This window comes from Podarcis gaigeae (assembly GCF_964106915.1).
Source record: "Podarcis gaigeae genome assembly, chromosome: 2".
NCBI classification, from domain to species: Eukaryota; Metazoa; Chordata; class Lepidosauria; order Squamata; family Lacertidae; genus Podarcis; species Podarcis gaigeae.
In genome coordinates this window covers 110,519,159-110,590,497 of record NC_139679.1, presented here as the reverse complement: position 1 = coordinate 110,590,497, position 71,339 = coordinate 110,519,159, and the positions used below count along the sequence as shown (strand labels likewise).

The 71,339-nt window shown below is 46.1% G+C and overlaps 2 protein-coding genes and 1 long non-coding RNA gene across 8 annotated transcripts in view; 1 reads left to right on the top strand and 2 right to left on the bottom strand.

Annotated features, from left to right (window-relative positions):
• Positions 1-5,201, bottom strand: part of LOC310837889 (uncharacterized protein) — an 8,457-nt gene extending 3,256 nt beyond the window's left edge. The window contains exon 1 of the mRNA XM_083725105.1: positions 5,033-5,201. Coding sequence (XP_083581231.1) covers positions 5,033-5,108 — 76 coding nt within the window. The 5' untranslated portion in view covers positions 5,109-5,201. The remainder of the gene's footprint in view (positions 1-5,032) is intronic.
• Positions 5,202-17,122: 11,921 nt separating this feature from the next.
• LOC310837267 (inactive serine/threonine-protein kinase TEX14-like) lies at positions 17,123-43,744 on the top strand. Of its 6 annotated transcripts, XM_083723528.1 has the most exons (21): positions 17,137-17,281; positions 18,147-18,230; positions 20,092-20,234; positions 20,569-20,683; positions 21,339-21,504; positions 22,889-23,031; positions 24,158-24,218; positions 24,305-24,435; positions 27,434-27,550; positions 27,659-27,782; positions 27,861-28,033; positions 28,114-28,262; positions 30,665-30,855; positions 31,898-32,012; positions 33,178-33,272; positions 34,355-34,504; positions 36,853-37,060; positions 38,504-38,583; positions 38,692-38,765; positions 41,537-41,604; positions 43,472-43,744. In XM_083723528.1, exons 3-21 carry the CDS (start codon positions 20,096-20,098, stop codon positions 43,579-43,581), a joined length of 2,409 nt encoding a protein of 802 aa, XP_083579654.1. In that variant the 5' UTR covers positions 17,137-17,281; positions 18,147-18,230; positions 20,092-20,095; the 3' UTR covers positions 43,582-43,744. The 6 variants fall into 6 exon arrangements, with proteins under 6 accessions (XP_083579651.1, XP_083579650.1, XP_083579653.1 ...); XM_083723525.1 differs by lacking the exon at positions 18,147-18,230 and having other exon boundaries at positions 17,123-17,281; positions 28,117-28,262; XM_083723524.1 differs by lacking the exon at positions 18,147-18,230 and having other exon boundaries at positions 17,123-17,281.
• Positions 43,745-46,368: 2,624 nt separating this feature from the next.
• Positions 46,369-55,129, bottom strand: LOC310838101. Its single transcript, XR_014560666.1, has 2 exons — positions 54,189-55,129; positions 46,369-48,347 (listed from the first exon to the last, which is right to left on the bottom strand). It is a non-coding gene; the product is annotated as an uncharacterized lncRNA (long non-coding RNA).
• Positions 55,130-71,339: the final 16,210 nt, after the last annotated feature.

The window sequence follows — 71,339 nt, the reverse complement described above, 5'->3', positions numbered from 1 at the left end:
TATTAAAGCTTTTTTATTCGTAGTTTTATAACAAAAGACAAAACACACCCACCCACAAAACAGAACAAACCAAAATCCACAACTAAGAAATAGCAGTACTGTATAAACGAGCTTCTTTACATTAATATAGGTCTGCTATACGTCCGGGTTCTCCCAGACATGTACGGGATTTTCAATGAATCGGCAAAATGCCCGGAAAAACCCAAACGGATGACAACTAGGGTAGTATACTTTTAAGAGCCATGTAAACAGAGGCAAGAATAATTTCTGCCAAACATCTACTGTCAAGGAGTTACGCAGGGCAGCAGAGCTCGCCTCGGCAAAGACGCAGTCCCCTCGTGAAGGCCAGCCAAACCTCTTATTTATTCAGGTCTTAATAGAAGGAAGCACAGCCGTCAATAATTTTAATTGTATGTCTCAAAACGATCCAGCTCCACCCTGAAACCAATTAAATTGTTTGTCACCTTCAGCACACCTTTGCTGGAATGCAGAATTCATAGCTGAGGGATGAAAGCTGCTATTGCTTTAGTTAGAAGGATTGGGGGGACCTGGAGTCCTCCAGGTGGGGCTAGACTCCAACTCCCATCAGCTCTAGAGCCATCATGGTCAATGGTTAGCGATGATGAGAGTTTACTTTATTTGTCCCCTGAAAATTTTCATATATATATATATATATATATATATATGGGATGAGGGGGGTTTGAGAGCAACAGCACCTAGAGGTTCTCTGCTCAACATGCAAGAAAATAAGATGATTGAGAATGGGAGGCTTGCTTTATTATTTTTAATAATCCTTTTAATTCTTTAAAAAGATAATTTTGAAATGCTTGTTGAATAAATTTATACCCCATCTTCCCTCGCAAAGGAGCCCAAGGCAGAAAACAGAGGATAAAGGAACCTAAATCCTGCCTTGCATTATACAACCTTCTCATCCAAGCAAAAAGTAGCATATATTGAACCAGGTTGCAAGGGTTTAGGAGCATGTGAGAATCAAGTTGCCCCAGAGACCGCTCTGCAATAAGGACAGATTGATCAGCCTGCTTCAAGTCTGTGTCTGCTTCATGTGTGTTTCTTCAAAAGTCTGCTCCAATCAATTCCCACTGTAATCTCACATTTTAAAATCTCCACAAAAATGCATTTTTAAAGATGTTATCAAAATTGTATGTTGATACATATTTATTCCCAATACATGCATTTTTAAACATATTTTTTATCCCGGACAACACATTTTAATGTGTTCCCATGCATTCCTTAAGCTGAGAACTGAACTGCGATATTCAGAGAACGGCAGAATCCAAAGGATAAGTACATACATTCCTATCCGTGCACGAGTTCCTGGAAGCACAGGTCAAGTCGGTTTGCATCATAACACGAGGAAATCAAGTTTCTCAAGCCCCCTACCTTGAAATCACGCTCACAGAGTTCAAGCCGTAGGTGCCTATTTCTCGCAAGCTCTATTTCTGTCAAGCTCTGACAACGGGAGTTCTGCAGCTCTGCAGAAACAGCCAAAATTCCATACAGTGTGGAATGACCAGCACTCTGCGATGTCATCCGAAAACGTCCCCTCCAATCCCTGGGGCCATTTTTAACTTGAAAGTACCTAAATCACTTTGGAGAGAATCTTTGTTCCAACCCCAGGCCTATACAGCGGTACCTCAGGTTAAGTACTTAATTCATTCCGGAGGTCCGTTCTTAATCTGAAACTGTTCTTAACCTGAAGCACCACTTTAGCTAATGGGGCCTCCCGCTGCCGCTGCGCCACCGGAGCATGAGTTCTGTTCTCATCCTGAAGCAAAGTTCTTAAACCAAGGTACTATTTCTGGGTTAGCGGAGTCTGTAACCTGAAGCGTATGTAACCTGAAGCATATGTAACCCGAGGTACCACTGTATGTGAATCAAAGGTTACTCTGCTTAAACTAAGCTTTGATGTGCATCCCCCTACCTTTCAACATTGGGCCCAGGATGCCTTAAGGACAGCCCTCATTGGGCAAAAGATTCTTGCTTTGCAGGGGGTTGGACTAGATGGCCCCCGTGGTCCCTTCCAACTCTACAATTCTAGGGCTAGGTCTATGCCTTTCCTACAAATGTCCTAAAGCGATGAGTTAGATCATCATTGGGGAACGCTACTGCTGGTCTTCCATGGACCAGAAACACAACTCACGCAATAGGCCCAACTTTCTGGAACGCCTTCCCATGAAAAATCAGACAGGCGCCGTCCCTGCTAAGTTTCCAGCCTGGCTAGGTTAAACAGACTTTGTTTCAGGAGGCCTCTGCGCTATGAACATTGTTCTAATGTTTTCTATTTTCTGATGTTTTAAATTTTGTCTCTTTTATGTTTTTTTTTGGGGGGGGGGGTTGTAAGGGATATAGCTTTCTTAAATAAAAACATCAGTGGGCTGTTGTACTCTGCACACGCTTGACAAACCCTCACCGTGATCAACTCCTGCCTGGAAACCAATGTCTCCACTGTGGAAGGACGTGTGGATCCAGAATTGGCCGCCACAGCCACTTACGGACTCACTGTTAAGACCGTGTTTATGAAAGACAATCTTACTCGGCTACGAGTGATCGCCAAAGAAGAAGACACTCTCTGCAACAAGGGTTGTTGTATTGTTGTTGTCGTCGTGTTCCTTTCTTAAGAAAATAATTAAATATATATATATATATATTCCTTTGGGGGGGGAAATGATGAGTAAGTGGATAAATTGGTGGAGATTTCTTCTTATGCTTTGAAAGGAAGCATTTTAAACAAAAGCATGATGAGGAGAGGCAAGGCTGAGCTAGTATTCATTTGCTAGTAGGCATGCTTGTCATTTCAGGTGTAAGCAGAGCTCACCCTGTTGCTGAGGGCTGTGATGTGAGCCTTCTTCTGACGTTGCAAATCAGCCAGAAATAATGACATCCAAGGCAGGCACTCCTAAATCCCCATCGACTTCAAAGAAAAAGTTGCATATACATCCTTGGCTCCTTTAGCAAAGTTGGTTTTTTATTTGGCTGGTTTCTGTCTTAGTCTAGTTAGAAATTATAACCAGTCATTTTAGCATGTGATGGCTTAGCAAAGCAGATTGATTTTTATATAAGGATTACGGGTTGCTCGCAACGTTAGCCATACTCCAGGCTTGATTATTTTAACTCATTCTACGTGGGGCTGCCCTTGAGACTGACCCAGAAACTCCAGCCTCCCCATGGAGGACCGTATGGTCTTCAAATAAAAACATCTTGGAGATCCCGGGCCGCAGGAGGTTAGGCTGGCCTCAACCAGAGCTAGGGCTTTTTCGGCCATGGCCCTGATCTGGTGGAAGGCTCTGCCACAAGAGACTAGAGCCCTGTGGGACTTGACATCTTTCCACAGGGCCTGCAAGACAGAGCTGTTCCACCAGGCCTTTGGCCAAGGCACAGTCTTGTGGTCCCAGAATGATGCTTCATATCAGAATTGCCACAAGACAGAACAGTGGGAAGGATGGGTGAATGCCTTGCCAACCTGTCGTCTCTCATCGAGGAGGACCGTCCCTCTCGCCCACATCACTGTTTAAATTCAAATTAAGGGCTTCTGATCATAACAGCAGCAGAGGAAACTGAACCGAGTTCAGTAAAACCATGGACCAACGCTTACTTGGAATGTGTCAGAACCAGGGAGGCAGGAGCATTTCATTCTTCAGGAATCTTGATGTGAATGAACTTGATCTGCAACTCCCAGGGTGATGTGAACATTGGAGCACAGACACGATTTGGACTTTTCCCTTCTCTGCATTTTGCAGCACAGTTCTGGGCTTTTAGAATTGTGTACTGGCTGAGAAAATGCTTTCAAAAATACAGTGGAACCTCGGTTTTTGAACATAATCCTTTCCAGAAGACCGTTCAACTTTCGAAATGTTTGAAAACCGAGGGTCAATGGGCAACTGCCAAAATCCATTGGGGAAAGAATGGAAAAACACACAGTGGAAGGCGTTCGACAGTAGTACCTCGGGTTAAGTACTTAATTCATTCTGGAGGTCCGTTCTTAACCTAAAACTGTTCTTAACCTGAAGCACCACTTTAGCTAATGGGGCCTCCCGCTGCTGCCGCGCTGCAGGGGCACAATTTCTGTTCTCAACCTGAAGCAAACTTCTTAACCCAAGGTACTATTTCTGGGTTTGCGGAGTCTGTAACCTGAAGCGTATGTAACCCGAGGTACCACTGTACTTCCGAGGTCCGTTCGAAAATGGAAGCAATTATTTCCGGGTTTACAGCATTCAGGTTCCAAATCGTTCAGCTTCCGAGACACTAAAAAACCAAGGTTCCACTGTAGATATTTAAAATTCAATTTTTCAGACTGTAAAGGTAAAGGGACCCCTGACCATTAGGTCCAGTCGTGTCCAACTCTGGGGTTGCGGTGCTCATCTCGCTTTATTGGCCGAGGGAGCCAGCGTACAGCTTCCGGGTCATGTGGCCAGCATAATTAAGCCGCTTCTGGCGAACCAGAGCAGCGCACGGAAACGCTGTTTACCTTCCCGCCGGAGCAGTACCTATTTATCTACTTGCACCTTGATGTGCTTTCGAACTGCTAGGTTGGCAGGAGCTGAGACCGAGCAACGGAAGCTCACCCCGTCCGGGGATTCGAACCGCCAGCCTTCTGATCGGCAAGTCCTAGGCTCTGTCGTTTAACCCACAGCGCCACCCGTGTCCCGGCAAGAAAGGGTCTTACGGCTCCTTAAAAGACTAACTAACAACACGATCCTAACTGTGTCTACTCAGAAGGAAGTACTACTGAATCTCAGTCAAAACAAAAAAAAATTCCTTCCAGTAGCACCTTAAAGACCAACTAAGTCAGTTCTTGGTATGAGCTTTCGTGTGCATGCACACTTCTTCAGATGCCATCTGTACTCTGAATCTCAGGTAAGTGGAGCTAGAATTGCAGCCCATTCAATTTCACAAGCTCCTACACACTGCAATGAATGTGCTAATGTTTAAGTAGCCACAAAACTCTTCATAGTCCTGTTTTATTATGTTCCTCCCCCACCCCACCCTTAGGACCACCCTGTCAGTTACCTACCTTGAAGAAGAAGAACCACTGCCAAGACAAAGGCAGATTTCACCCCCAGGGGCATCCTGCCCGAACTGAGCTTCATCCTTTCTGTTTTGGCAAGTTCAGGACCCCGCTTCGTAAGTCAAGACCGGCTCCGTGCAGAGAAAATTGCTCCAGACGTTCTCGAAAAGTGGGGGTGCCGCTTATATCCTTGCTAATGGGATGAAGGGCTGGGTTTCCCAGACTGCCAGGGCGTGGTGCGTTGCTATCACCTGCAAGGAAGCACCTTCCCTGGTGTTTCAACAGAGCAGACGCAATGTTTGGAGAGCATCCTCCTAAAGGGAATTTGGCAAGAGGCGACAGGAATGACGAAAGGAGCCCTGCCAATGGAATTGTTTGGGAATGGAATTATTGTGGCATGCATTGGCAATAACGTTAAGGAGAGCTCAGCCGTGTCGAGCCCAGCCCTGGTTGGTCCAGCATCAAGTTCTCCAGGTGGCCAATCAGATGCCCATCATAAGTCCACAAGCAGAGGCGGATTTAGGGGAGCCCAACCAGTTTGGTCGGGACGCGGGTGGCGCTGTGGGTTAAACCACAGAGCCTAGGACCTGCCGATCAGAAGGTCAGCGGTTCAAATCCCCACGACGGGGTGAGCTCCCGTTGCTCGGTCCCTGCTCCTGCCAACCTAGCAGTTCGAAAGCATATCAAAGTGCAAGTAGATAAATAGGTACCGCTCCAGCTGGAAGGTAAACGGCGTTTCCGTGCGCTGCTCTGGTTCGCCAGAAGCGGCTTAATCATGCTTGCCACATGACCCAGAAGCTGTACACCGGCTCCCTCGACCAATAAAGCGAGATGAGCGCTGCGACCCCAGAGTCGGTCACGACTGGACCTAATGGTTAGGGGTCCCTTTACCTTTACTAACCAGTTTGGTCACTGGGGTGCCACAACTATTATGTAGAATGGAAGACAAGAGGCGAAGGGGCACCCAAATTTTGCTATCGCATAGGGCGCCACTGAAATTTGAGGGGGGCCCCCCAAAAAAATCCACAAGTATGACCCGGGTGCAACAGCGTTCTCTCCACTTGTAGTTCTCAGCAACTGGCTTGAGAGGAATACTTGAGAGGGAGAACATAGGCATCATGGCTATTGGCCATCAATAGTTTTAGCCTTCATCAATTGGCTCAACGCTTCAATCTGCAGAACCTGAAACTCTGTGAGTAACTCACAGTGTCTGTTCTGCATTTGGTCAGGCCTTTTGTGCAGGAGCATCTGTACTTTGGAACTCCCTGCCTAGTGACATTCATTAGGAAGGTGCCATCTTTGCATTCTTTTAGACATCAGCTGAAAAGCTTTCTATTTAGGCGGGCCCATCCAGACACAACATTTACGTGTTTTATTGTGTTTTGTTGTGTTATTTTTTTTAAAGCATGCTTTATTATTGCACGTCTTACAGCATTATTTTTGTTTTTAGATATTCTTAACGGTTCCGAAATGTTCTAAATAATTTTTAAAATTGCATTTGTACTGCAGTTGTGTTTGCTGCCCCAGGCTTCTTTGGCAAGAAGGGCGAGATAGACATTTAATAAATAAACAAACAAACAAAAACAGCCCTCTTTTAAAGCGGCAGTGAATTCCATAGCTTAACTATGGGTGTGATCGCAATCTTGTTTACCGTACACTCCTTGCATTCTCCTGGTGTGTACACCAAAATATAAACGACTCTGACACTATTGAAGCTGTGCTGATGTGAACAGTGAGTGATGAAAACCTGTGAAACACGGTGGGGGAGGGGGCTTCATTGCCCCCTAAGGCAGCAATGTGAACACAGCCTTTGTGCTCTGCATGAACAAGTATTTTCTTTTGTCTATCTTGAATCTTCCAAAATTCAGCTTAATTGAATGACACTGAGTTCTGGTATTATGAGAGAAGTAGAAAAAACTTTTCTCTTTCTACTTTTTCCACACCTTGCATACATTTAAACACTTCTGACATGTCTCCTCTTCGTATAACCTTTCCTCATAAACAAGCAACCACCACACCTTCCAAAATCCTGCCAGAAGTTACATCTCCCCTCCTCCTCCCCTTCTTCCCAAAGCTGAGATGGACACAGTGAAGCTCCTTTCATATTGAACTTTTAAATTGCAGAGCTGTGAAATAATGTAAGGAGCTTTCATTTCCCACAGGTGGGTGACTCTTCGATGACCAACCGTGATTTCCCATTGCCACAGCCCAGAGGATGCCAGAATAGTTGCAGCCCCAGAGTTCCCAATTGGAAGTGTTGTCATGCTCACGGTAGACAGGCAAATTTTAATATTGGTGCTTTCCCTCCTCTGTGCAAGAAGGGATAAAGCAAGTGGCAGTATCGGGAAAAGTTTCACAAACCTAGTGTTGCCACACGTCCACAATTTCCTGGAGATATACGGAATAGTGTTGTCGGCAACAGTGTCTGGGCGGAAATCACCATAGTGTCTGGGAACATGGCAGCTCATATTGGCCGTATTGTTTATAGCTCAATTTTTTGCCTGACATACACAAATTTGCATTTCCCCCATGTATTTTTGAATGCTTCTTTGTTTTTATTTATGTTTGTATTTTATTTGTTTTTATTTTATCCATCTAACCTAGTTTGCCTGATCTAAGCCCAGTTTCACTAGGGAAGAAAGAAAATGGCTGCCCAAAGCATCCTCCAGGCACTCGGTGCAGCTTGCACCCTCTAATATTACTAATTAGGTGGTGAGCCCTTAGGCAGAGCTGTGTTGTTTTAATCTGCATCAGGTACCTAGCTTGCTCTTAGGCCACTTAACAAACACAACTAGTTGTTGTAGTAGTAGCAGCGGCAAAGGGAAAATAGCGCTTGGCAAACTATGGCAAGTTCTTAAAGAAATGGGAGTGCCAGATCACCTCATCTGTCTCCTGAGAAATCTCTATGTGGGACAAGAAGCTACAGTTAGAACTGGATATGGAACAACTGATTGGTTCAAAATTGGGAAAGGAGTACGACAAGGCTGTATTTTGTCTCCCTGCTTATTTAACTTATATGCAGAATTCATCACGCGAAAGGCTGGGCTGGATGAATCCCTAGCCGGAATTAAGATTGCCGGAAGAAATATCAACAACCTCAGATATGCAGATGACACAACCTTGATGGCAGAAAGTGAGGAGGAATTAAAGAACCTTTTAAAGAGGGTGAAAGAGGAGAGTGCAAAATATGGTCTGAAGCTCAACATCAAAAAAACGAAGATCATGGCCACTGGTCCCATCACCTCCTGGCAAATAGAAGGGGAAGAAATGGAGGTAGTGAGAGATTTTACTTTCTTGGGCTCAATGATCACTGCAGATGTTGACAGCAGCCACGAAATTAAAAGACGCCTGCTTCTTGAGAGAAGGGCAATGACAGGCCTAGACAGTATCTTGAGAAGTAGAGACATCACCTTGCCAACAAAGGTTCGTATAGTTAAAGCTATGGTTTTCCCAGTAGTGATGTATGGAAGTGAGAGCTGGACCATAAAGAAGGCTGATCGCCGAAGAATTGATGCTTTTGAATTATGGTGCTGGAGGAGACTCTTGAGAGTCCCATGGACTGCAAGAAGATCAAACCTCTCCATTCTGAAGGAAATCAGTCCTGAGTGCTCACTGGAAGGACAGATCCTGAAGCTGAGGCTCCAGTACTTTGGCCACCTCATGAGAAGAGAAGACTCCCTGGAAAAGACCCTGATGTTGGGAAAGATGGAGGGCACAAGGAGAAGGGGACAACAGAGGACGAGATGGTTGGATAGTGTTTTCGAGGTTACCTGCATGAGTTTGACCAAACTGTGGGAGGCAGTGGAAGACAGAAGTGCCTGGCGTGCTCTGGTCCAGGGGGTCACAAAGAGTCGGACATGACTAAACGACTAAACAACAACAACAACAATCTTTCCATGTCAGCTTCTCTCACCTTTTCACTTTCTCATTTTTCCAGTTTCCAGTTCACCATATTTCCACATTTATTTGCTTTTGTTTGTTAGTTTGCTAGTCAACACAAAAACCCACCAGCATTTTAGAACGTAAGAGCCACGCTGGATCAAGCCAAAGGCCCACCTAATCCAGCATTCTGCCCTCGCCGTGCCCAAAACATTTTGTATGTTATTTTCACCAATAACTAAGAAATAGTGCCTGTGTTTGCTCCCCACCCTCCTTTCTCCCAAACCCCTTTCCTTTTGTGTCCTGTGTTTTCGACTTGTAGGCCTGAGTGCAGGGACTTACAACAGTCGCTTGTAAGATGCTTTGGGAGAACTGCATCACACCCCTCAGAGAAGTGCCAATTTCAAAGGATAGCCTAGATTTCAATTTGTGTATTGTTTTGAGAAATGCAGATTAAAGTAGGTTCACACACTGGCATGCCGGGGGGGGGGGGGAACGACAGAAATCTCCCTCATCCCTGGTACTCTAAGCTTCATTGGATGCTAATATTTCTGCTCACAATGCATAATTTCATACACCTCTATCATGTTCTGCCTTATTTACTTTTTTCCTGAACTAAAAAGCCAGCAACCTTTTGTCTTACGTTCCAGTTCCTTGATCATTTTTGGCACCCTCCCCCTTTTGGCGAGGCACTTTTCCATTTCTACCATATCCCTTCTGAGGTACAGAACTGCACATGGTGTTCCACAACTACCACAGCCACACCATAGCTTTGTATGCAAAAGGTATTTGGCTATGGCAGTTTTGTTTTCCATCCCTTCCCTCTTGCGGAATTTGCTTCATTTGCATCTGCTCATCGTGGAAGAAAGTGTTGTGTGATCCTTTATAACACAGATTGAGTTGTGCCTGGAAGAAGAGGACCATTTGGATCCCTTCCAGTCGGGATTCAGGCCTCATCATGGGACTGAAACTGCCTTGGTCGCACTGGTTGATGACCTCCGGCGGGCTAGAGACAAAGGTGAGAGCTGTTTCTTAGTTCTGCTGGATCTCTCAGCGGCGTTTGATACCATCGACCATAACATCCTTCTGGACCGTCTTGAGGGGCTGGGAGCTGGGGGCACTGTCATACAGTGGTTCCGCTCCTTCCTCCTGGGCCGTGTTCAGAAAGTGGGGGGGGATGAGTGTTCAGACCCCTGGGCTCTCACTTGTGGGGTGCCTCAGGGTTCTGTCCTCTCCCCCATGCTTTTCAACATCTACATGCAGCCGCTGGGAGAGATCATCAGGGGGTTTGGGCTGGGTGTCCATCAGTATGCAGATGATACCCAGCTCTACCTCTCTTTTAAACCAGAACCAGTGAAGGCTGTGAAGGTCCTGTGTGAGTGTCTGGAGGCGGTTGAAGGATAGATGGCAGCTAACAGATTGAGGTTGAATTATGAAAAGACAGAAGTACTGTTTTTGGGGACAGGAGGCGGGCAGGTGTGGAGGATTCCCTGGTTCTGAATGGAGTAACTGTGCTCCTGAAGGACCAGGTGTGCAGCCTGGGAGTCATTTTGGACTCACATCTGTCCATGGAGGCACAGGTCAAATCTGTGTCCAGGGCAGCTGTTTACCAGCTCCATCTGGTACGTAGGCTGAGACCCTATCTGCCTGCGGACTGCCTCGCCAGAGTGGTGCATGCTCTGGTTATCTCCCACTTGGACTACTGCAATGCGCTCAAGGTAGGGCAACCTTTGAAGGTAACCCGGAAACTACAACTAATCCAGAATGCGGCAGCTAAACTGGTGACTGTGAGCGGCTGCTGAGACCATATACCTCCAGTCTTGAAAGACCTACATTGGCTCCCAGTACATTTCTGAGCACAATTCAAAGTGTTGGTGCTGACCTTTAAAGCCCTAAACGGCCTTGGCCCAGTATACCTGAAGGAGCGTCTCCACCTCCATCGTTCTACCCGGACACTGAGGTCCAGCACCGAGGGCCTTCTGGCGGTTCCCTCACTGCAAGAAGCCAAGTTACAGGGAACCAGGCAGAGGGCCTTCTCAGTAGTGGCACCCTCCCTGTGGAACGCCCTCCCACCAGATGTCAAAGAGAACAACAACTACCAGACTTTTAGAAGACATCTGAAGGCAGCCCTGTTTAGGGAAGGTTTTAATGTTTGATGTATTACAGTATTTTAATATTTTTTTGGAAGCCGCCCAGAGTGGCTGGGGAAGCCCAGCCAGATGGGCGGAGTATAAATAATATATTATTATTATTATTGTTATTGTTATTGTTGTTGTTGTTGTTGTTGTTGTTGTTGTTATTCCCTTCTTGCTCTTTGCCATGCGGGCTCACAAACCTAGTCCTTACTAGGGAAGGGCCGTAGCTAAGTATTGGCCCATATGTTTTGCATGCGCAGGGACTCAGGTGGACAATCCCTAGCATTTCCGCTTCAAGGAGGCATCCCGAATCCACAAAAAACTGGTCCCAGCCACAATCATGGGCTATACAGGGCTGCAGGTAAGACCAATTGCAGAAGGTAGGGGCTGGACCCACTGGCTAACTATGTGCCAAAGATATTGAACTGGTGGGCCGTGGTCTGCTCCACAGCACTTTGGATCACTCCACAATGGATCGCTTCATTGCATACTTTGGATCCCTTAATGTAGATTAGTTACACCTTCACCGTGAAGTATGCACTGGAAATTGAGGTTTGTGGATTAATTGCAACAGGTTAAGCACAACAAACACACGTGACTTTTTGCTGTTAAGAAAGTGATGAGGAAATGCACTAAAAAGTACAGTATGGTGTAATGGCCAGTTGAGGAGGAGACATATAAGCTCCATGCAAACAGACAGAGGTGAAAGCTCATTATCAATAATTGCGGAGATTGACAAAGAGGATTCGGAGGCCGGGCTGATAATAGAACTTCCCAGAACATCTAACAAGAGGAATGCAGAAAGTACAGGAGAGTTATTATATGTTCCGGCAAGCTAACAAATTATTTGAGCTTGCCTCTAACAAGCAGGCCCTTGGCTGTGTACATATTATATCTTTAAAGCACATTCAGAGTATGCCCCCCCCCTTAAAGAATTATGGGCACTGTAGTTTAGCCCTCACAGGGTTACAATTTCCAGCAACCCTTAACAAACTACCGTGCCCAGAATTCTTTGAGGGAAAGAATGTGCTTTAAATGTATGATGTATGCGCACAGCCCTGGTATCATAAATTAGCAGACGGGGAACATGAGGAAATATTGGAAGTAACTTTTCACCCTGAGAGTGTCCACAATAGGTGAGGAACTTCAAAGGTCCCCATGTTGGAAATGAGGTATTGAGAAAGACATTTTAGAGATCTAAAATGCTGTATAAATTGCTGTGGAATCCTATAGGTCACTCATTTGAATTAACCAGGATGCAGACCTTTGGACAAACACTATGGTAAAAAGATTAGGACACAGCTCGTAGGCAGGTTGCAGATTCTGCACGGATAATTTTAAACGCCATTTATATTTGCAACAAAACAAGGAATCCATTACCATATTATAGCCCTTGATGCCGCCAAAGCTTTTGATTATGTGTAATGAGACTCGCTGCAAGATTTATGTCAAAGCTGCCTGCTGGAGTTACGTAAACGTATTGTTGTTGTTGTTTAGTCATTTAGTCGTGTCTGACTCTTCGTGACCCCATGGACCAGAGAACGCCAGGCACTCCTGTCTTCCACTTCCTCCCGTAGTTTGGTCAGACTCATGTTTGTTGCTTCAAGAACACTATCCAACCATCTCATCCTCTGTTGTCCGCTTCTCCTTGTGCCCTCAATCTTTCCCAACGTCAGGGTCTTTTCCAGGGAGTCTTCTCTTCTCATGAGGTGGCCAAAGTATTGGAGCCTCAGCTTCAGGATCTGTCCGTCCAGTGAGCACTCAGGGCTGATTTCCTTCAGAATGGATTTGTTTGATCTTCTTGCAGTCCATGGGACTCTCAGGAGTCTCCTCCAGCACCATAATTCCAAAGCATCAATTCTTTGGCGATCAGCCTTCTTTATGGTCCAGCTCTCACTTCCATACATCACTACTGGGAAAACCATGGCTTTCACTATACGGACCTTTGTTGGCAAGGTGATGTCTCTGCTTTTTAAGATGCTGTCTAGGTTTGACATAAACGTGTTACGACTCCAGAATCCAACAGTGATCAACGAGCTCTGATCAGAGGTTCTGAATGTCTAATATCAGTTAACTACTACCTTAGTTGGAAAGAGAAGGCTGAGTGAGAGCAGCGGGAATTTACAAATAACTTTGAGGTCAGGGAAGGCCGGAGTCAGGATGTAATTTGAAAGGAAAGGGGGTTTCCATAGCTCAGTGATAGGATTGTGCTTTGCATGCATAAGGTTCTAGGTTTTAATTCCTCTCAACTATGATTAAAGGCTGGTAAGGGCCTCTACATGACAGCCTGAAGAACTATTGCTTGTCAGGGTACTGGGCCCTTTGACAACCAGACTGTGGAATTCCCTCGCCTGGGAAGGGAATGTCCCCATTCTTTATTGGCATTCTGGCAAACCATGGGGAGAGGGGGGGGGGCATTTTTGTTTTACTGTGCTATGTGCCTGCCTATAGTTCTTATCTCCTATTTGATCTATTATGACTCAGATTTGCAGACTGTTTTCATTTTGGGAGATTGAACCAAAGGCTTCTTAGAAACAGGGGATTTCAAAAACATATGTGTGAATCCAGCAAGCATAATGGTTTCACCTACGCAAGTGCAAACAAATGTTTCTCTGTTCCTTTTCTTTCCCAGTTTGTGAGTACAGGGACTGTCCTCTCTTGCTTGTCTTTTTGCATAATTAAGCTCTTTCGACATTGCATAAGTGTACAATAGCATAACTGGCGTGACTAAAGGTGGATTTCAGGAGGATGTCACACCCAAACTCAATCCCTGTATCCTGGGGGGGAAAAAACCCTCTTACCCTCTTGGCATCTTCCTAATTAGGCATATAGACAGAAGGCACCACCATGAAGATTGTTCAAGTGGATGCATATAATAACAGGCAACTTTTGGAAAAGCCATGCTGGATTTTGCATTGTATATTTGCCGCCACTATGAGCATAGCAACAAAAAAATTGATTTTTTAAAATCACAGTGTTTTCATGTGTTTGCAACAGTCTTTTCACATGTTTACAACCCGGTCCTAAACATTTCTGTGAGAGTTTCATTATACCATTGCTAGTGGCAATCTCGTAAAGGGCCTTCTCTGTGGTGGCACTTTTCCCTCTGAAGCCCTTGAAAGGTCTTAGGAAATATCCCTTCAAAAATGCACCACTGTTTGCTCTTCCTCCTCATTTCCCATACACACTGCATCAGTCCCTCCCGTGTTGAACATGCCTCCTTAGATATCGGCACATTTCACTGGGTGCCAGGATTGGACACCTATCCTTCCATCTTGTTCTGAACAAAGAAGAGGTACAGGGAACTCTTCTCTCTGAGCAAGGATGGTGGTGGCTGGTGTACGTGCCTTTATTCCCATTGCACCATGCCATACATTTTGTGTAAAGCTATGGCCCTAAGGCAGCCATCTTGTTTTATAGCATGCTCCTATGGCCACTATTTTGTTACTGACACTAAAAACTGCTTTGGTGGTCATTTCCTCTCCTCATAAATCCTGGGAACTGGAAAGTTGGGGGGAAGCAATCTTAGCCATATTTCCAGGACACAAAAACTACAAAAACACGATTTTTTGATTTCCAGATGTTTAACCATGATTCCCCCCCTCTTCAGATTTACATCACAGCAGAGAGTGTGGTGACTCATAGGCTAAAAGCAGTCAAAAGATGCTAAAGTAACTGACTCTGCTGGTTAAACTGGTTATGGGAAAAGTGGAGAAAAGCCAAGCAATGGGATTATAACCCACCCCCGCAGCCAGGTATCATGTTGTATGTTGATAGTCACCTGTGCCTTTGGGGATAGTAAAGTAATATATTTTTAGGAACACCCAAGATTCATAAAGTGGCGTGTAGGCTTTCGAGTTATATCACGATGACACTGTGCTAAAAAGCTTTCTTCCCACACTGTGGGTCTATGACAGGGGTCAGCAACCTTTTTCAGCCGTGGGCCAGTCCACTGTCCCTCAGACCATGTGGGGGGCCAGACTATAACCCAGAGATGCATTTTGAATAAAAGCACACATTCTACTCATGTAAAAACACGCTGATTCCTGGACCGTCCCCGGGCCAGATTGAGAAGGCGATTGGGCTAGATCCGGCCCCCAGGCTTTAGGTTGCCTACCCCTGGTCTATGATTTCATCCTGGTATAGAAGGCTCCTATTTTTATCTAGATTTTTAAAAAATCACAGCTTCCATTTCTCAGTCACATGGGTTTTCTGAAGCAAAACACCCTCCTAAACTTTGTGAAACTTGAACAGCAAGCAGCATGGCATACCTGTGAGCAGTTGGGAGGCCTCAGCATCCTGAACATTTCTAGGCTCAGTGGTTTAAACCACAGCACCACCCGCATCCCGTCCCAATTATAGGAGCCTCATTAAAAGAAATTAAATTGAAAGGTTTATAGATGTCAATGGCAGCCATAGCCATAGGAGCCTTTTACTTGGGGGATAATAATCAAGATCCTAATCAGAAGCTGGGAACAACATTCAAGAATTTCAACTCTGACCGATCCTATTCTTACCCACTTTGCTACATTTCCTTTACACAGATGGCAGCTCTTTTAAGGGAAGCCAGAGATTAATAGGTAGCCTATGTGCTATGTAAGAGTGCAGTGCCCACAAACTGAACCTGCCTTTTACACTTGGCTCTACACAATGGACAGGACTGATCAGGATTGATCACTTAATCCTCTGTATTTACTTATGCATCTAACTAGATTTCTCTTCTAACATGCTGGCTGGCACAACTACACACAGAAAACATTGCTCCAAATGTAGGGCGAGCACAAGGTTGTTTTGCCAACCAGATTCCAGAGATATTCTAAACTGGGCTTTGGGGCGTTGAGGCAAATGCAGAGAATCAGTAAACAAACATATTGCCATGTGCCACCCCAATCTCCAAGCAATGTGAGATACCAGAGGTTCCAGGCTAGGGTTCGGTTTCCTTGGAAGGAGGGATGGCAGAGATGTCTTTATGATTATATAGTTTACTTACACATATATGCAACCTGAGCCTAACATGCTCACAGCATTCACACGCCAGAAACGTCTTGCTTTTCCCAACGTCAGTGCCTTGGAATCACACAGAAATACTAACAACCGTACTTAGAGCCATCAACTTACCAAAAATCTTGCCTGGCTAGTTCAACAGTGGCAGGGGCGAACTTTGGTAATCTTTGGTAATATAGCAAGGACAAAATTGCTTCCCCTTCCCCTTGATCTTGCTCAGTTATGGGTCTTCTCAATTTTGCACCCCCTCCGCTTAGTGCCCTGTGTGGGGCAACCATCCACACCACCTTAAATCCGGTGCTGACAGTGGGATCCACCATTAGATTTTAACCCTTTCTGGACTCAAGACCCCAGGAGTTAGAAGAGACATAGGCATCAGTGTCCGGCCCGTGTGGAAAGCTAACTGCCCAGGTAGGAGATGTGATCGACATTTTCCAACATTACACCATTGAGCTGTATTTGTGACACTGCAGAGGGGTTGTTTTGTGCTTGTTGGTGCAGCACTTTGGTTTTTTGGATGTTGAGCGATAGGCCAAGCTTTTCGTAAGCTTCTGCGAAGCTATTTAGGATGGTTTGGAGGTCAACCTCTGAGCGTGCACACACTACGTTGTCATCAGCATACCGAAGCTCTATGATGGAAGTTACGGTAACCTTACTCTTTGCTTTCAGCCTGCTCAGATTAAAGAGCTTTCCATCTGTTCGATATATGATTTTTACTCGGGTGGGGAGTTTCCCTTCAACAAAGTGTAGGATCATGACAATGAGCATAATGAATAGAGTTGGGGATAACGCAACCCTGTTTAGCAACTGATCCCGCTGTAAATGGATCCACTCTGCTCACCCCGAAAAGGGGAAAGGGCTAGAAAAGGTATCCTAAACATAGTCTGCTCAGGAATCATACAGACCCACACTGTCAACCTACCCACCCCCCAAATCATAACACTGTATTTCATTTCTTCTGTGCGTTTCCGTGTGCCCATCACGTCTGAAGGCACCTTAGGAGGGGGCGTTGCAACATCGAGGGAGCGTTATAACGGGAGAAGTGTTTCATCACAAACGTGTTCTATATGGCGCGTTCTGACATCCAAGCGTTCTCTGCAACTCGGAGACAGCGTTGCTCTCCGCAGAGGCGCGGGCACGCCACGTCTCTCTCTGCACGACTCTCATCTCCATCCTTCCTCCATCCCGCCACCATGAATTTGAAGCACCTGCCTGGAAATTCCTATCTTCAGCAAAGGTCTAGATTTGCAAATTCTACAGGTTGCAAATTCCCCCCACCCCAAAAGGCATCCTTTGAATCTCACCACCAGGAACGAGTCAAGCGCAAGTCCCTTTTGAGTGGCATCTGGGAAACTTCAGCGTGTTGCAACCTGCTGCAACGGGGCGAGAGGCGGGGCTGCGGACTATTCCCAGTGGAAATCCCCACGTTGCCCTTTTAACATGCTCCGAGGTGGTCAGCGACCGTCCAAGCGCCTCAGCTTTCTGCGACCGACTAACTGGAGCAGCGCGGCCTTAAGAGGCGCTGTTTGGCTCCTAGCGTGCCTCCGTCTGCGCCTGCGCTGCCCAGTCCGTGTTTTTGTGAATTCCTGCCCTCCTCACTTGGCGGTTTCCTCCTAGCACCGCGGCGGTTAAAAATAACAAACCGCCCGCCCGCACATTACGCATCCTCGCCAGCCAATCCGGAGAAAGAGCGGCTTTTAAGGCCGCAGTCTCCTAGGCGGCGCTTGAGTTGTTCTCAGCCTTTTCTGAGTCTCTTGTCTCTTTCGCACCCCCGCGCGCGCACAATTTAACTTTGAGCCCTAGGGTGGAAAAGGGATTTATTTTTAACCGCATCAGCTCAGTGTTAAAGCTTTATTATTTTCTTTCCCGCCCCTTGTAGGTTGTATGCTTGAGTCAGAATAATTGAAACAAGGGCTGAACTTGCACGTTTATTCAAAATTACGATTTTAGTCGGGACTCGGGTTTTATTGCAGGGAAGAATTGCCATGGATGTTTTTCTCTACGTCCTGAGTTGTTTTGGAAGTTCACAACTTCCCTGTAATTTTGACATAATTGGCGCATAATTAGAACCAAGGTTGATCCCTCCCCCGCCTGGGATTTAGGAATTAAGAATCAATGAAAGGACCTCTGAACATAGGCAGAGTGCGCTCCCCATATCCGTGAACATTTGCAGCTGGGATTTCCAGGTAGGCTTGAATTTGCATTAGAAATATAAGGCCGGATGCATTTGCACTCGTTCCCTGGGTCTGTGAAGAAAGCAAGGAGACTCATTTATACAACAGTCGCTCATGCAGTTGGCTGCTGAACCTGATGGAGCCAATCGCAACTGAACCACAGAATTGTAGAGTTGGAAAGGGACCATGAGGGTCATCTAGTCCAATCCCCTGCAATGCAGGGATTGTTTTAACATTGCAGCATTTAATTTAAAAGGAGAAGGCGCTTCCAGAGTCACTCTTCCGTAAATGGGGTTCAGCGCGTAACAGCAAATTCTGGTTGCTCAAATAAAGTTTGTTTGGAAGCCTTACGCATCAAACCCACTTCCCCTCCCAAACTGGACTTTTTGCAATAAGGGAAGTGATGGGGATACGCATTGGGAAAGTGTGGGGTGGAAGCTGCTTGATGTTGTTGCCATGTTATCTTCCTGTAACCGGATGAGTGGTCAATAAATAGCTGGTGAACAAATGGTTTCATTGTGAGCAGACCTCTCGTAGAAAGAAAACCTTACAGAATTCCCTTCTGATTCTGCCTGCCAGCTGCTCTCTCCTGTCTCCACATTTGGTAGCAACACTGGGTCCATTTACCTGTGAGTAAGGCCCCTTTAACCCAATGGGGATTGCTTTTGGTAAGATATGTATCGTATTGTACTGCTTGTCCAGTATAAAAAAATAATTTTGCCCTTTGCATCCAAGTGGTAGTTCAAAAAACTAAAATCCTGCCTCTGGTCCTTTCTTTATTGAGATCTCCTATACCTCTCCCCAATCTCTTCACAGGTGGCCAAGCCAGGTTCAGTTTCAATTCCACTTTCTCTGGAAATCCACATACAAAAGAATACCAGATATTCCTTATTTTGAAGGAATGCAGTTTGTTCCAAAAGATCTCAGAGAATTATGTACGCCCCTTATTTCAGAATGTTGCTGTTACCTTCGCACACTGCAACACAGAATTTGCAGTTCCAAATGGCACTTCTCTGGATTGTTAGGAGCCAAAAATCCAACCTCATATTATTTGACTTGTATGTATCATAATAATAATTCATTTATACCCAGCCCATCTGGCTGGGTTACTCCAGCCACTCTGGGCGGCTCCCAACAGAATATTAAAAACACGATAAAACTTAGAACAAACAATAGCCTCATTTACTATTCCTTTCATCAGAGCCTGACGAAACAATGGGAAGGGAGGCATTTTAATAATTTGAGGTGTGAGGATGCTTGTATGTGCAATCTTTAGCACATTTACCACACTTGTTCAATTGAAATCAATGAGACATGCCTCTGTGAAAACATGTTCAGGATTGTCCTGTAAAAAGATTAAGCCCTACCCACAACCGTTGGCCAGAACAGAAAAGCTTACTAAATACACACACTGAAAAATATTTTTGGGGCTTCAGAGTTTAATAACTTGATAACATGAATTGATTACATACCCTTTACAAATTAAAAAGATAGGCACAATTGGTGTAGCATGGTTTAAATTCTGATAAAAAGCAAATAATGAAAAAACTAGTCTTGAACTTTTGGTTGCAGAACATCAGCTAAATATTGCAGCACTGTATTCCTATTGTTTCTAAAGGGACATAATGGCTTGCTAATGTTGCAAAAACAAAACAGGCTTCTTCACACTTTTTCTTTTGGCATTTGCAAATACAATTGCTGAATCATTTAAAGATAGTGATTGATCTACTAATATTTCTTTAATCCAGTGATAGTCATAATAGTTTTACCAAGCACACCTGAGAATTGAGTTCTTTTTCAATTATGGCTTCCTTCCTACCTTTACTTCTCTCTTAGCTCTTTTTTAAACCATGAACACTTTCTCTCTGTCTAGTGTGATGCCACAGTCCCCAGTGCTTCCACCAAGCTGTCCCGTGAGCCTAGGCTACATTACAGACCCTGAATCTCTGGAGGGGCAGTTACTCAGGCATGCTATTGAGGGCAAAGTCAAGAAAGCCAAGATACTGCTGAAGAGAGGTAAAGCCAACCTGTTTCAAACTCCATGTAGGTACGGTAATTTCCCTCTGGTAAACAGTCCTGACAGAATATGAGGACTGCATGGGTCTGCTTGGGTTACAAAATGAGGGAAGTCAGATACGCTTCTGTATGGGTATGCTACTTAGGGCATGGGACAAGGCTTGGTTTTGCTATTTGAAATTGAAACAGTGCTTTCTGGTACCATAGACTCATAGAATAGTAGAGGGACTACTAGGGCTGTCTGGTCCAATCCCCCGCAATGCATGTAGTCTTCATCTCTTCAACAAAACCTCTTGCCGTTATTCACGAACATCGTTTGTGTTTCCTTCTTCAGGTGTGGATGTGGACTGCCACAATGCATCTGGGCAGACAGGTTTGTATCTTGCTGCCCTACTGAGACACGTCCCAGTAGTCCGGCTATTTCTGCACTTCGGCGCCAACCCCAACCAGTGAGTGATAACAAAATTCTTAGAGACAGTGTCTGGAAAACTAACTATTCCTTGAGAAGGCCTATCTCCATTTGAGTCCGGTCCCTCTTAAAACATAAAACTTTCTGTCTTGTCTCAACATATATATCCCCTCAGGCTGAGGTATATGTATGTTTATTTAGGAGAGATGGCAAAAATTTCCTTCACAGTGCTTTTTGGGGGATGTTGCTCACCGCTATGGAGTACTATCACCTCTTTTCCCGCCACAGCCATTAGCTAACATTTTGTGCTGACACCCATAGCAACGTTTCCAATATATGATACCAGCTCCTCATATTTACCCCAAAGAGTGTTGGTTACCGTTGGTTGTATAAACCTTAAGTTTCAGATTGGTAAACAGTGATGCCTCTTATGGGGAAAAGATCTTAAAACATTTTATTGTCAGGCTCTGAATTAATTCTTCTCTAGCCGCAAAGGGCTTGTCTTTCAAAGCATAAATCATGTTATTTGGTTAACAGGGAATACAACTGAATAACCCCATCTGAGCAGAGATGTGCGCATTAACTCTTATCAGCTAAAATGGCATTTCTGATTACAAAAACTATGGCTGGCAGAACTTGTCCCCCGTCCTTTGCACCCTAACGTCTTTTTCTCCTTCTCTCCCCCCACCCCAAAGCCGTTGTTATGATGGTAGCACCCCAGTCCATGCAGCTGCTATCTCAGGCCACCAGAAACTTCTGGGCCACATCCTGAAAGCTGGAGGCGATCTAAGATTCCACGATCAAAAGGGGCAGACCCCTAAAGACTGGGCCCAGCTAGCTGGGAGTGAGCAGAATGCTGAGGTATTTACAACTTCACGTTGGCATGTCTTATTTCTGGAGCAGTAATGGAAATAAACCATAAAGGTTACGTACGGGGGGGGGGGGGGATCGCTTCCTTGTTGGAGGCTGGCAAAGCAGGGCTGGAGAGGGCTGTCCTTCCTCTGACATCCCTCTTTAGTATCTATGCAAGGTTGAGAGGAAGGACCAAAATTTTGCTCCCCCTTTCCTCCAGCAGCCCACTCATTAGCCTTCATGCAGGGGGCTTTTGAAGTTTGTTGTAGAATGTTCTCCACAGTGAGGTTTGGCTGCTGCCTTCATTAACATTCTTTCGGTGCCAGATGAAAACTTACCTTTTTGACAAATTGGGGGTGATTTTGATGTCTTTTTTCAATGGTGTGGTTCTACTGCTGTTTCGGTGGGTTTGCTTTATAGGCTATTGTGGGCTTTTATTGTAACACATTGCGTTTTCCTCTGATTCTGTGGCACGCTTTATGCTTTTAAAGAGTTGCAAGTCGCTTGGAGACTCTTTATGTGCCAAGCACCATAATAATAATGATAATAGACTCGAGGTCAGGGCACAACCCATGACAACACAAATTTGCATAATATTTGCACTTGCTCATTCATATAGAGAGGTGCCCTTGGGCAAATTAAGATTATGGGTTTAAAACAAAAGGTTGAGGTATGGGCATCTCTGGTGAGAGAATCCCAGGGCGTAGATCCCCTGGGCCACCCCATAACCCTGCTGCTGCCAGTGTGCGATTCCTTGTTATCTATGGCTACCAGGCAGCTGCATAGAACCATAGAATTGTAGAGTTAGAAGGGACCCCAGGTGTCAGGGACTCTGCTGAGGAGGCATGATGGGAGCCACCTCCTCCCCCCAACCCTGAATCTTCCCAGAAGCAGGAGGACAGTATAGATTTAGAACAGTGGTTTGCAAAGGGGCGTAGTGCAGAAGGCAGAAGCTGGGAAATACTGGATGGGAACAGCTAGGAGAAGAAACACTGGAAGAGAGAGGGTTAACAGATTCATTCTCTCTGGAAAGCATCCATCCGTTCTCCTCAAGGTCAAGGAGAGCTGAGAAAGTGGCAGAACAGAAAGCACAGAGCATATGAGCTCAGGTTACAAGATTTAGGAGTGACGTAGATTAATAGGGACTGAAGGGGAGTAAGCCTTAGTTGGGAGCACCGCCATTCTAGGAGAGATGCGTTCTGTTGTCTCTCGCTGTGGTTTTTAAAGATTCTAACTGGTAAGAAGCCTCCTTTTCTTTTGTTCTGGTTATCTATGGCCAAGGGGGAGGAAGCCAGTTCTCTGAAGCCTGACACCTAGTCCTATCCCCCGCAATGCAGAAATCTCTACTTAAATCATGGCTGTTGTGGAGTGCTCTTTTTTCCATTGCCTCAAGGTCCTGGATTTCATCCAGCGGTGCTTTGGCCAGATGTCTATGCTGGTGCAGCACGGGGACCTGTTGATGTATTCCAAAGCTCTAGCAGCGTCACCACGCAGCCTGCGCTCCTCGCTCTCCTCGCTCTTATCTGCCTCCCTCTGGTAAGGATCCAACCTTCTGCCTGTCTTCTCTAACGCTGCGGGAGCCTTAGCCTAGTCTCTGTTTGGACCCAGCCCTCCGCTGAGACAGACAACTGAATGGTGGTGGTGATAATGATGTTAAAACATCTTGGCATGAGCAGGTTAATGTGCAGTTTGGGGAATTACAGTAATTGTCCCCATTGAACATGTGGGGTTGGGATACAGACTTTGTCGAGTTCCATTCACACAGAAGGAAGGAGAAAGCGGTTAGCGGTTAGCGAGGTGATTTTCACTGACTCCTTCTGCCTCAAGTGCCCCCTGAAAAGCTGCTCCAGCAAGTTTTTCCTGAACAGTGTGGGGTGGTGCTTACAGCTGAAGGGGGAATCTGCAGAAATCTCCCCCTTCCTCTAAGGGGAATTTTCTTTCTATGTATCCATCTATCTATTTAAATGCCTATATTTTGCAGTATCATAAACAAATCAAAGCAGATATATAGATATAGATGATGATGATGATGATGATAATTTATTTGTACCCCGCCCATCTAAACAGCGCTGCCTTCAGATGTCTTCTAGTTCTTTATTTCCTTGACAAGGTGGGAGCGCATTTGACAGGGCAGGCGCCACTCTGCCTGGTTCCCTTTTCTGCTGCTGTTGCAAAACTTGATGAAACTATATTTATAGTATTGCCTTCTTCTACTGAAACTTTGGGATGGGTTTAAAGAGGTAGGAGAGGATATATTAATTGCAATCTATCCCTCCAGGCCCCCATGTGTGTGGGTTGAACAGAGTTTTAAAATCCCACCCTGGGCAACAACAAAAATTAAAAGCATAGGAATTAGACCGTAAAGCCTTGTTTGAGCAAGTCCGGCGATGAAGTAGGCAGGATTCTGCCTGCTCACCCCACTTAACAGAGAATCGAGCAACAAGTTGTAAAGCAAGTTGAAAAAATAAGACTTATAAGCATGCACTGGTTCACAGCAACAGTAGCAGTAGAATGTTTGCAGGCAAAATACGGTCTTTTGTGCTTCGACTGCATTTCCGGACCACTTATTCTCCCGTAGAAATCACTGGGGTTGCCTAACGCCAGTGCTCCCGATACTTAAATGTGTCTCACAAGGCTTTGTTTCCAACTCCTCCTGTTGCAGGCATTTGGACGGCTCCAATAGGTTGGGAAGCAGCAAGGAGACAGCTATTGGATACAGACAAGTAAGTGAACTTTTCTGGAAGGGTGTGGTTCAGTGTAGTAGAGAGGCCATAGTTTCTAGGCTCATAACTCCTCCCTTCTCTTTCAGCTGTGCCCAAGCAAGTGCCAGCAGCCTGGGGTGGCTGCCTTCACGTTCATTGCAGACGACAGCGAGCTGCTCCGAGGTCACGGAGAACCAGACTGGAGTTACCAGAACGGACCGCACACACTCATGAAGAAGTAAAGCTATCAGCATTATCTATCAACCCTGTCTGTTCTCACCTCCCATCTAGGATAAAAAAAACAATAGCAATAGCGACAATAGGTTCTCTTCTTGCAAGACCCAGTTCTAGGGAGATACCTGATTGCAGGGAAGCAGACGGATCACAGTGAAATGAATCAGGGAGGGACACAGCTCAGTAGTGCAAGATGTGCTTGGCACCAGAAGGCCCCATGTTCAGGTAGGGCTGGGCGGGACTCCTGTCTGAAACCATGGAGAGCTGTTGCCAATCTGTGAGGTGCATGCTCTGGTTATCTCTCGCTTGGACTACTGCAATGCTCTCCATGTGGGGCTACCTTTGAAGGTGACCTGGAAACTTCAACTAATTTAGAATGTGGCAGCTAGACTGGTGACTGGGAGTGGCCACCAAGACCACATAACGCCGGTCTTGGAAGACCTACATTGGCTCCCAGTACGTTTCCAAGCACAATTGAAAGTGTTGGTGCTGACCTTTAAAGCTCTAAATGGCCTTGGTCCAATATACCTGAAGGAGCATCTCCACCCCCATCGTCCTGCCCGGACAGTGAGGTCCAGCGCCGATGGCCCTCACTGCAAGAAGCCAAGTTACAGGGAACCAAGCAGAGGGCCTTCTTGGTGGTGGCACCCGCCCTGTAGAACGCCCTCTCACCAGATGTCAAAGAGAACCACAACTATCTGACTTTTAGAAGACATCTGAAGGCAGCCCTGTTTAGGGAAGCTTTTAATGTTTGATGGATTACTGTATTTTAATATTTTGTTGGAAGCAGCCCAGAGTGGCTGGGGAAGCCTACCCAGATGGGCGGGGTATAAATAATAAATTATTATTATATTATTATTATATGTGTAGACAGCACTGAGCTGGGTGGACCAATGGCATAAGGCAGCTTCCTACAGCTCTGTGGTCTTGTATCACCCGGCACCATAAGACTTGTAGTGTATCTTAATCCTCAAGCAGAGACCTTGTAAGATATTGGTTAAATAACGTACTTATTATGCAGTCACATGACCTCCGCTCACCCGGGGCTCCAGGGGAGCGGTGTTTTTCATGCGTGTGGCCCCAACCCAGAGCGCCCCCCACAAGTCCGGGGGGCGCTTTCCTCCCATGCAGCTGTAGGGTGACGCTTGGTGCCCCCTCCTCTGGCTGCAAAATTATTTATTTATTTATTTATACCCCGCCCATCTGGCTGGGTTTCCCCAGCCACTCTAGGCAGCTCCCAACAGAATATTAAAAATGCAATGAAACATCAAACATTAAAAACTTCCCTAAACAGGGCTGCCTTCAGATGTCTTCTAAAAGTCAGATCCGTTCCGGAGCCCTGGTTGCTAGCCAAAAAGGACATAGGGCAAAGTGCCGCGCCTGCGCACGCATGCGGAGTGGTTCGCTCTTCTGCGCATGCGCAGGCAGCAAACCCAGAAGTAACCCGTTCCGGTTTGCCGTGGATATTCACCAGAATGGACGCTAGACAAGGCAGACATTTGCAGAGGTAATACTGTAGTTGCTTATTTCCTTGACATCTGATGGGAGGGTGTTCCACAGGGCAGGCGCCACCACCGAGAAGGCCCTCTGCCTGGTTCCCTGTAACCTCACTTCTCACCAGAAGGCCCACGGTGCTGGACCTCAGTGTCTCAGTGACCTCAGCGGTGTGGGTTTTTAACATTCCATAGTGCAGTAAAATATGGCCGGGCTGCAGTTTCGCCATCCCTCATCTGCAGACGTCATACCTATTACTTGTAGGAATTCATACATTTCCCCCCCTCTCTCACATGTTCCTTTCATCCATTGCCACATACCCCCAGCCATCTTCTCCTGAATTTTGCCTTTCATTCATTTGCTCCATCCTTATGAGTCCTCCTATGCCTCTCATTAATCCAACATGCTACACGTTCTACTGGACCATATAGAAATCCTGCATTGTACTCATTCATTGATAAGGGGAAAGGCTTGTTATGAAGACCAGTGCCGAGAGATGAAATTGGGCAGATCTATTAGAATTTGGTAGCTGATCTTTGTCAAACAAAAGTCACAGAGTAAGAAGTTACATTTCCCGAGATGTAAAGGTAAAGGTACCCCTGCCCATACGGGCCAGTCGTGTACAACTCTAGGGTTGTGCGCCCATCTCACTTAAGAGGCCGAGGGCCAGCACTGTCCGCAGACACTTCCGGGTCACGTGGCCAGCGTGACGAAGCTGCTCTGGCGAGCCGGCACCAGCGCAGCACACGGAAACGCCGTTTACCTTCCCGCTATAAAGCGGTACCTATTTATCTACTTGCACTTTGATGTGCTTTCGAACTGCGAGGTGGGCAGGAGCTGGGACCGAACGACGGGAGCTCACCCCGCCACGGGGATTCGAACCGCCGACCATACGATCGGCAAGTCCTAGGCGCTGAGGATTTACCCACAGCGCCACCCGCGTCCCTCCCGAGACGTACACACGAGTAATAAGTCAGTCTTTGGACTAATTGTCATTTAACATGCCCCCTTGCAAGCTTTCAAGTTACTGTATTTTTCGCTTTATAAGACACACTTTTTCACTCCTAAAAAGTATGGGGAAATGTGTGTGCGTCTTATGGAGCGAATGCAGGCTGCGCAGCTATCCCAGAAGCCAGAACAGCAAGAGGGATCGCTACGCAGCGAAAGCAGCGATCCCTCTTGCTGTTCTGGCTTCTGGGATTCAGAATATTTTTTTTCTTGTTTTCCTCCTCCAAAAACTAGGTGCGTCTTATAGAGCAAAAAGTACAGTACACAGAAGTTTAAAATAAGTCATGGAAGAACAGGATATAGCGCTTGGGGAACTTTGCAGCCAGAGTGGAATGTGTAGGTTAAGAAAGATGTTGGTTTGAACACATGAGCGGTGGTAGAGATTTGGAGGAGCTGTAGGCTAAGTGAACCAAAGAAGTATGACACATGTGTGAGTTATAACTCCTCATATTGCAGAAGAGAGTAGCCCCGGTTCTGACACCTTTTCCTCTTGCTTCCAGCTTGCTGTGGAATGGGCAGTTTGTCACAGTGCGATGCTTAAAGCCCGAAGCCCATCCCCACTGCAGTAAAATGCGTGGTGCCCTGGACTTGCTCCTCGCTGAACAAAACTACTGCAGGTAATTCCAGCTGGCGGGCTTCGGGACTCAGATCATGGAAGGATAAGCCCTGTTGGTACGTGGGCACTCACTCCCGTTTGTTCAGCATGGCTTCTGTGTTTCCTTCAGCCAGCTCCACCACCCCCACCTTCTGCTTCTCTTGGCCGTGAGCCCATCCCTAGACCTGCAAAACCTCCAGCTCGTCTTTGAGAGGGTGGGCATGTGTTCCCTCTACTACGCCTTGCACTGTGAGGTAAGTGAGAGGGTCGGAGAAGCTCGGCTCCTTTCCTCGCTTCCTAAGCTTATCCCTCTCCTTCTTCCCCCACTGCAGAAGTCTAGCTCCCCAGCTCCCTCAGCGACTCTGCGTTTGCTGCTGCAAGTCTCCGAAGCGCTCTTGTTCCTGCACTCTCGGGGTTATATTCACCGGGCTGTGACCTCCCATGCAGTTCAGCTGGTGAGACCTGGACTTGCCAAACTCAGCAACCTTGAGCACATGCAGCAGAGGTTGGTTGGAGCAAGTGCGGTCTTTGGGAGACCCCAGTAGGAATCCTCGGGACATTTGACTGGTTTCAGTTCTGTTTCAGCAGGGCGGGGAAAAACAGGTTAGCCCAGCCTATTCCTCCAGCCCCTGCTCTCTACAACTGGCTGCCCTTGGAAGTCATCAGAGAGCGCCCAGCTTCCGTGAACTCTGACCTCTTCAGCTTCTGTGCGGTGATCCAGGAGATCTTTACAGGTTGGTTTCTGGCCAGGGTGGGAAGCCGTAGGCAAGTCTGACATGTCTCAAGGAGCCCATCAGCTGACCATAAGTTCTCAGGGAAATTCCAGTTGCCAGAAAGGTTTGCCTTGGCCTATAACTGTATTAGCAGAAGAGAAGCAAGCAAGCACTTTAAAATGGCGCCACAGTCGTACCTTGGTTTTCGAACAGCTGAGTTCTCAAATGTTTTGGCTCCCGAACGCCACAAACCCGGAAGTGAGTGTTCCAGTTTGCGAACTAATTTTGGAAGCCAAACATCCGACAGGGCGTCCGATTGGCTGCAGGAGCCTCCTGCAGCCAATCAGAAGCCGTGCTTTGGTTTCCGAACGTTTTGGAAGTCAAACGGACTTCCGGAATGGATTCCGTTCGACTTCCGAGGTACGACTGTATTTTTAGAATTAACATTTTTAGGTTTCAGCGTCAAGCTCCAAGACCTGCATTATTTGAATATATTTCCCCCCGTTAAGAGTGCAAAGCTAATCTACAAGGATGGCTAGAGGGTAGGAAGAATAAGTTTACAGAGAATTCCATCTTTTAGATGATCTGAGAGGTGATCTGGCAATAGACCGTTGGTGAGAAGGAGAATTGGGTAAGGGGCTCTTTTAACAGAGGGAGGTATCTAATACATAGCATAGGTTGACCATATGCAATTACTTAAAATACTAATGCAAAGGTGCAGAAATGGGCTACCAGATGGTGAAAGAACTGGAGCTCCTTCCACATGAGGAATGGCTGAAATGTCTGGCATTCTTTGGCTTAGAAAAAAGGCAGCTGCGGGGGGGGGGATATGATAGAGGTTTATAAAATGAGGCATGGTGTGGGCAGTGGGGCTAGATTGCTCTTTTTCTTCCATTCTCATAAAACTAGAACTGGGGGAAATTGGTTGAAGGAAGGAAGGAAGGAAGGAAGGAAGGAAGGAAGGAATTTATATACCACCCTATACCCGGAGGTCTCAGGGCAAGTTCACAGAACAAAATAAAAATATAAAACCACAAAATATATAATCAAAATAAAAACAACAACCCAATAACCCTCCCCCCAACCCCCAACCCCCCCCCACATTTTAAAGGGGCATTTTAAGTTGATTAACAGTAGATTCAGCACAGACAAAAGGAAGTATAAACAGGGTACAATTAACTTTTGGAATTTGATGCCGCACAATGTGAGCTTGGAGGGCTTCAAAATGGGATTGGGTGGAATTGTGTGGGTTTTAATTGTGGAAGTTAAGCAGGTCCTCTTGGGTTCTGAGTTGTTCTTCTGGATCCCAGTTCCTTGTTCCCTTGTCCTCTCAGCTGACTTCTCACCTGGTTTGCCTCCCTTGGAAACTGAATGCTGGGCTGGACACACCCTTGTTCTGATCCAGAAGGGCTCTCACTTAGGTTCTTACTTCCTTCTCCCCATGAAGGAACCTCCCTTCAGCTCTGAGGCAACTGTTTTGGTTACAGATTTAATATGATTGCTGTGGGCTGAGGGGATTAAGTTGTTGTTCACTTCCCTCAGCCAACGCAACTCAGTCACCCCAATCCAAAGTCCAGTCGTGCCTGCTCCCTGACCTCTGGGAAAGAGGGAAGTATGGAAGCATAGACTAATAGTATCATAGAGCCATTTGGGATCCCTAGGATAATCTAGTCCAGCTCCTGCAAAGCAGGAATATGTAGCTGTCCCACATGAGGATCAAACCTACAACCTTGGTGTTATCAGTAAAGGGATGCAGGTGGCACTGTGGTCTAAACCACTGAGCCTGTTGGGCATGCCGATCGGGGTGACCATGACAGGCTGAGTTCCCGTGGCTCTGTACCAGCTTCTGCCAACCTAGCAGTTCAAAAGCACACCAGCGCAAGTAGATAAATAGGTACCATTGCAGCGGCAAGGTAAACAGCGTTTCTGTGCACTCTTTCTGTCACAGTGTCCTGTTGCGCCAGAAGCAATTTAGTCATGCTGGCCACATGTCCCGGAAAGCTGTCTGTGGACAAATGCTGGCTCCCCCATAGTCACCTTTGACTGGACTTAACCGTCCAGGGGTCCTTTACCTTTATATATATCAGCACCATGCAGTAACCTACCTATGGCAGGAGTTAGTTTGGAGAAGAAGTGGGGGGGGGTGCCATTTCAAACATCCCTGCCCAATATTTTTCATGGCAGTCCTTTTTTAAATAAATAAATAAATGAATGAATGAATGAATGAATGAATGAATGAATGAAGTACTCATAGCTTGATAAAAAATATATACTGCGGGCACCAGCACAGAACAGTTGAAATGGGGTGTCAAAAATGAGGCAAGAGTAATCACAAAGAAAGTGCTGACTCTTCTAGACTTATAGTGGCTCTGCCTAACTTTGTGTTTTATGACCCTGCAAGTCAAGCAACCTGTATTTTTCAGGGGAAGTTCCTTGGGGTGGTTTGGATGGCCTCGCTGTGAAGGAGAAGATGGAGGCTGGGCAGTCTCTCCCGGCTGATGCCCGTGTGCCCCAGCCTCTCTATGAGGTGGTCAAAGGTGGCACAGCCTTGAAGGAACGCGATCGGAAGGGTACTTTCCCCGACTTACGCTATGTTTTGCGGGCAGCCCAGCAGGTGAGGAGTTAATGGGTGTTTCTTTAGTTTGCCTCCATGTTGTTGTTGTTGTTCTTTAAATTATAATAACCAAATTTATATATTTTTCAGTTTGGAAAGAGATTGACAAGTGTGAGACGGACAAATTTGTTTTAAATGGTTTTTTATTGTCATTTTTGATGCTCTAACCCGCCCCGGGGCATTAAGGTGAAGGGCAGGCAACAAATAAGCCATTATTAACAATAAATAAGTAAATAAATAAAATTAACAATGGGGAGATATTTAAAAAACCCATCAACAAAATGAGATGAATGGCAGGTGAAAGCTCGCTGTCATATAACCTCCCCGCAAGCAAATTATTATTATTATTTTATTTATTGAATTTAGATGCCGTCCTATACCCAGGGGTCTCAGGGCGGTTCACAGAATAAAATAGAGATATAACACCACAAAATACATAATAAAAAAATAAAAACAACAACCCCATAGCTTTCCTCCCCCCAAAAATATATATATATATATATTAAAAGGGCATAAGATATAAATCAGATCAACCCTAGGCTTGGTTAAAAAGGAACGTTTTTGCCTGGTGCCAAAAGGTGTGTAATGAGGGCACCAGGCAAACTTCCCTGGGGAGGGCATTCCACAGATGGGGAGCCACTGCAGAGAAGGCCCTGTTCTCATGTTGCCACCCTCCGGACCTCTCGAGGAGGAGGCACATGAAGGAGGGACTCAGAAGATGATCTCAGGGTCCGGGTAGGTTCATATGGAAAGAGGCGGTCCTTGAGGTATTGCCCAATAGCTGCTTAATAAAGACCATATGTAAGCTTTGTGCAGATAACTTGGGGTGGGTGCTGGATAAGCCAGTCTTCTGAAGGAGTCCTTACTGTCATCTCTATCTTACCTGAAGGAAAACATGAGACAAGTTGAGCTCAGGTTGCACCTGGCTTCCTGATTATACAGTGCCTCAAGCTTTTCTCTAGGAATAAGCAAGCTGCCTCCGTAGCCCTTCTTGTAATTATCGTGATCAAAAGCATACGGTGTCTTATTTTTCCCTTCCTAGGATGCCTCAGGGGGCATCCCTCTCGTTTCATCAGCAGCATCGACTCCCAAGAAGCTCTGTCTGTGGGCAGGGCAGGCTGAGTCAGACGAATCATCCCTTCCAATAATTCCTGAAGGTCAGTTGGATCCCAAACGGTAGGAACCGGCCAGGATGCACAACGGGGCTTTGCTTCATGGGTTCAGGAAAAAAGACACGGGGAGGAGGAAGTCAATGTAGCACTGAATCAAAGTCCTTTAGTGGTGTCCTAGTTGCAGTAGTGGAATGGACTTGTGCAAGAGAAGGTTCTGGAAGCCAGCATGGTTCTTGTGGCTGGGTGTGTAACAGATTGCTGTGGCCTTGATCTTGTTGTACAAGCTTCCACTAGTGCAACCATTGTACTGGATTTCATATTGTGCTACCATTCTTGCCCTTATGCTGTGTGGGTAAAGAACAGTGAACCTAGGCCCAAAATATGGGGACAAGTGACCAGAATGGATTTGAAAATTCAGGTACTCTCTTGGTTAGTGCTTTTTTCCCCTTAAAAAACTTTTAGAGGTACTCTCATTTTGACTCAGGGAAATCACCATTTCATAGTTCAAAACGGGGGAAATAAATACAGTAACTGGACAACAGTACAAAGAACATGCATTACCTCATATTACACAGCTGACAGCTCACGGTAACTTCCATGTTGGCATGAGGTTGCATGTGTAACATCTTCCTGACTTTCATCAGTAAAACACCACACATCCACTTTCCACACTGCTTCACACATTAAACGCTCGCTTTCGTCTGAGACACAGGAAACACCGTGACAGGAAATGAGGCCGCCATTGGAGGTGGTAACAACGAAACTGACCAGTCACCGCGCTAGATTCCAACTCCTACTTCACACATTAGACGCACAGGAAACACTGACAGGAAATGAGGCCGCCATTGGGGGTAGCAATGGAACTGACTATTCATAGAGAATAAACTATTTTTTTTAATAAACAAAACAGTTTCTTCTCCTGTTAGATTCACAAATGTTTAGGGGTACACTTACCCCTGCATCCCCCCAGAACAAAGCACTGCTTTTGGCCACGAATCTGATGCTTTGTTAGGCAAGACGTTCTGTCTCATAGGTTTGCATGAGGCGGGAATTGCAAATTTTGTAGACTTAAGAAGCATGTTGGTAATAATGACTAATAAAAATAACAACTGAATAAAGAAGAAAGGGGGAGAAATGGAGGCTTGGGAAGGTGCTAAAAATGCTCGTAGTTCTATATGCTCTCGTCTTTGTCTATATTCTTGTCCTCTAGAGCCGCCATACTTTGAGGTGGAGACTCTCAGCCGGACTGCAGAACAAAGCACTCCCAATGCCCAGCCTGAAAGTGAGACAACCAGACATGCAGAGGTAACAGATGACCAAGGCAGAATAATGGTGCTGCATTCTTGAAGCTTCAGGAACTTTTTCCTTTCTTCTCCTGTGGAGGACCATATTCTGACACAAGCTGCTCCCACCATGTGATTCCCTAGGATGGGCTGTCATAGCATAGGCTAAGAGGGACCCTGACCCAAAGGCGGAGCTAGCTGCTCCAGCACCCAGAGTGGTCCGAGGGGGTGGGGCTAGCCGCCCGCGGGAGTGCACCAGCAGAGCATCCCAGGAGGTGCAGTGGCGGGCATCCTGGGGGGAGGCGCCAGTGGTGGGGAGAGTCCCAGGGGGGCGCCACTCACAGCAATGTCACCCCCCCCCATCAGGGATGACACCCTGTGTGGGCCGCACCCACCTTTCTCTGCCTCTGCTCTGACCTCTAACCTCCACCATTAGCTTGTGTTCATAGTGGATAAATCTGATAGGGTCGCCATATTTCAAAAAGTGAAAATCTGGACACAAAAGTTGTTGGGCCTCCCCCCCCCACACACACTTTTTTGCCAAATTTTGGAAATTCCGCCCAGTCACTATTATGGCAGCTCCAATTTTGACAAAACAGGAGTGGAAATTGCCAATGCTCGCTTACTCGTCTCACGTCTGGAACAGAAGTCCAATGAATATGGTCAGCATTCACTGTTGCTGCTTTCAGCCCCCAAAAGAAGTGTAATTGATTGCATGAATTTGCATTGGCTTCCCTTTGCCCTGAAATGAACGGGATGGAATAATATAATGACAATACAGTTTGTGCAATTAATTACACAAATTACGTAAGCTACGTAATTTCGTCACAGCGGACAGCAAGGCGAATAATGTCGGTTTTGGCAGAAGATGAACTGCAGCAGAATGGCAACAGTGCTGCGTGTGCTGAGTATGGGGTGGGATGGGAAATGATGCCTCCTGGAAGCCTTAAGTCTACTTTTCTCAACTACATCATGTCCGATTATTGAAGAGGAGGGACTCTCTGGTAAAGTTTATTTGCATAGCCCCGCCTAAGAAACAAGGGGAGGAATAATCCACGCCTGGTTAGACTCCACCCCTGTGGGTTCAATGTTGCTTTCTTGCAGAAGGAAAATGATCAGCAGGGAAATATCCCTTGCAAATCCTCTCTGGGAGAGCACAAGAGATCAAACTCTGACAGCACCTGTGAACCAGCAAGCAGCGGTGAAGAGGACACAGCCGAGTCAGATAACAGGAGCCTGGTTTCTGCAGATGTGGTGAGATTCTGTTGTGCTTCACTTAAGCTCCGTCAGCCCTGATCTGCAGGCCCCTGAAACCAGATCACAGGAAACACTGGCTACTAAATCTAATATATCCCTCATGTTGTTTTAACCAACTTCCCACAGGTGTGACACCCCACACACAAAGAAAACCCCAACCAGTTGTCCTTTCACTTTCTCATTATTGTTGTTTAGTCGGGTCTGACTCTTCGTGACCCCATGGACCAGAGCACGCCAGGCATTCCTGTCTTCCACTGCCTCCTGCAGTTTGGTAGCTTCGAGAACACTATCCAACCATCTCGTCCTCTGTCGTCCCCTTCTTCTTGTGCCCTCCATCTTTCCCAACATCAGAGTCTTTTCCATTATTAGGACTCTCTTAATAGGCAACTCAGCTCACTAGTGATTATAAGACTGCCTAACCTCTAGTTAGGGAGAGACATCACCTTGCAGAGACATCACCTTTCCAACAAAGGTCCGTATTGTTAAAGCCATGGTTTTCCCCGTAGTGATTTATGGAAGTGAGAGCTGGACCATAAAGAAGGCTGATCGCTGAAGAATTGATGTTTTTGAATTATGGTGCTGGAGGAGACTCTTGAGAGTCCCATGGACTGCAAGAAGATCAAATGCATCCATTCTTAAGGAAATTAGCCCTGAGTGCTCACTGGAAGGACAGATCCTGAAGCTGAGGCTCCAATACTTTGGCCACCTCATGAGAAGAGAAGACTCCCTGGAAAAGACCCTGATGTTGAGAAAGATGGAGGGCACAAAGAGAAGGGGACGACAGAGGACGAGATGGTTGGACAGTGTTCTCGAAGCTACCAGCATGAGTCTGACCAAACTGCGGGAGGCAGTGGAAGACAGGAGTGCCTGGTGTGCTCTGGTCCATGGGGTCACGAAGTGTCGGACACGACTAAACGACTAGAAAACAACAAACCTCTAGTATTTGCCCTGTTATGCATATCTCTTGTTTCCCACCCTAGAGCTATGTCTTGTCCTCTTCTGTTTCTGTGCTTTACCCATCTGTTCCTAACCATTTCCGCACTTCCAACCCTCATCCCTTCCAACCTGCACCCATAGAGGCCTATACATTTGCAACCATGCTGGAATGATTCACGTTTGATATGCAATTGACACGTGATCGCCTTCTCCTTTTGGAAGACGGAGGCAGAACAGGCGCAGGGCGGAAATTGCAGGCCGTGCTTATTAGCACTCAGCTGACACGCAAGGGGGGCGGGAACAGAACCCCCACACGAAATGGGGTTATACACCTGGTATAAGACTCAATGCTGCCACTTCATTCTTATAAAAAGGCTTTTTTCCACCGATGAAAGGAGTTTTCACTGAGTGTTTATAGAGCTGCATCGTTGAAACCGTAGTTTTGAAGAAATAACTTTGTATTTGGAAGGTGCATCTATAGGTCTCAGCCAGATCTTATTAGAAGTGACCTTCCCTCTGTGGTGAATGAAGCGGGAATGGTTCTTCGAAAATCGTACCTGCCAGCTCCAGCTTTATGTGAACATAATTACATTTTTTGCCTGATTGTGAATGCCTTTCTAGGTGACTAAAAAGTTTTTTAGTCTACTGAGTTCATTGATTAAAGTTCCCTTAATGAAATCAAGATCTTGCTCAAAGCTCCCTCATTCTTGGCCTGCACCCCTCAGTTAGCTCTCTCGCACCCAGGGCGTTTTTTCCCCTCAGACGCAACTCAGTTCCAGCATTTCACAGGTGGCCGCCATGGCCGCCAGTGGGGAGTCTCATTCACAGTGAGTTCCGGCACCTCTTTTTCTAGAAAAATAGCACTGTTGTTGTTGTTGTTGCTTAGTTGTTTAGTCATGTCCGACTCTTCGTGACCCCATGGACCAGAGAACGCCAGGCACTTCTGTCTTCCACTGCCTCCCACAGTTTGGTCAAACTCATGCTGGTAGCTTCAAGAACACTGTCCTTCCATCTCATCCTCTGTCGTCCCCTTCTCCTTGTGCCCTCCATCTTTCCCAACATCAGGGTCTTTTCCAGGGAGTCTTCTCTTCTCATGAGGTGGCCAAAGTATTGGAGCCTCAGCTTCAGGATCTGTCCTTCCAGTGAGCACTCAGGGCTGATTTCCTTCAGAATGGAGAGGTTTGATCTTCTTGCAGTCCTCTGGACTCTCAAGAGTCTCCTCCAGCACCATAATTCAAAAGCATCAATTCTTTGGCGATCAGCCTTCTTTATGGTCCAGCTCTCAACTTCCATACATCACTACTGGGAAAACCATGGCTTTAACTATACAGACCTTTCCTCTCATCCTAGCATATCTTCTCCCTTCTTCCCAAAATTTGCTCTCCTCACAGTTCTGTTATCTCCTTTAGGGAGACTCCGTTGACAAGCAGGAGTCGGCGTTTGTGAGCAGTCTGCAGGATTCGGCCTGTCTCTTGGCAGAGGCCCAGGCCTCGTTGGAGAATCTTGAGAAACGCTTTGCTTCGGGCATCCACATGCTAGAATCGTTAGTCGGCCAGCAGGGGGCACCAGGCCGAAGCTGCCACAGCGATGGAGCCTTACCTAAGCAAGTAGCCCTGGGTGAGCTTGAATCCTGGAATCGTACAGTTGGAAAAGACCCTGAGGATCATCTAGTCCAACCCCCTGCAGTGGATTCCTCCAGCTGTAGATCCTTAACCTTAAAACATTTGAGATGGGCTGTCCAAATTATATTTTGCGGTTTAAAAGGGTCTGGTTTCAGCAAACTAAACAAAGCATGGAAAGATTTACTGTTAAGGTTACAATCTAAGTAGGAATTATTGAGGGACGAGGCAAAATCCAAATCATTTTGAGGGTCTTTTACACAAGTGGGGTATACTTTTTGTGAAATAAATTATTTGCATAGATAGATGGTTAGATAAATAAAAGCTATCTATCTCTATCTATCTATCTATCTATCTATCTATCTATCTATCTATCTATAATATAGAAATGTCTATACCCCACAGTGGCAAATGGGAAGTAATATAGAGTTGAACTGATACACTCTGACAAACAGAACCTCTCTATTGTTTTAGGGAGAGGTCTTTCCTAACAGGGCCACATGAGATATCTTAGCAAGGGATTTTGTGAACTCTCTGGAAAGCTTTTTCGTGCATACAGAGTATGCATCATACCTTTAAACTACAGCCTATCTGCCACAAAATCTCGATCCAATGGAATTGGCCTTTTGTGTATTAAGCTGTGCCATCAATTTACAAGACATCGCTGTTTCCCAGCCTCAGTTTTGAACCTGCTAGGTCAGGGGGTCAGCAAACTTTTTCAGCATGGGGCCTGGTCCACTGTCCCTCAGATCTTGTGGGGGGCCAGACTATATTTTTCGGGAAAATGATGAACCAATTCCTATGCCTCACAAATAACCCAGAGATGCATTTTAAATAAAAGGACACATTAAAGCTAAAGGGACCCCTGACCGTTAGGTCCAGTCGTGGACGACTCTGGGGTTGCGGCGCTCATCTCGCTTTATTGGCCGAGGGAGCCGGCGTACAGCTTCCGGGTCATGTGGCCAGCATGACTAAGCCGCTTCTGGCAAACCAGAGCAGCACACGGAAATGCTGTTTACCTTCCCGCCGGAGTGATACCTATTTATCTACTTGCACTTTGACGTGCTTTCAAACTGTTAGGTTGGCAGGAGCAGGGACCGAGCAATGGGAGCTCACCCCGTCATGGAGATTCGAACCGCCAACCTTCTGATCAGCAAGCCCTAGGCTCTGTGGTTTAACCCACAGTGCCACCTGCAGCCCTAAAGGATACATTACACTCATGTAAAAACACACTGATTCCCAGACCGTCTGCAGGCCGGATTTAGAAGGCAATTGAGCCGGCTCCAGCTCCTGGGCTTTAGTTTGCCTACCCATGGGCTAGATTCCATATCCAAGCAGTCAAATGATGTTGCTCATGGCCTACATTATGCCATACCGAATTCTTGCCTCCCTGTCCCCGTTTACATTCTTAAGATTAATGTGCACCTGTCTCCACCTGCAGAAAAGTGCAAGGATCACACTCAAAACCGCTCCCTGCAGACCCTCATTGATTTGTCAGCCAAGGCTAGGAAAAAGAAACAGGTAGAATTTTATTTTATTTTATTTTGTAAGGAGAAAGCTGCCAGCTCCCTGTGTCATTCCCTTATGGAATCCTAACCATTCCCTAACGGTAATAATTTTCCTCCACAGCGAAATCCTGTCTCTGCAGAGATTTGCCATAGGAAAGAGAGCACCCCTGAAGGGCCACCTTGCTGCTTGCAAACGTACGTGGGTTGAACATTTTCTCACAGGATTGAGCTTTCAGCGCATGTTACCTGATAGATCTGATAAGCAATGCGCCTTCTTATTTCAGAGGCATTTTCACAACTTCCCTAAAATCCGTGGCTCAGTTGATCTTCCAGTTGGTATGTTCTTGCTGGATTTCGATCCTATGCAAGTGAATCCCAGTGGATTCAATGGGACTTTCTCCCAAGGAAGAAGGCACAGGGTTGCTGCAGCCTTTAGGGTCGTGAAATATACTTGGAGTCAAGAGTGGATTTCATGCTCTTTATTCAGCTCATAGTAGTGAGGAGGAATGGAAGTTCCCCCAGAATGTCTGCCTTATATACATTATTTACACAATGGGCCCCACGTGATTGGCTAATTCCAGGATTCTCCTGTAGGCCAATCAGGTTGCGGATTCCCTTCCACCTGGAGCTGGATTGGGTGGCTCCTGTGGACCAATCAGACTCCTGCATTCTGGATCCTATTCAACTCAGTACATAACAGGGCAGTATCTTGCTAAACTCAGTTCTGCCACTGCAAGAACTTCTGGCTGCACAACAGAACTTCCCCTCCCTCTCCTCTTTCCATGATCAGTTCCAGAGGATTTAGGATTTAATGTTCAAATCTTTATCCCATAAACATTCCCTCCCCCCCTGTTTAAAATTTTAGGAGGTCTTGGCTTTGCGCTGAACTCGCAGCAGTATAGGGACAAATGTGTTTCTTTTCGTTTTAATATTTTAAATCAGGGGTGAGGAACCTGGGGTCCTCCAAATCTCGTTGGGCCACAGTGCCCCCATCTTTCCTGGTCACTGGCCTGATGGCTGGGGCTGATGTGGGTTGTGTTTCCCAACCTTGGGACTCCAGCTGTTTTTGAACTACAATTCCCATCATCCCTGACCACTGGTCTTGCTAGCTAGGGATGATGGGAGTTGTAGTCCAAAAACAGCTGGAGGCCCAAGGTTGGGAAACACTGATCTAGAGGACCACAGTTTCTCCAGGCCCTGTTTCAAATCAAATTAAGGGACAGACAAGTGGCTTCGTCAGACCCAGGTCTTCTCAAGCAGATGGGGTCAGGGTGGCAAAGACACAGGCTCTCACAGGGGAAAGAGCAGCAAGTGTCAGAGTAAGTCCCTCTTTGACAGCAGACAAAGAGAGACAAGGGGGAGGGAATGAGAAATTACTGAGTGAAGGGGAAGAAGCAGTTGGCCACAGGAATATGAACTTTGTGCACACCGAGACGCAGGGAGAAAGAACACAGAGGCTAAGCTCAGAGAGGGATACAGGGAGTGCCATTTGCGTGTCGAGGTCCCCAGGTCCACCCCAATAACTCACACATCACACAGACTTTTTGTTTAAGGTTTTTGGCATAATTTTGGCCACAACTTTATTAAAATACAAATTTGTGAGTGGTTGCTTAGGCATTGGTTGCGACTATCTGCCCCCACCATGGAGGACAGACTGACATTCCGCACGATGCGAAAGTCAGAATGGGGGAATACACTTGGGGGTTACGCGGAGCAGGGAACCTGCCCTCACCCCAAATGCAACCAGGAGCTCATTGCTATGGCCCGAGCCCCCTTGACAGAGTGGACAAGCAATAGTTAGCCCCCAATTCCTCTAACAGAATCCCTTGCAGCAGCAGCATTAGAGGGGCAGGCACAGCCAATCCATGCCCCTCAACCAACCAAACCATAAACCAATGCCTAACCGCAACCTTACAAGTTGTGACGATTTGCTACGCAGTAGGCAAAAACCAAATGGCCCCAGCCAATCAGCCAGATGGACAAAATTCCTACCAGGACCCCGCTCCAAAGCAGACGACCCCATGACAGGCATAGCAAGGTCAAAGCGAACAACCCTATTCTAGGGAGGGAGGGACGGGCAATCCACTGCATGGGCGAAAAGAGGAAGCCCTAGCCTCGTGCAAGGAGTTTTACTATTTCTGGCTGTCAATCAATAAATGGCAACATTAACTTCTTCCCAACAACAAGGGAAGCCCCAATCACATCAGTGGCCAACGATCAGTTAGCCCTCCCCCAACTTTGGAGTGTCCTGGTGGCCCCCACCGCAACACATGCTCTCCATGAAGGAGAACACGCTCTCTCAAATCTTGTAGGATCACGAGATTGGCCGAGAAGTGTGAAATTAACAGGAAAAGAAAGTGGGGGTTTTCCTGGGGTGGAGCTCAGTTCCGGCAACGCTTATGTCGGAGGAGGACTGAATTAGCTGAGCTGCGATTAGGGCTCTGTGATTTACTAATAAATCAGAAATAATTAACTACTGGAGCCGTCTCATGGGGGGGGGGGCTGCCTGACAGCAGGATATCCTGGTTACTCACAAGCAAGGCTGACCAGGAATGCTTTATAGGAAGCAGGGTGTGTTATCACATGGCCGGCCCTGTTTTGTAGGGACAGGAAGTTGCACCACCCTGGTGCTAGCAATAAAACCCAGGAGTATTCACACACACACACACACACACACACACACACACACACACACACAGACATCCCGCTCCACCTGCACCATTGCCTAGAAAGATTTTTCAGCATTAAAATAAAAAATAAAGCACTACAAGACCAAGAAGCCCTGACAGTATTGCTTCCTCCTACTTACATTTGTTGGTAATTAGTCTTATGAACTCGTTTCTAAAACCAGGCATGTACATTCTGGAAGTTACTTCTGCCTTACGTTTCTCTCATTTGTAAAAAAATAAAAATAAAAATACCACATGGAACTGTGTTTCAAATACATCTTGCACATCCCTCCACAGGTTGGACCTCCTTCAGGAAATCATCCAGGAGCTGCAAGGAAAAGGCGATTCTCCCACTGTGAGCCAAAGTAGGTGGAGCAGTCTGTGTACATACATACCTTTAAAGCACATTTATAGCGCCGGCTCCCCCAAACTTCAGTTTGCGCCTCACAGCTACAGTTCCCAGCATCCTTAACCAACCACAGTTCACATGTACTTTAAATGTATGGCGTGTATGACTGAAGGACGAAGCACATATATATCCACTGTTCTAAATATGTGGCAGAGCAGTGAAATAAGTTATTTGTTTATGTATTGAAACAGTTGTACAGTGGTACCTCAGGTTAATTATTTAATTCATTCCGGAGGTCTGTTCTTAACCTGAAACTGTTCTTAACCTGAAGCACCACTTTAGCTAATGGGGCCTCCCGCTGCGACCGCACCACCGGAGCACGATTTCTGTTCTCATCCTGAAGCAAAGTTCTTAACCCGAGGTACTATTTCTGGGTTAGCAGAGTCTGTAACCTGAAGTGTATGTTACCCAAGGTGCCACTATACTCCAAGCTGGCCGGTTGCCTTTATGTTCATTTTTTAAAGCACCACTTTTGCATTTCTAATATTAGAAGTTCGTGCTCATTAGGCCCTTATTTTATTTTTTAAAATCATGGTAATTAAATTGGAGGGCTATGAGTACTCAGAACACGAGAGTGGTCAGGGAGATGAGCTGCTCAGTTCTGTGCCGAGCTAACCTGCCACCTACCTGCCCATAACTTGAATGGCTTCCCTTCAACTTGGAGAGGAATAGGTATATGTCTGGCCAGTAGGTGGCAGGTGATGCCTGCCCTTTGAAAAACAAAAACAAAACTTAGTTAATGAGTTAATTATACAATGTGGGATTTTGGGATGTGGGATTCTTTCCAGACTGTGCCTGGAAAGAGTAGAGGAAAGGTAAGTGTGGATAAGCCCTCAGGGCATGAGTTCAGAAAATGAAATAGGAGCATATATGAACATATATTTGCACGTTTTGCATAATAAAATTTGGCTTGCTGGCCAGAGGATGCAGGAAACTATTCACACTGCCTTGAGCCCCGCCTCTGAGCCCTTGAAGTCTCTAGTCTGCTCCCTTCTCTATCTTCGGAGATTTCAGTGGTCTTCCCCATATGCTGTCAAAACTACTGTATTTTTCCATGTATAAGATGGCGCCTATTTTTTTTAACCGAAAATTAAGAAATTTAGTTGTTTAGCTTTTGGGGGTTGGGGGGGTCACTTCCACCAATTCCTCACCCGCCTTCCCACCACTGCCAATTGCTTGCCACAGCCACTGCCGATCGCACACTTCGCTGCATCCGCCAGTTGCCTGCCGCAACTAATCGCCAGCAGGCCTTGCCGCTGCCACCAATCACCCGCCCAGTCGCCACTGCCAATCTCCTGCTTGCTGCTGCCATTAATCACATGTCTCCCCTCTCATTTCACTATCCATGTGTAAGACGACACCCAATTTTTGCCTTTTTTTTTTTTTAGCAAAAAGCATAGTCTTATACACGGAAAAATACGGTATCTTTACCCTCATTCTCTTGAAGAGCAGATCCATAAGCAACAGCTGAGATTCGTAGGACACTGAGATGCTCAGTGTCAAATTCTTCCCTTGTGCAAAATCTCTTTCTGTATTTGTTCTAGAGATGAACCAGGAAGTACCATCTGTACCCAAATAGGAGAGGGAACATAGCTTAACAATAAAGCATGAGTTTTGCATGCAGGAGATACGAGGTCCAGCCTCTGGCATCCCCAATTAAAGGATCAGGACACCACAGGTGGTGTGAAGAGCCATTGCCAGAGTAAGCAACACAAGGTGGACAAATAGATGGGCAGCTTCCTGCGTTGCTAAGCGTGGAATCTTAACTGACTCGTCACAGCATAGCATTGTGTCTCATAAAACCCCACCCCTCACTTCCTTAGGGCAACAAGCAAGGAATGGAAAAGGCCAAGCTCTTGTCTCAGGGCAAAAGAAAACAACTCCAGTCCCCGCTGCAGGGCAAGGGGCAGATGCTAGCTTGAAGAACCACTGAGTGATCCTTACCATAACCGTTCCACTGGACTGGACTAGACCAGAGCTCCTATTCTAAAATAAAAGCAATCTGCATCCTCATTCCTTATCAACCCGTATGGACCTTGAGAATCTACTGCCCCGGATACACAACTTCTGACGCGCTAATTAAATAGTTCAAATGATTCCTGTACTTCTGTGCAAGTTCTGTTTCTAATTTGTGTTATTGTTAACCAAAATAATTTGCAGAGGACTCTGGACGGGGGTTGGGGCTACGGGTCAGGTTTGTGTGGAGGCTTTCAACCCTGTCAAAGGCTGGCCATGAGTCCAAAAGGGGTAAGGGTTCTTTCTAACCAATTCCCTCAGGTGCACATTGTTTAACTCGCTTACATTTGTGTTTTGTGCTAGTAAAAGGTAAAGGGACCCCTGACCATTAGGTCTAGCCGTGGCCGACTCTGGGGTTGCGGCGCTCATCTCGCTTTAGTGGCCGAGGGAGCCGGCGTACAGCTTCCGGGTCATGTGGCCAGCATGACTAAGCTGCTTCTGGCGAACCAGAGCAGCGCACGGAAACGCCATTTACCTTCCCGCCAGAGCAGTACCTATTTATCTACTTGCACTTTGATATGCTTTCGAACTGCTAGGTGGGCAGGAGCAGGGACCGAGCAACGGGAGCTCACCCCGTAGCAGGGATTCGAACTGCCGACCTTCTGATCGGCTAGTCCTAGGCTCTGTGGTTTAACCCACAGCGCCACCCGCGTCCTTTTTGTGCTGGTACAGATGCCCAAATGTAGGCATATCGACACTGGTGTGGGGGTGTGTGGGTGTATGTGTGTTTATACAGAAAAGCTTAGTCCCATGTTTTCAAAACAAATAACATGAAAGCAGTTGGGGTGTACCATTTTAGAACCATTGGGATGAGTAGGGGCAATGAACAGGATTGAGATTGCGGTAGGTACTGAGCAGAGTGAGGGTGGGGTTAACCCTTTCCTCCTACCCTGCAATCCTGATGGGGGAGAAAAAACCCCACCTCTAATCTACTTTTAGCCTCCAGAAGAAAGGCTCAATTGATCCTGATTATATTGGATTGCAACCTGAGGGGGAAAGGGTTAGGCCTCGCTGCTGATTGAGATCTTCCAGTTCTTTTTGGGGAGCCCACAGACCTCCGTAAGCTGTCCTGGAAGGTCCTAACAAAGAAAGGCATGATAGTTTGCTTATCCCTCGTTTAATCTGAGAACTACGAAATGGCTTCGTCACCTGGGTCCTTCTAAGCAGCCTGAAGCAGGTTTAGATTTCATAACACAGCAACATCGTTTGTCCCTCAGACCATTCAGTGCGGCCAGATAGCAGGGCTATAGCGGCATCGCAATAAAATTTGGGGTTCTGTTTTCAGTCCGGTTTTACGTCGCTTATCTTCTCTGCAAAATGAAGGGAGAGCAGCTTTGGGGATTTGTTTTGGTTTTTAAAAGGGCACCTTACACACAAACAGCTGGATTTGAAGACCCACATGGGAGCTTTTTGAGCAGGGTGCTAGCACTCTTCTGACCTAACAGGTGCCTCCATTTGCTATTCTACAATCTAATGCAAAGTTAAACGTGCAGGTGTTCTTCGCCACCCAGTCTCTGTGTCTCTCTGCATTTCCTTATGGAACAAGTGAAATATCGTAATTGTCATAATTCTTAATGTAGTGGGGAAGGATGCTTTGAGGCATCGGTTGCTGGGATTTGGGCAGGCAGCGAGTCAACAAAAGCAGATCTATCCCGTATCCTGTCTTCCATCAGAAACCAGAAATAATGGGGTAAATAAATTGCTGCTGTTCGCTTTCACCTTCCAGCAGTCTGAGGTTAGGAAACGCTCTGAGCTTCAGCTGACATTTCCTAACTGTATTGGTTAAACAGCTGTTGATTATATGATCCTCTCTTAGCCTTTTATTTACTGCGGTCAGGCTACTGGCTTTTAACAGCTCCTCAGTGCAGTAAGCCAAAGCGGGTGAAGAATGGTTGTGTCCCGAAAGTGGAAGCCTCCAAACAGGCCGTAGCAATTAAGGTTCCTTTCATTAGCTGGAAACAGATGAGGCAGGATGCCCACCCAGGCCGCTGTAATCAATTCTCTTCGTAGCTTCACTGCGACTTCCCAGGGAAATGATACATAGGCAAACCCACACTTGTCTATAGGCATGGTATATAGAAATGGTATATAGGCAACCCACATTTGTGGGTTGGCCAGGTCTTACGGATCGTATCCTTTATTTCTTGAAAAACTGAACCACGGGGATTGAGGGCCGTCAGAAGAGGATAATTTAAAAGGGTGACAGCCCCACCACAGCAATCCCATAACCCACCAAGCATTGTATGATGGAGTGAGTTTAACAGCAAAGCCCTATTTGAATGCTGCTATCAACATCCGGCTAAAGACTTTAGAGAGAAACTGGAAATGTGTGTTGTTCCTGTTGAACACTTAAATACTGGCAGGGATGGGGCAGTCCGGAGAAAAGCCGGGAGACTTTCGAGAGTTCTTTCAGCGTAGCTTTATGGCCTCCCTTCTCTGTGCCATTCCCTATAGATGTCTGTTGCACCACAATATTAGAAATGAAGGGGGAAAGCTCTGATTTGTATTATTGATTTCCACCTCAGATTGGGAAGGCGAATTAGTTCAAAACTCCAGATCTGCTGAATGCTTTTAGACTCCTTTCCAGCATTGCAGTTTCGTTCCCATTCTTTTCTACCCCTCTCCCCAAACTAGCAAGATGGCCCTAGAGGGGGATCTGCTCAGAGGCCCGGGATCTGTTCCAAAAGAAGACCATTAGATGGCATTACAGTACATAGGATTTTAATGCAAGCATTTTGGCCCGATGAGAATACAAAAAAAGGGCTTTGCTTCCAAGTGACATAATGGTACATAACAAAAGCAGGTGACAAGAGGTGGCAGAGGTTCTTTAATACATTCTGCTTCAAAGAAAGAGAGAGAGAGATGCACAAAACAATCAGGCTGACATCACAAGCAACTATAAAGCAATTTTGATACAAACAGCCCCTTTGATTTTGCCATCTCAGGCAGGTTTAGCTCCCCCTCAGGGCTGCACTATGCTATGCAGGCTTGATCCAAGATGGCCGTCGGCTTCACTTATGTTGGCACAGACACAGCCTGCCCACCTGGGTTGTGTAAACTGGTTCTTAATCAAGCGATGAGCTAGCAATTATTGCTTGAGCAAAGGATTTTGGCACCTGACTGGACAAGTTGATCCATATGACATACTTTAACCTACTGGGCCACTATTTCTGACATGGGGGAGTGGGACAGACCTGTGACACCAGCAAGCTGAGAACAAGTGATTTTGCGTTGGGATCTGGGCTACCAAGGGGGGTTGAGAAGGGAGGGCTTCCTAATGGAAGAAGCAAGGGGGCATTGATTGGGAAACAGCTACCCTACAAATTTGAAACTGGATTGCCATGGGAGGGCAGCCAAGATGGTCAAGGGCCTAGAAACCAAGCCTTATGAGGAACGGTTGAGGGAGCTGGGCATGTTTAGCCTGGAAAAGAGGAGACTGAGAGGAGATATGATAGCCATCTTCAAATCATCTGAAGGGCTGTCCCATGGACGATGGAGCAAGCTTATTTCTCCTGCTCTGGAGGGTAACACCCAAACCAATGGATTCAAGCTTGCAAGAAAGGAGATTCCGACCAAACGTCAGGAAGAATTTTCTGACAGTAAGAGCTGTTTGACAGTGGAACAGACTCCCTTGAGAGGAGATGGACTCTCCTTCCTTGGAGGTTTTTAAGCAGAGGCTGGACGGCCATCTGCCAGGGGTGCTTTGGTTGAGATTCCTGCCTTGGGCTAGATGACCGTCAGGGTTCCATCTCTGATTCCTCCAGAAAACTCTTGTAGTTCTATGGCGGTTTGGAGCATATTTGTTAGGCAAAAGTTCTGAAAACTCCTTGCTCAGGAGGACTCATAACCGTGTCTTTTGAATGTGTTTTATTTATTTTTTAAGGGTAGGGGTCCTAAAGTTTGGGGAGGAAACACAGCCTAAGATCACATACTCCTCTCAGAAGAGTTGAGCTGACATTCCACCCACCCTGCCTCAAGTTCCCAGGATGTGGACCAGCCTTTTGCCCTAACAGTTTTGAGTGCAAGGGTTTCCTTTATCCCCACTGTCTCGCTGTCCGCTTGGCTGCACACTTGCAGGGACGGGCCCATAGCTGCCATCATACGTGCCCCTCGGCCCATATGCTACGGACCCACCGCTGTAAGCCGATCCCCCTGCCGCTGCTCCACCGCCACCGTACGGATATAACCTAGGTGGCTCGTTTCGTATTGGGATGTAGCCTCCACCCCGCTCCTCAGCAGTCGGTATGTAAGGGAACCCAGGTCTCTTCCACACTGGGCGGGGGAAACCCTGGCTGTTATAACCAGGGCCATAGCCATATGACCCAACGCCAGCCCCATAACCTGGCATGCCAGGCTTCACATTTGGTGCCCATAACGGAGGAGGGAGCGTCCCTCCAAATATAGACCCCAACAACCCAGGCCGGCTTGGCTTGCCAGATTGGAAGGGGCTCGCCCCTGGTGAACTGGGGCCAGTTGTAGAAGACCCCCCTGCCTGTCCCCCAAAGGTTGCAGGGCTGCCACCCACTATGCGGGTGTCTCCTCCATCAGGGATGCAATCTCTTCGCCCCATTGACGAGACGTCGGGCTGCATGAGGCCGCTGGGTAGAGAGTTCCGCTGGACCCCAGGAGGCAAGGGCTGCAGGTCTTCCGCCGACGACCCTTCGATGCATCTGGAGGCTGAGCCTAGAAAGAGACAAAGTGGCCGGTTACAGGAATAGTACCATGGCATTCTGGGACTTGCCACGACTACCTGTCCTGTTGCCTTTAGTCTGCCAGTGAAGTCAAAGGTGTGGAGGCTCAGGGGGCACTGACACAGAATGGAGACAATGGCGAGAGAGAAGAGGGGCAGAGCCAGGCCCAACCCACTCCGTGGTTTTGTGGTAGAGCCCCTGCCCAGCTGCTCAGTCTTCAATAACTTCTGGTGAACAAACTCGGATAGCAAGTCCCCTGTTTAAATCCTGGAGTCTGTTAGAGCAGGCATGTTCAACAGGTAGATTGAGATAGATCTACTGGTAGATCACTGGATGTCTGTGGTATGTCTGTGGTGGATCACTGGTAGATCAGTGGCTCCCCCCAAAGAAGCGAAACAACTTTGGCTCCCCTAAAAAAAGCCCTGCACTCCCCTCCCAAAAAAAACAGGCTTTCCTCTTCCCTAAAAAAAAGCTCAACTTTGACCTGAACCCCAAGAAAGGGGGTAGATCACTGCCAGTTTTTAACTCTGTGAGTAGCAGTCTCTTGGGAGTTGGTCACCCCTGTGTTAGAGCATACAGCGATGGGAAGCTAGGTGGACCAAGGATCTCCCTTCGCACCAAACATTTAAAGCACTGCGATACTACTTTAAGCAGTCGTGGCTTCCCCCAAAGAATTCTGGGAGCTGTAGTTTGTTAAGGGAGCTGAGATGCTCCATTACCCTCGCAGGTTCCCTGAGCGGTTTAACGATAAATCTCTCTTCACGTGGGAACTCTAGAGATGGCAGCTCTGCGAGGGAAATACTGTAGGGGTTTTTCTAATAACTCAGCACCCTTAACAGCAGCTCCCAGAATTCGTTTCGCCCATGTGTGCAAATATTATGCAGATTTAATTGGGTCAGTTAAATGATTGCTTGCTTTTGCTTTTTTTAAAGGTGCACTTGTTTACACTGGTAGCTGGTCCATTACGGCAAAAGGGTACTGTATATTGCTCCACCATTGTCTGTGTGCCAGCTCCCATTTGACAGCCTTCTTACTTACAACCGGTCCATACCTGTCAGTTTCCTCCTCCTTAGTTAGTGTTGCCCTTGTAAACTCAGAAGGGAGAAAGAGTGGGACAAGACTTGCCTGTCATTGGCTCTGGCTCCCCCTATTGTTGACCTCCCTGCCTTCCATCCAATCAGGTCCACCAGGCACTGCTGTTTTCGTTTGGTTTTTAAAATTTAAAAGAAGTCTAGGCTGCCCCTCAGTTCAGCAATCAGGATGCAGTAAAATTGACTCAACACAAAATCGCTTTAACTGAATGACAGCCCTCGTTTTTTACATCTTAATGGAGTTGAAAGGAAGGCACTCAGGAATCCTGTCAAGCACCTTAATTACCAGGCTCACATTGGAGAATCATTCTTTCCACGGGCAAGTCACGAGGATCTTTAAAATCAGTTTCAGCTTGTGCTGAGTGAGGCCTCTGATGGATGACGAGATTCTTGGAAGCACAAGGAGGAAAGGCAGGAAAACAGTTTGCTAAGATGGGAGGAGTAGGCTGGGTACCATAACCCGTGGGTGGCATAGAAGTCTAGGGGTGTGGAGAAAACAGACTGCCGTTCACAACAACCAAAGCAAACAAAGGCTTATTGAGGACGCTTGCTTTCAGTTCACACGCTCTGTGTGTGTCAGGGAGGGACAACTGGGAAAGGGGTGGGGTGGGCCCTTCTGTGGGAATGTTGACATGAGCAAATCTCTCTGGAACAAGGGCACCATGCTTTCCATTAAAAAGGAATCAGGACGCCCAGCTCCTTCATCGCAGCTCTGTGCCTCTCCTCCAAACATGGTTGAGCTCCCAATTCCCATCTGTCCCAATCAGCAGATATAGCTGATGGTCAGGGATGATGGGAGTTGTATTCCAGGAATATCTGGAGCCGTGCTATTTTTTCTAGGTGCCGGAACTCTCCATGAATGCCTCCCTTGTTCTCTTTTCATGGCAATGGTGCCTACCTGAGAGGTGCTGGAACTGAGTTTGGGTGAGTTCCAGCTTGGGGGGGGAGCCCTAATCTGGAGGGATGTTGCTCATCCCTCCTCTAACACCTCCTGTGTCTCACCTGGCAGCAAACAAATTATTGGAACAAAAGAGGAGTTGGTGCATTCTGGGTTTGCTAAGTTGGAGTAACCTAAGAGCTCGTGAGAACCTAGTTGCAATTGGGCGGGTAGGTGGGAAGGATTCCAAGAGTGTTGGAGTATAGCTGGTTGATTGTGATCTATGCTCACCCACATTTTACCCTTTTGTCCAAATGTGGACATGCACATCAGTGGCTTTAAATGCAGCAAGATCATTTGGCCCCGCTCCGTTTCAAGTTGCAATTGCACATTGCTGAACATACTGGAGAGAGAGGCTGGGGGTGTCTTTTTCCAATGCACAATTATCCCTTTGGTTTTCCCACCGCTGTAACCCCAGATACCCCTATTGATGAAGCTGTCATTTGCCCACGTGCAATGGCTCAAACGTAAAAGGTAAAAGTAAAGGGACCCCTGACCATTAGGTCCAGTCGTGACAGACTCTGGGGTTGTGGCGCTCATCTCGCTTTATTGGCCGAGGGAGCCGGCGTACAGCTTCCGGGTCATGTGGCCAGCATGACTAAGCCGCTTCTGGCGAACCAGAGCAGCGCATGGAAACGCCGTTTACTTTCCTGCCGGAGCAGTACCTATTTATCTACTTGCACTTTGAAATGCTTTCGAACTGCTAGGTTGGCAGGAGCAGAGACCGAACAACGGGAGCTCACCCCGTCACAGGGATTCGAACCGCCGACCTTCTGATTGGCAAGTCCTAGGCTCTGTGGTTTAACCCACAGCGCCACCTGCCCATCCGGCTCAAACGTACACACCTCCATTTAACTGAGAAGTAAATGTGCCTTAAGTTTTCCTTTTTGGGCTGAGGCTGGTTTTAGGAGAAACGCGTCGAATGGTGGTATTTGTCAAGAAACCACAAGGTAGCTCTGCGTCGTGGGTAATGGGTGTATGCAAAATCAAAAGCCAGCAGTGGGAGTGCGCCGGAGCCAGACTAAATGGTAATGTGTACGCAGCCTCAGATAATGCAAAGTGAGAAGAGGCAGTGGGAGTTATCTGAGATATTTGCTCCATTAGTGCATATAGTACATACAAATGCATCATATGAGCGCAAGCCTACATTTGTAGCACACTTGCAAGCACTCAATGGCCCTTGTGGTCTCTTCCAACTCTATGATTCACACTTGAGGTGTTGAATGCCAATTTTGCACCTGCGCAAGGAGCACTGCTTTACAGTGCAGTGACTGGAGACATTCTGCAGGATACATTTATGGAAATTGACTCAATAAGTGTCTGCTGGATCAGGCCAATCGCCCATCTAATTCAGCATCCTGTTCTCACAGTGGCCAACTGTGTGCCTGTGCAAAACCCATAAGTAGGATAAAAGCACAAGAGCATTCTTGCGGTTTCCAGCAACTATGCATCCACTATGCTCCCATGGCTGGTTTTGGAAGCCATTAGCCACCATCTAGATCTGTCCTGTCCTTTCTTATGAAAAGCTGCATTCGATGCATTTCCCCTGCACAAACCAGCCTTGATCTGAATTAAGAATAATTCACGCCTTATCCTCCAGTGTCGCAACTGCTAATCACCGCACCAGGCACGCCCACAAATTTGATACCCGATACTGCCACTCATTCCCAAGCGCTGAGTGCATTTGGAACATTACCCAGGAATTCTGGCTCCCAGCCACAAAACGTTTTCCTAATCTATAAGTAATAAAACAAAAGCATGGCTTTCATCACTAGGGACGGACTCATCTCTCCTATAGGACATTCGCCCCAGGCAATGGGCAGGCCAAGAGCATTGTGTTAACATGATCCAGGTCAAGTGCTGGCAATAATCGCAATAAGGGCAAACATGGGAGAAGGGGGAGGGGGAGAGAACAAGACTAGGAAAAATGAAAAGGGAAGAAATGATCTGCATTGGCAATATTGCATTCCCATCATCCACTCTCAAGATTCTAGCCTTCTCTCTCCACCTGCATTTACATCTCATCTCCCATTTCATTCTGTCTGCTGTAGGTGTGCAAGTTGATTCTTGTTTGTTTGATTACTAGCATATGATTTTATGCTGTTAACCACATTGTAAACCACCGTTAAATGGTGGTTTACAGTAGGCAAATAAATCAACGAATATTGGATCTTCTTCTTCTTACTCCAGCTTTAAGGCACAGTGCCATGCCATTCCCTTGGGGTGGACCAACTCTCATTCTGCAATTGGAGCAGTGCTGCAAATTTCCTTCCACATTCCCCTGCTATCATTCCCCATCCATTAGCGAGAAAAGAAATTGCATTCAAAAATTATCAAAGAGGAAGGGGGAAATTGGGTCAAATTCTTGTGTGCAGGGTACGATGTGAGCTTTTTGTTGTGGTAACCTTACTTTTGAAGTGGAGGAGAGGTTTGTGAATGTCCCTTTTTTTACCATTCTGCAAATCCTCTTTCCAGGAGTCTACACTCTGTAGCTTCACTGGGTGCTTGTGTTTCCTGAAAACCACCTGACACCATCAGCTGGGCTTCCTTGTAAGTACAGGAGGCGAGGGAGACTTTCTACCAATGCTACTGTTAGCTGTTTATTGTTGTTTTTAAGTGAAGCCTTTTAAAGAAATCAGCATGGGTTGTTTTTTTAAAAAGAGAATTTTTAAAAAAAGAATAATCATGCACAGCAGTCTGAGACACTTCCTGGCTTTCTGTGCTTCAGTTAAAGCCCGAAAGAATAACAGAATCATAGAATTGTAGAGTTAGAAGTCTAGTCAAACCCCCTGCAATGCAGGAATGTGCAGCTGTCCCAAACGGGGATCGAACCTGCAACCTTGGAGTTACCGGCACCATGCGCCAAGCAACTAAGCCATCATGGGAAGGGTTGTTGCTCAGTGGTAGAGCGCATGCCTTGCATGCAAAAAGTTATGGGTTCTGTCTCAAGCATCTCCAGGGCCAAGTTGACAGATGGGCAGAAGCACTCTCCTGCTAATCACCTGGTGTCAGTTGACACTTTTATACACACATAACATACAGTACTGGTGTCTATAGCAGACAGTTTCCCTGGCTTCCTGTACTTACAGGGGAGCCTGACAACCAAGGATTGACAGAGCCTGAAAATCCTCTTTTGGCTGAGCCAAAAGCTCATTGCCTGCCTCACCCCCAACGCCCAAAATGCCTTGGCAACTTAGCAAATCTAAAACATGGGCGGGGGGGGGGGGGGGAGCCCAGGGGATGCCCTATTCCATACCCTCCAACATTTCTCCAATGAAAATAGGGACATCCTAAGGAAAAGGATGAGGGTGGCGCTGTGGGTTAAACCACAGAGCCTAGGATTTGCTGATCAGAAGGTCGGCGGTTCAAATCCCCATGACAGGGTGAGCTCCCGCTGCTCGGTCCCTGTTCCTGCCAACCTAGCAGTTCAAAAGCACATCAAAAGTGCAAGTAGATAAATAGGTACCGCTCCGGTGGTAAGGTAAACGGCGTTTCTGTGCGCTCCTCTGGTTCACCAGAAGCGGCTTACGTCATGCTGGCCACATGACCCGGAAGCTGTATGCCAGCTCCCTTGGCCAATAAAGCGAGATGAGCGCCGCAACCCCAGAGTCGGTCACGACTGGACCTAATGGTCAGGGGTCCCTTTACCTTTACCTTTAAGGAAAAGCGGGCATTGCCTGAACAAATCAGAAACCGGGACGGCTTCTTTAATTCCAGGACTGTCCCTGGAAAATAAGGACACCTGGAGGGTTTGCATTGATGATGTCTGAATGACAATAAGCCCTCGAGCCCCACCAAACCATACCTTGCAGGTGGAGACACAGAACCAGGAGGATGGCCGCAGAAGTCATGCCACAGAAGGGCCATCGCCCAGGACTTCCACAGTTCATCTTGAGAGGCCTCTGAGAGGAGGAAGAGAAGAAGTTCTGCTTCCCTCTGCTGACTCTGCCTTGGAGTGACAGAAGTATCCTGCTCCCTCCCTCTGTGCTCTGGGACTTATATCACCAGAGCCCAGCCCCGCCCAGCCTTGAAAACAGCATCCTGAGATGGGATCAGGATGCTGCATTCCACCTGCTGTATCACTGCGGTTGGCCACACCTGTCAGGCCTGCCATTAACCTGATGGTGCTTTCGGGGCAACAAGGTGATTGGGTGGGGAAATGGGAGGAGCCTGTGATGTAGCAAGTGAAACCTGGAGGGGATCAGGATGGGTTTTAGGGAGGTAAATATGGAGAAAAGTGGACCATGCATTAAGCGGGGTTACTTAGCCACTCCAACAAGGAATAATGTTTACTAGAAAGTATTAAGGGACACCAAACTTTTCTCCAGGCTAGGCTGCCATGTTTTCGTTATCAGCTGCATGTCTGAGAGGAATACATTCAGCAGGATAAGGTTTCATAGAAGCATGGAATTGTAGAGCGGGAAGGGACCGAAAATGTCATCTAATCCAACCCCCCTGCAATTTAGGAATCTCAACTTATCACAGGCATTACCTGCCCAGGGACTCTTTATGTGTACTGAGGGGGTATTCTATGCTTCTTTTTTAAAATTGATTTTTATTAAAAGTTTTCATCATAAAAGACAATAAAAATCACACTAATGTTAAAAAGAAAAAGGGAAGAATAAGGAAAGGAAGGAGGAGGAGGAGGAGGAGAAGAGGAGGAGGAGGAGGAGGAGGAAGAAGAAGAAGAAGAAGAAGAAGAAGAAGAAGAAGAAGAAGAAGAAGAAGAAGAAGAAGAAGAAGAAGAAGAAAATTACAAACTTCTCTATACTCTATACTCTGCTTCTGACCTGGATCCACTGCCTAAAGAATAATTTGCTAAGCAAAACAACCTCTTCAAAAAGACTCTTCCTCTGTACAGATGTTGGTACCATCCTACAGTAAAGGTTTTACAATTAAAAGTACATGTGTTCGGATACCCATTTTTTGCCTTCTGAACAAAAACCCTGGAATTTCCCCCACCGCATTCCTGGGATAGCTCAGTCAGTAGAGCATGGAAATTTTAATCTATGGGCCAAGCTTCCTCAAACTCGGCCCTCCAGATGTTTTGAGACTACAGTTCCCATCATGCCTGACCACTGGTCCTGCTAGCTAGGGATCATGGGATTGTAGACCATAACATCTGGAGGGCTGAGTTTGAGGAAGCCTGCTCTGGGCTGTGGGTTCGAGCCTCACGTTGTGTGAAAAAATTCTGCATTGCAAGGGGTTGGACTAGATGACCCACGTGGTCCCTTTCAATTCTACAGTTCTATGATTCCAGCGGTAGCTTCATTTCCCTTCATCTCCATGCTAAGCCGAGTTTGGCCTGCTGGAGTTTCTGGTTGTCCCTTTGCTGCCAATGGGCTGGGACCATCTAAGCCATGGGTAGGCAAACTAAGGCCCGGGGGCCGGAGCTGGCCCAATCGCCTTCTAAATCCAGCCTGCAGATGGTCCGGGAATCAGCATGTTTTTACATGAGTAGAATGTGTGCTTTTATTTAAAATGCATCTTTGGTTATTTGTGGGGCCTGCCTGGTGTTTTTACATGAGTAGAATGTGTGCTTTTATTTAAAATGCCTCTCTGGTTATTTGTGGGGCCTGCCTGGTGTTTTTACATGAGTAGAATGTGTGCTTTTATTTAAAATGCCTCTCTGTGTTATTTGTGGGGCATAGGAATTCATTATTTTTATTTTTATTTTCAAAATATAGTCCGACCCACCACAAGGTCTGAGGGACGGTGGACTGATCGCCTGCTGAAAAAGTTTGCTGTGTGAGGCAAACAACTTCCGCTCGTGCAATGGAACTTCCCATCCCTTTTCCTTCCACATGTGCCCACCACATCACCTCCCAATCTGCTCCAGATGGTTAATAATAATAATAATATTTTTTTATTTATACCCCACCCTCCCCAGCCAAGGCCAGGCTCAGAGCGGCTTACAAGCAATAATAAAAACAAGATGAATGGTTACAGCTTAAAAACAAGAATAAAATACAACATTAAAATAATGGAACATTAAAATATTAAAATGTAGCCTCATCGCAGGAGAAGGAAAAGAAAGGGGGGGGAGAGAGGGAGGGAAGGAATCAAATTGGCTCCAAGCCAAAGGCCAGGCAGAACAACTCTGTCTTACAGGCCCTGCGGAAAGAAATCAGATCCTGCAGGGCCCTGGTCTCATGAGACAGAGCGTTCCACCAGGCCGGAGCCAGAGTTGAAAAGGCCCTGGCTCTGGTTGAAGCCAATCTAACTTCCTTAGGGCCTGGGACCACTAGGGTGTTGTTATTTATGGACCTTGAGGCTCTCCGTGGGGCATACCGGGAGAGGCGGTCCCGGAGGTACGAGGGTCCTAGGCCGTGAAGGGCTTTAATGGTCAAAAGCAGCACCTTAAATCTGACCCTGTACTCCACCGGGAGCCAGTGCAGCTTGAAAAGCACTGGGTGAATATGCTCCCATGGCAGAGACCCCGTGAGGAGCCTCGCTGCAGCATTCTGTACCCGCTGGAGTTTCTGGGACAGCTTCAAGGGCAGCCCCGCATAGAGCGAATTACAGTAGTCAAGCCTGGAGGTGACCGTCGCATGGATCACTGTGGCCAGGTCGGGGCGGGAAAGGTAAGGGACCATCTGCTTGACGTGGCGAAGGTGGAAAAATGTCGCCTTGGCTGTTGCTGTAAGTTGCGCCTCCATGGAAAGGGAGGCGTCAAGGATTACACCCAAACTCTTAACGGAAGGCAATGGCACTAATTGGGCCCCCGCAAGAGAAGGGAGTTGGTCCCTCATCCCCATGCTATCCCGACCTAGCCATAGGACCTCTATCTTCGAAGGATTTAGTTTCAATCAGCTCCCACGAAACCATCCAGCCACAGCTTCCAAGCATCTGGTCAGTGTGTTCGGGGCCGAGTCAGTGTGGCCATCCATCAGCAGATAGAGCTGAGTGTCATCAGCATATTGGTGACAGCCCAGCCCAAAGCTCCGGATAATCTGGGCAAGGGGCACATAAAGATGTTAAAAAGCATCGGGGAGAGAATTGCGCCCTGCGGTACTCCACACACCAAGGAGTGGCGCGACGACATTTCCCTCCCTAGTGCCACCCTCTGTCCCCGACCAGAGATAAAAGAGCACAACCAGTTACGGGCTATGCCCTGTATCCCCACGTCTGCGAGGTGGTGGTCCAGAAGATCATGATCGACCATGTCAAAGGCTGCTGACAAATCTAAAAGGATCAGCAGTCCTGACCCGCCTCGATCCAGTTGTCTACGGAGATCATCTGTTAGGGCAACCAGAGCCGTCTCCGTCCCAAAACCAGGACGGAAAACGGACTGAAATGGATCTAATGCCGATGTTTCCTCCAGAAACCTACCAAGCTGTTCAGCAACCGCTCTCTGGATTACCTTACCCAGGTATGGAAGATTTGAAACTGGGCGGTAATTGGATAGGTCTAAGGGATCTAATGAAGTTTTTTTTAAGAGTGGACACACCACTGCTTCCTTCAGTTCCCCTGGGAATGTCGCTGTGTCAAGGGACAAATTGATAATTTCAACCAGGGGGGTCCGCACAACATCAGGACACTCCCTAATCAGCCAAGACGGGCACGGATCAAGGAGGCAGGTGGTGGGCCTACCAACCTGGAGGAATCTATCCACATCAGTAGGGAGTATCCGATGGTTGCGGGGAAACCCAGATCAGATGTTGAAGAAGTTTAGGGGAAGAGCAGAGGGAGGAGAAGTCCTGTTGTACTCATGGAAGTCTTTCTGCTTGCACAGTGACAAAGGCTGTTGTGCAGCTCTGCAACCGGTGTCCTTCTGCCACTGGTTTCGGAAGCAACGTACACACCGCCTAATCCACAATTCGTATCTATCCGGCACCTATCCTTTTGTTTTCGATGCGCTTTTCCCCAAACTGGCTTTGATCCAAACTGAGAAAAACGATGGTCTTGCTTGTGCTGTGAACTGACAATGTGTACACGGCCCTTGTTGAATACACCCAGTGCCAGATTTATATATAAGCTAAACAAGCTATAGCTGAGGGTTCCACTCTCTTGGGGGCCCCAAAAAAATTAAAGGAAAAAAGAAGATGTACATTTCCAAAATATAAGATAAAAAACAAATAAAATAAAACCTACAAACAGCAACAGTGTTTTGTGTTTTGTAGGCTCCTATGAATTACCATATAGCATATATTCAACACAAAAAAGCAGCAACAATTTGTTGTTGACAAAGGACAGCTGGACATACAAAGGGCCCCATTACCTTCAGTAGCTTAGGGCCTCATCAAACCTAAATCTGGCCCCATGGATTCAGACATTGTGAGGAGGGAATGTTCATCTTTGCTTTAGTACTGTGGTGAGTGCAGGCCTTCTTTTGTGTCCGGTCATTACAATGCCATTCTTGGCCATATTCAGCACTGTAGTGATTCATGCTGAAGAAATCATTACAAAGCACTTTAACATTCCCTTCCTTTCATATTAGGTACCACGGTGATTAATGCTTCATTACGCAACAATTTGATTACGGGCAATTTTGTTGCCTTCCTTTCATATCTGGTACTTTGTATAACTGAGCCACTGAAGTTATATATTTTGCATTCTATCTACCTAGTTTTGTTTGCTAAAGAAAGATTTCCTGTGAAGAGGATTGAAATAACATTGTGAAACAGTTTGCATAACCGTCTGTGATAAAAATAAAAAATAAATTACTGTATTTTTCTGTGTATAAGACTATATTTTTTCCTAAATTTTTGAAGTTTAAAATAAGGGGTCGTCTTACACACGGATAGTGCATAGTGCATTTTCTTAATTTTGAGTCCCCTCAAAAAGGGTGCGTCATATACACGGGGGAGTGTTATACACGGAAAAATACGGTAAATAACAGCAGCAAGACACATGAACAATGTTTGAGCAATTAGTTCTTCTGCATTCAACTATTGTGAAATTCGCTGACAGGATAAGTACTTCACCACTTGGCTACTTTGATTAGATGATATGTCTTTGAACAAACAGTGCTTTACTGTATTTAGGCTCTTTCCACCTGAAACGCAGAACTGGCCAATATATATAGCAGTGAAGAAAACTAAAGTGATCTATGAAACAAAGAACAGCTGATACAAACTTGTTTAATTCCCAATCACCCATGAGGTTCAGATATATAACTTTTATCCCTTGCTAACTTAGATCACATCCGCCCTATACATTTAAGGCACTCTCTTAGCACTTGAGCAGTGATGACTCCCACAGTTTGTTAAGGCAGAGCCACAATTCCCGGCACCCTTACCAAACTACAGTTCCCAGGATTCTTCAGTGGAAGCCATTACTACCAAGATGGTGCAAAAATGCTTTCAAAGTATGATGCGGGGGTGACCCTAGTCTCTTTTTCTTCTCCGCTTCCTTGACCACCATCAAAGCTGTAACCAGTGCTTTTTTTCGTAAAAAAAATGTTTAGGGGTACTCTCATTTTCCTACTCATATTGAAATACTGCCCCTCAATGAGGCCAAACTTAGATTCACAAAATGATGATGATGGTGATAATGGCTGGATTTCCCCAGCCACTCTGGGCAGCTTCCAACAAGAGATTAAAAATACATCAGTCATTGAAAACTTCCCTAAACAGGGCTGCCTTCAGATGTCTTCTAAACGTCAGGTAGTTGTTTATTTCTTTGACATCTGCTGGGAGAGCGTTCCACAGGGCAGGTCCACTACCAAGAAGGCCCACTGCCTGGTTCCCTGTTACCTCACTTTTTTCGCAGTGAGGGAACCACCAGAAGACCCTCGGAGCTGGACCTCAGTGTCCGGGCTGAACAATGGGGGTGGAGACACTCCTTCAGGTATACTGGGCCGAGGCCGTTTAGGGCTTTAAAGATCAGCACCAACACTTTGAATTGTGCCTGGAAACGTATTGGGTACGTAGAGGGGTATGCATACCCCTGCATCCCCCCAGAAAGAAAAGCAAATGCATTTAAGCTAGTTGGGAAAATAAAGTAACGTAACAAGAATGGCTGGAAGTCAAGTCACTTGGTGGGTGTCCGTGTGGGGTAGGTGTGTAGGCATGTTGATATGTACAGTACAGTGGTACCTCGGGTTACATACGCTTCAGGTTACAGACTCTGCTAACCCAGAAATAGTGCTTCAGGTTAAGAACTTTGCTTCAGGATGAGAACAGAAATCGTGCTTCGGCGGCAGCAGAAGGCCCCATTAGCTAAAGTGGTGCTTCAGGTTAAGAACAGTTTCAGGTTAAGAACGGACCTCCGGAACGAATTAAGTACTTAACCCGAGGTACCACTGTATAGGTAGGTATTATATAGAGTAATGTAGGTATGTTTATGTTATGAAAATAAGGTAGTGTTTTATGTATGTGTATTGTGTAAATGTCTATGTACAGTATGTATGTTAATAATAATAAAAAGAATAAAAGAGAAAAAGAGAAAAGAAAGAAAAGCACTGGCTATAACTGTTTTTAGTTCATGTTTACCTGCAGAGCACCGTGTACCTGAATCGGTGCTCTATAAGAATATAAGACGCGCCTGTTCAATCAGGTGAATAGCCCATCTAGTCCAGCACCCTGTTTTCACAGTGGCCAGACAGATGCTTGTGGAAAACCAGCAAGCAGGATCTGAGCTCTCTCCCCTCCTGCACTTTACAGCCACTGGCTTTCAGAAGCAATCCTGCCTCCAGCTGTGGATGCAGAGCCTGGTAGCCCTTGTGCCTGGTAGCCCTTGAGAGCCTCACTGCCTCCTGTGGGAGTGAGTTCCGTAGTTTAAATAAATCATCAGCATTACAGCTAACCACAGCCAGTGGACTGAACATGCAGCTAGGGTGGATCCTGATCTTATCCCGTGTTTGCCTTTCTGGATACCCATCTGCATTGCAAAGCGAGGTCAGCTCAGCAAAGAATAGAGGTGGCTCAGGGCTGGCAATCCATTGCCACATTGCCTCTCGTGTTAAGCAAGAACCCGTCCTGTCGGAACCTAGTTGGCAGGGATCAAGTATCTATTTCAACACTCGAATAGAATAGGGAAAGTATCTAGGTCAGAAAATGTGGGAAGGTGAATACAATACAATATAATATAATATAATATAATATAATATAATATAATATAATATAATATACAATTTATTTATACCCTGCCCATCTGGAAACCCCTTCATGGATCACTGCCTTGCCGTGGCGAAGGGGCTTGAAGAACTCAGAGAAGCTATGAACTATGCCGAGCAGGGCACCCAAGATGAACAGGTCATAGTGGAGAGTTTTGACCAAACGTGATCCACCTGGAGGAGGAACCGGCAAGCCACTCCAGTATCCCTGCCAAGAAAACTCCATGGACAAAGACAACAGGCATATAAAAGATATGACGCTGGAAGATGAGCCCCTCAGGTCGGAAGGCGTCCACCATGCTACTGGGGAAGAGCGGAGGGCAAGTACAAGTAGATCCAGAGCTGATGAAGCGGCTGGGCCAAAGCCGAAAGGATGCTCAGTTGCGGATATGCCTGGAAGCGAAAGGAAAGTCCAATGCTGTAAAGAAAAATATTGCATAGGAACCTGGAATGTAAGAACCATGAACCTGGGTAAGTTGGATGTGGTCAAAAGTGAGATGGCAAGAATAAATATTGACATCCTGGGCATCAGTGAACTAAAATGGACGGGAATGGGTGAATTCAGTTCGGATGACCATCATATCTACTACTGTGGGCAAGAAACCCGTAAAAGAAATGGAGTGGCCCTCATAGTCAACAAAAGAGTGGTGAAAGCTGTACTGGGATGCAATCTCAAAAATGATAGAATGATCTCGATACGAATCCAAGGCAGACCTTTTAACATTACAGTAATCCAAGTTTATGCACCAACTACTTGTGCTGAAGAAACTGAAATTGACCAATTCTATGAAGACTTACAAGACCTTATAGAAGTGACACCAAAGAAGGATGTTCTTCTCATTATAGGGGATTGGAATGCTAAAGTAGGGAGTCAAGAGATAAAAGGAACAACTGGCAAGTTTGGCCTTGGAGATCAAAACGAAGCAGGGCAAAGGCTAATAGAGTTCTGTCAAGAGAACAAGCTGGTCATCACAAACACGCTTTTCCAGCAACACAAGAGACGACTCTACACATGGACATCACCAGATGGGCAGCATCGAAATCAGATTGATTATATTCTCTGCAGCCAAAGATGGAGAAGCTCTATACAGTCAGCAAAAACAAGACCTGGAGCTGACTGTGGCTCAGATCATCAGCTTCTTATAGCAAAATTCAAGCTTAAAATGAAGAAAGTAGGAAAAACCACTGGGCCGGTAAGATACAATCTAAGTCAAATCCCTTATGAATACACAGTGGAAGTGAGGAACAGGTTTAAGGATTTAGATTTGGTGGACAGAATGCCTGAAGAACTATGGATGGAGGCTCGTAACATTATACAGGAGGCAGCAACGAAAACCATCCTAATGAAAAGGAAATGCAAGAAAGCAAAGTGGCTGTCCAATGAGGCCTTACAAATAGCAGGGGAGAGAAGGCAAGCAAAATGCGAGGGAGATGGTGAAAGATACAGGAAATTGAATGCAGATTTCCAAAGAATAGCAAGGAGAGACAAGAAGACCTTCTTAAACGAGCAATGCAACGAAATAGAGGAAAGCAATAGAATGGGAAGAACCAGAGATCTGTTCAAGAAAATTGGAGATATGAAAGGAACATTTCGTACAAAGATTTCCATAATAAAGGACAAAAGTGGAAAGGACCTAACAGAAGCAGAAGACATCAAGAAGAGGTGGCAAGAATACACAGAGGAATTATACCAGAAAGATATGGATGTCTCGTACACCCCAGGTAGTGTGGTTGCTGACCTTGAGCCAGACATCCTGGAGAGTGAAGTCAAATGGGCCTTAGAAAGCACTGCAAATAACAAGGCCAGTGGAAGTGATGGTATTTCAGCTGAACTATTTAAAATTTTAAAAGATGATGCTGTTAAGGTGCTACACTCAATATGCCAACAAGTTTGGAAAACTCAGCAGTGGCCAGAAGACTGGAGAAGATCAGTCTACATCCCAATCCCAAAGAAGGGCAGTGCCAAAGAATGCTCCAACTACCGCACAATTGCACTCATTTCACACGCCAGTAAGGTTATGCTTAAAATTCTACAAGGAAGGCTCAAGCAGTATGTGGACCGAGAACTCCCAGAAGTGCAAGCTGGATTTAGAAGAGGCAGAGGAACCAGAGACCAAATTGCAAACATGCGCTGGATTATGGAGAAAGCTAGAGAGTTCCAGAAAGACATCTACTTCTGCTTCATTGACTATGCAAAAGCCTTTGACTGTGTCAACCACGGCAAACTATGGCAAGTTCTTAAAGAAATGGGAGTGCCAGATCACCTCATCTGTCTCCTGAGAAATCTCTATGTGGGACAAGAAGCTACAGTTAGAACTGGATATGGAACAACTGATTGGTTCAAAATTGGGAAAGGAGTACGACAAGGCTGTATTTTGTCTCCCTGCTTATTTAACTTATATGCAGAATTCATCATGCGAAAGGCTGGGCTGGATGAATCCCTAGCTGGAATTAAGATTGCCGGAAGAAATATCAACAACCTCAGATATGCAGATGACACAACCTTGATGGCAGAAAGTGAGGAGGAATTAAAGAACCTTTTAATGAGGGTGAAAGAGGAGAGCGCAAAATATGGTCTGAAGCTCAACATCAAAAAAACGAAGATCATGGCCACTGGTCCCATCACCTCCTGGCAAATAGAAGGGGAAGGAATGGAGGTAGTGAGAGATTTTACTTTCTTGGGCTCAATGATCACTGCAGATGGTGACAGCAGCCACGAAATTAAAAGACGCCTGCTTCTTGGGAGAAGGGCAATGACAGGCCTAGACAGCATCTTGAGAAGTAGAGACATCACCTTGCCAACAAAGGTTCGTATAGTTAAAGCTATGGTTTTCCCAGTAGTGATGTATGGAAGTGAGAGCTGGACCATAAAGAAGGCTGATCGCCGAAGAATTGATGCTTTTGAATTATGGTGCTGGAGGAGACTCTTGAGAGTCCCATGGACTGCAAGAAGATCAAACCTCTCCATACTGAAGGAAATCAACCCTGAGTGCTCACTGGAAGGACAGATTGTGAAGCTGAGGCTCCAGTACTTTGGCCACCTCATGAGAAGAGAAGACTCCCTGGAGAAGACCCTGATGCTGGGAAAGATGGAGGGCACAAGGAGAAGGGGACGGCAGAGGACGAGATGGTTGGATAGTGTTTTCGAGGTTACCAGCATGAGTTTGACCAAACTGCGGGAGGCAGTGGAGGACAGAGGTGCCTGGCGTTCTCTGGTCCATGGGGTCACGAAGAGTCGGACACGACTAAACGACTAAACAACAACAACAACAACAACATCTGGAAAAGGTAAAGAGAATTGGGATTTCTCTCTGGTGCCCAGGAGGACATGGCACAACCGAAGTTGTGAGTCCTGGATTCCATCCATCTCCTCTTTGGGAGGAAAAGAATGAGGACGAGCGATGGGTTTTGCAGAGGAATAGGCAAACTCGGCCCTCCAGATGTTTTGGGACTACAATTCCCATCATCCCTGACCACTGGTCCTGTTAGCTAGGGATGATGGGAGTTGTAGTCCCAAAACATCTAGAGGGCCGAGTTTGCCTATGCCTGGTTTTGCATGAGCCTGAGAACAGGAAAGTATTGACTGGGAAATGTCACCCCAATGACCACTGCAAGTTAGGAGGGCAGGTCTTTCAGGCTGTTTATAAACACCAGCTGCTATTCACTATTACATCAAGAGACCTGCTTGCCACTCCAGCAGGACCTTGGCATGGCTAGACTGGCACCCACTCACCCACATAATTCTGGGTGGGCAGAAGTAAAGTGCAGGTGGAGCACATTGGTCAAAGGCTAAGGGAGGCACCCGAGCCCAGGAATCAAGAGGGTTTGTGTCTATAAAGAAGGTAAAGGTAAAAGGTAAAGGACCGCTGAATGGTTAAGTCCAAAGGCAACTATGGAGGTGCAGCGCTCATCTCGCTTTCAGGCCGAGGGAGCCATTGTTTGTCCACAGACAGTTGGGGATTTGAACCACTGACCTTCTGATCAGCAAGCCCAAGAAGCTTAGTGGTTTAGACCACAGCACCACCTGCATCCCTTCTATATTTGAATGCTCTCTCCCATTTAAAGAAGACACTTAGCCAATTAAATGAATGAATGGATTCTCAACATGCATAGCTTAGCAAAGGACCAGGAGGGGACAAAGCCTGTGTTTTGCATATTTGAATTACTTTGAAGTGGGTGGGTGGGTGTTATTATTTCATCAAGGCAAATGTGTTTTTATGTGCTCTTTTTTTTTGTACAATATTTTTATTAATTTTCACAAAAACATTACATATTTTTTTTAAAAGCATACAATAAAACATTTAAAACAACTATATACACTATCAGTATTGAAGCCACAGTATGGGAATTACTTGAATCCCCTCCTCCCTTGGTTCCTTTATAATATTTTCATTCACGCATGTCAATAAAGCCTTTTTCTCGGATTACTTCCAGTTTTTGTACATTGTCTATAATATTACAAGTGTTTTTGGCAAGATGACAAGAAATATAAAAAAAGAATGGTAAATGTCTATTGCATATTTACAAAAGCAATGTACACAAGTTAATACATTAGCAGGGTTTTTAGATGGGCCATTTAAAACATCACTCCAGCTTCCCAAAATACCCAGATATTACTGTAGCAGGAACCCCCCCCACCCCAATCATTCTGTTTGTACAAACTTCACGCACACTCACACTCACACACTACATACACCACACTTCTGTTATAAATTCATAGAAAATCAACCATACATCGGATTTGCACTGTTCCATTTTTATTTTACTCCATATGACAAGGACTATCAAAAGGGGGTGGCTTGGTTCTGGTCAGCCATAATCCCTTCACCATCCCAGCACATCCACAGGAGCCCTGCCCAGTTGCTATGCCAACCCTGATGATCCCAGACAGAAGACAATCAAGATCACAAAGAACTTGCATATGGGAGTGGATTCAGCATGGACTGGAACAAAGGACAATGATCAGCTCTTCCCTCAGGGGGCAGGAAACTGCAAACTCCCCTTTGTCTCCTGGAAGTGACTCATGGGGAGGGGGAAAGGAGGAACCAGCCAGGTGACAGGACACTCAGGTTACCACCAGCTCCTCCCTCAACCCCTCCTTTCTGTAATGTATGCATGATGTTTCTGGGGGTGGGCTTGACCTAGAGGAGGGGAATTTCAAAAGTTTTTATAAGGTCTTGCACACCATTTTTCTGGGTCTTTCCTCTCACCTGCAAGTGAGGGGAGCACCCTGTCGCGACAGTCTTTCTTCAATAAAGACCAAGCCTACAGGCTGCTGATTTGCTTCAATTTACTCTGGTTGGTGTCTTTACTTTTTGTCCAAGGGAGCCCTCGGATTTTTCCGGTAACATTACCTACATAGATAACAGAAGTGTTTTCCTGCATATTTTGAGCTGAAAGCAGTATCTGAGAAATGTGCTGTTTCACATTGCTGTGAGTTTTGGATGCTGGGGTAGACTGCATACCTAAGTTTCTTCTAATTCTTAGACTCATCAAGGATCCAATTGCTGGAGTAGCCAGACATGGTCTGCCTCGGGAGACAATGGAGGGGTGAGCCTTTGGGTGTGATGTCAAACAGTTGGAAGGGTTGTAGTGCCTGCTGTGGCTATAGAGACCAATGTTGGAGAGACATGTTTTGCTGCAGCTGGGGCAGATGAAGGCGTCCGGTTGTGCCGAGGCAGAGGCACCATAACATTTCTTCTTTCTGCGCTCCTCCAAGTTTCTTAGTAATGGCCCCCCTAATTATGGGTCCTTAAGGGGACGTGGGTGGCACTGCTGGTTAAACCACAGGGCCTAGGGCTTGCCGATCAGAAAGTCGTCGGTTTGAATCCCCACGATAGGGTGAGCTCCCATTGCTCGGTCCCAGCTCCTGCCCACCTAGCAGTTCGAAAGCACGTCAGAGTGCAAGTAGATAAATAGGTACTGCTCTGGCGGGAAGGTAAACGGCATTTCCATGCGCTGCTCTGGTTTGCCAGAAGTGGCTTGGTCATGCTGGCCACGTGACCCGGAAGCTGTATGCCGGCTCCCTCGGCCAATAAAGTGAGATGAGCACTGCAACCCCAGAGTCGTCCGCGACTGGACCTAATGGTCAGGGGTCCCTTTAGCTTTACCTAAGGTAACAAAGGAAGTGGCTCTGTGCCAAAGGGCAAATGGGTGCCCTCCCAACTGTCTGTTAGTTCAAACGAGAAAGGTCAAAGTTGAGGGGCGTGAACTTGAATCTAAAAACAGGATGGGCAGCTGAGAGACAGAGCCATGCCTTCTGATATTTCCAGTGGATTATATCATACGATATGATTCTGAAAGACTTCCTAGACCAGGCACAGGGAATCTGTGACCTTCCAGATATTTTTTGGACTACAACTCCCATAATTCCTGCCTATTGGCCACGCTGGCTGGAGATATTGGGAGTTGGAGTCCCCCACCCCCAGATGCCCCATCCTAGACTATGTATTACAGATGAGCAGGTAAGCTTGGCTTCATCTGTATCTGCAGTTTATGCCACCTATTATTTAAGTGATAGTATGCCAGATACCATTTAATGAATATATTTAAGTGCTCTCCTAGCTGATTAAATGAATGAATGGATTCACAACATGCATAGCTTTGCAAACATCTGCATAAAAGAATAGGAAATACAAGCGCACTTTTGTTTACACAGAATGATAAAGTTGGGAGGGACGCTGAGGAGCATCTAAGTCCAACCTCCTTACGGGGATCAAACCTGCAACCCTGGCGTTACTAGCAACGCACTCTGACCAACTGAACTATCCTGCTGAGCTGATAATAATTTGCATATGCAGTACATAAACATGTTCCCAATACCTCACAGTAATATTACTAACATATTCTTCAACATCAACTTCATTGGTCATGTTGTGCGGATGCCTGATTATCATCTTCCAAAGCAACTATTTTATTCCGAATTTTATTCAACAAAAGAGGTTTAAAGACTCTCTCAAGTCAAATCTTGAAAATGTAGTATAAACACCAACAACTGGGAAACACTTGCCTGAGCGCACTCCAATTGGAGAACAGCCTTTACCAAAGGTGTCATGGGCTTTGAAGATACTCGAACTCAGGATGCAAGGGAGAAATGTGCTAAGAGGAAGGCACGCTTGGCAAACCCTCACAGTGATCAACTCCCACCGGGAACCAATGTCTCCACTGTGGAAGGATGTGTGGATCCAGAATTGGCCGCCACAGCCACTTACAGACCCATTGTTAAAATCGTGTTTATGGAAGACAATCTTACTCAGTTACGAGTGATTGCCAAAGAAAGAAGAAACTTGATAAAATGGAGTTATGCAAGGGCAGGATACTGCAGGATAGCACATGCTTTTGGACTCCGGTGTGATGATCATAGAGTCATAGACATGTAACATCTTAGAAAAGGCATTCCCTTCTGTGAGGAAAATAAATGAGAAACCTTTAGTATGCAAAAGCCACAGGAGTCGACCGTATTCCTTCTGGTCCTTTTTCCAGCTGGCAAATGGCAAATGGAGCTCTGGAACATGTGACCAGGAAGGCTTTGGCTTCCTGGACTTGCTGCCACCTCAAATTGCTTCCTCTTTACTCACGAGCTCCATTTAAGGATTATTTTAATTGGCTAAAGACTGAGCAATGCCGTTCCTCAGATAAAAAGAACCATGCAACAGGTTGTTACTGCTACTGACAACAGGATCAGAGTCACTGCTTAATACCTGGTTATCCCTCTGTTACTTTGATCCTCAATTGTCTATTGTGGTCATGGCAAGGATTGCAGTATCATTGGACGCAGGATAGCCATAAAACTCCTAAGTAATAAACAACAATGATCAAAGGCTGACAGCATGCCTGTTACAAACTCTGATTTGTATTGTTAGAAGGCACCTAAAAGTGTGGGGGCGTTATTGTTTTGTGTTTTTATTATATATTTTTCTGTTTTTCACTTGTATTTTTATGCTGTGAACCGCCCTGAGATATACAGATGAAGGTTGGTAGACAAATTTAATAAATAAAATGCATACATACATAAAAGTTTATCTACTCCAGTGGTTCCCAAACTTTTCCCCCTATGGGCTACTTGAGAATTGCTGGTGGTCTTGGTGGACCATGCAATGACTTTTCTGCCTGCCATAGTGTTACACAAATTTTAAGGTACACACATAGCAGGGACACGCTCCGTGCCAGATTTACGTATAAGCTAAGCAAGCTATAGCTTAGGGCACCACTCTCTTGGGGGCCCCCAAAAAATTGAAAGGAAGAAAAAGATGTACATTTCCAAAATATAAGATAAAAAGCAAATAAAATAAAACCTACATACAGCAACAGTGTCTTGTGTTGTGTAGGCTCCTATGAATTACCATATAGCATATATTCAACACAAAAAACAGCAACAATTTGTTGTTCACAAAGAACAGCTGGATATATAAAGGGCCCCATTACATTCAGTAGCTTAGGCAGGCATAGACAAACTTGGTCATCCAGATGTTTTTGGCCTACAACTCCCATGATCCCTAGCTAGCAGGACCAGTGGTCAGAGATTATGGGAATTGTAATCCCAAAACATCTGGAGGACTGTTTGCCTATGCCTGTCTTAGGGCCTCATCAAACATAAATCCGGCCCTGGACACTCCACAGAAAACCAATACTTCACCCTTCAAATAACAGGAAACACTCCCCACAAGAAATAGATGCTTTATCTGAGTTCCCAAAGCAATCCCGAAGCCATCCCAAATATTTTCTCTGCAGCAGAAGGAAGTACCTTGACAAAAAATTTCATTCCCAAGTTATTTTCACTTGCAAAATCCTTTAAATCCTGTAAAGAGATAAACTTCTCACACGGTCTGTGACAAAAGATTCAAGGACTTGTGTTTCTACCATTTCAAAAGAATGACCCAGACTAGCCAAGATAAGGCAGTAATCAGTTATCTTGACTGGACAGGAGACAACAAGCCACACTCTCATATTTCTGCACCTCTTTCTGTGATGCTGGTATGATACTTGTAGGTGGTCTTCGGCTAAGGGGTTGGGCAATTTCTAAAGTCTTTAAAAATTGTATGCGATGAAAGCTGCGGGGATGCTGTTAGCTCAGAGATGAAAAGAAGACAAGGTCCCTACCAGAGAGGAATGGCAAATGAACCTATTGGATTATGCCAAAACAGCAAAACTGACCAGAAAACTCAGGAACCAGGAAGACCACAACTTTAATAAGGAATGGGGGGAAATTACAATTTACCTTAAAGACCACTGTAAGCAGCTGAAAACATTAGCAGGACCGCAATAGCACTATGGATACAATGGAGTTATAAAAAAACTTGGATTATTTTTAAAAAGATGCAGCAGAAAAGGTTTACTAACAGAACCCCCTAGAAGGGAAGGTGGGAAGTCTAGAGATTCGGGAGAATCTTGTATTTTCGGATGTGTTGTGGTATGATTGTAAACTTAAATATGTAAAACCAAATAAAAAATATAAAAATAAAATAAAAGTTGTTACGCACTTCTGTTCTGGGTCTTCACCTACTTGCAAGAATACAGTAGGCAGACTCTGATGCAACAGAAAATAAAGATCTGGTTCCTGCCTCCATTCTTCTCTCACCAATCATGGAGGACACCAAAACCTTTATTGATTTGGAATTTGGGCTGTAAACGCCAAGCCCATTTTTTTTCTTATAACAATAGCAACTGCAATGCACTGTGCAAGCTATGGTATAGTTTTCAACCACAGACCACTTGAATTAAGTTGTTTTTTTAAAAAAAATGGAAATTTTATTTACAACATAACATAAACACCCACCCCCAATACACCCTCATTAAACGTGAACATAACATACACTAAGCATAACATACAACAATACAAACAACCAAATAAAAGACTGCCTTTATCCTGTATCTGGCCTCCTTATTTACTTCTTATAA

What these genes read in the sequence shown, in the direction of transcription:
- LOC310837267 (XM_083723524.1), top strand. Translation starts at nt 17,238, where the DNA reads ATGAATTTGAAGCACCTGCCTGGAAATTCCTATCTTCAGCAAAG. An exon ending in AATTCCTATCTTCAGCAAAG is followed by an intron (nt 17,282 to 20,091) that starts GTCTAGATTTGC and finishes CTCTCTGTCTAG; the next exon opens with TGTGATGCCACAGTCCCCAG. An exon ending in TTCGGCGCCAACCCCAACCA is followed by an intron (nt 20,684 to 21,338) that starts GTGAGTGATAAC and finishes CCCACCCCAAAG; the next exon opens with CCGTTGTTATGATGGTAGCA.